At 31.4% G+C, this 72089-nt stretch overlaps 2 protein-coding genes and 4 pseudogenes across 8 annotated transcripts in view; 3 read left to right on the top strand and 3 right to left on the bottom strand.

The window, feature by feature from the left end:
* LOC111280215 (receptor-like protein 7) overlaps window positions 1-2705 on the top strand; it is a 5678-nt pseudogene extending 2973 nt beyond the window's left edge. The window contains exons 1-3 of the transcript XR_002689006.2: window positions 1-835; window positions 1276-1491; window positions 2099-2705. The exon at window positions 1-835 is cut by the window's left edge and continues 2973 nt beyond it. The product of XR_002689006.2 is annotated as a receptor-like protein 7 (transcript). The remainder of the gene's footprint in view (window positions 836-1275; window positions 1492-2098) is intronic.
* Window positions 2706-3446: 741 nt separating this feature from the next.
* LOC111279512 (zinc finger CCCH domain-containing protein 1-like) lies at window positions 3447-6365 on the bottom strand (annotated as a pseudogene). Its single transcript, XR_016334664.1, has 5 exons — window positions 6280-6365; window positions 5509-5581; window positions 4600-5410; window positions 4212-4308; window positions 3447-4133 (listed from the first exon to the last, which is right to left on the bottom strand). The product of XR_016334664.1 is annotated as a zinc finger CCCH domain-containing protein 1-like (transcript).
* A 564-nt stretch (window positions 6366-6929) lies between these two features.
* LOC149511049 (phenylalanine--tRNA ligase, chloroplastic/mitochondrial-like) lies at window positions 6930-26201 on the bottom strand (annotated as a pseudogene).
* An 820-nt stretch (window positions 26202-27021) lies between these two features.
* LOC149511050 (receptor-like protein 7) lies at window positions 27022-30475 on the top strand. The gene is made up of 3 exons (XM_089756380.1): window positions 27022-28121; window positions 28173-28415; window positions 28473-30475. Exons 1-3 carry the CDS (start codon window positions 27146-27148, stop codon window positions 30473-30475), a joined length of 3222 nt encoding a protein of 1073 aa, XP_089612506.1. The 5' UTR covers window positions 27022-27145.
* A 31123-nt stretch (window positions 30476-61598) lies between these two features.
* LOC149511051 (receptor-like protein 7) lies at window positions 61599-68011 on the top strand. 4 transcript variants are annotated; one of them, XM_089756517.1, is made up of 5 exons: window positions 61599-65098; window positions 65568-66231; window positions 66358-66660; window positions 67242-67396; window positions 67593-68011. In XM_089756517.1, the coding sequence occupies exon 1, from the start codon at window positions 61665-61667 to the stop codon at window positions 65064-65066; it is 3402 nt and encodes a 1133-aa protein (XP_089612643.1). In that variant the 5' UTR covers window positions 61599-61664; the 3' UTR covers window positions 65067-65098; window positions 65568-66231; window positions 66358-66660; window positions 67242-67396; window positions 67593-68011. The 4 variants fall into 4 exon arrangements, with proteins under 4 accessions (XP_089612643.1, XP_089612644.1, XP_089612642.1 ...); XM_089756518.1 differs by having other exon boundaries at window positions 65568-66660; window positions 67232-67396; XM_089756516.1 differs by having other exon boundaries at window positions 65568-66660.
* Window positions 68012-68153: 142 nt separating this feature from the next.
* Window positions 68154-69998, bottom strand: LOC149511052 (zinc finger CCCH domain-containing protein 1-like; annotated as a pseudogene). Its single transcript, XR_016334763.1, has 3 exons — window positions 69611-69998; window positions 68696-69525; window positions 68154-68403 (listed from the first exon to the last, which is right to left on the bottom strand). The product of XR_016334763.1 is annotated as a zinc finger CCCH domain-containing protein 1-like (transcript).
* Between the last annotated feature and the right edge of the window lie 2091 nt (window positions 69999-72089).

Below are 72089 nucleotides of genomic sequence, written 5' to 3' on the forward strand. Positions count from 1 at the left end.
ATGGTCCGATTAAAATTTCTGAGGATGAAAATGCTTTCCTAGAGTTACACATACTGGATCTTGCTTCCAATAACTTTTCAGGTGAGTTACCTGTTGGATTTTTTCAATCTTTGAAAGCAATGAAGATTATGATTGATGGCAACAAAGCTAAGCCAGATTATATTGGAGATTATTACTACCAGGACTCTGTGATAATTGTGAATAAAGGGTTTGAACTTTTTTAACAGAAAATTTTAACCATCTTTGCTTGTCTTGACCTTTCCAATAATAGTTTCCATGGGAGAATACCGGAAGAAATACAAAAGCTCAAGTCACTCAAAGTGCTAAACTTGTCCTACAACAGCTTCCTTGGCCCAATTCCTTTAGCACTTGGAAACTTAACTGAGCTTGAGTCGTTGGACCTCTCCCAGAACAAACTCTCCGGAAAGATTCCTCTTCAGCTTACAAGCCTAACTTTTCTTGCAGTATTGAATCTCTCTTACAACCAACTTGAGGGAAGCATACCACAAAGCTACCAATTTGGTACATTTTCAAACGATTCTTACGAAGGGAATCCAAGATTATGTGGGCTGCCTCTGACAAGGAAATGCAATGAAGATGGTCTTGGAATGCCACCCCCTAAGGAAGATGGAGATTCATGGGTAGATGGTTTGTCTGATTGGAAAATTGTGTTGATGGGTTATGGATGTGGATTGGTCATTGGATTATGTATTGGATATACAGTGCTGAATGAGTTGGGGAACAAATGGTTGGATAGGTTTATACAGAGTCGGAATAAAAAATGGAGAAGATCTTCTAGGTGACTCCATCAAAATTCAAGTTTCAATGTCATTTGGTAAGTATTCTAAAATACTTAATAACTCAAAAGTTTTGCTGTTGACTCTGAACTGTAGCTTAAACAAATAAAATTATTTAAATGCTCTCTTATATTGTCTTTTATCTGCACTAAATAATAATTTACTAAAGTGATTGTGTTTAAAATTTAATTCAAGAACGTTTCAACTTTTGATGCCTCTTTCCCTTTTTGAAACTTGGTAATGCTTTTCAAACTAAGAACAAAAATTGCCTGCAAACTAGGATGTCTTTTGAATTTCCTAACCTCATTTTACAAATGAAAATTAGCTTCCAAGTTATTAATTTGTATAAGACTTGTGGGTCACTGGTATTTTGAGTTGGATTGGGCTGTCGGCCATCTTAAGAGCAAAGCAAAGCTCTGGCATCTATTGTAATTAAATTAGATTGGCTTGGGATGCTCATATATATTTTATTTGGCAGGAGCACAATCAAAGGGTTTGGCAGGCCATGCAAAGATATAGAAGCTATTGTTTCAACTATCAGAAGTTCCTTTTAGCTTAGTTCAATAACAAGATTGCAGTCTCGAGTTCCACTCTTCCTCTTCAACAACAGAAATTGTGTCTGAATGTTTTTGGCTTGCTGTTACTGTACTTGTGTATCAGTTCATTCTCTCCTGCTCGCCTAAGATGATTGGCGGTATGTCTGGTTGTATTGTGCTTGTCTTCTGTTCTGTCTATGGGGTGGTGTTTTACTGCTGAGTTATGGGGTTCCCCTGTTGTTCACCCTATTGTGTAACTCTGTTTTTATCAATAATTTCTGGTTTAGCAAAAGAAAAATGTGTCTGAATTGGGGACTGGTTCCTCTATGTTGCTTAGTTTAATTAGTTTACTTTATTAGGTTGCTCTTTGACGTTTGTAAGGTCTTGATAGCCTACTGTTTATTTGTAGCAGGTCTACTGCTTTTTTTGGATTAATAAAAATCATTTATCCAAAAAATTTTCTTAAGGAAAATCTTATTATCTTTTAAGCTCTTCAGTATTATTATATCTAAGTGGTCATGTCAGCAATCACATAATAAGTTTTACACATGAAAGCCCAGTTTGCCACATTATTACCCAAGAGGTATAAAAAGTAAAATCAGACGAGTTAGGTGATTGACTACTCAACCCCTCTTTACTCTCTTTAACTACTTCCTGCTCTTTTACATTTTCTTGCTTCTGGTGTATCTTACTATCTTATCTTGTGCGTCGGAGCATGCCTCAAAATAACATGTTCGGCACCCCTGACTTTCTATTCTGTGACAGGTCACACATACTCTCCTCTCAACCTCCAGTAGGACTTTCCGACTACCAGACCAGGAATTACATTAACAACCAAGAATTACATTAACGAAATCAATGATTCAACTCAACTATTTGCATTGCAGGAATCTGATACAAGCCATGGCATGTACAAAAATGACTATGCCTACTACTTTAACTGCCAAAACTAGAAGTTACATCTGCTAACACAGAAAAATCTTTACAGACCAAGCTCAAGCTAAGATGCTTTATTCCTGTACTAGCTACTACATCACTACAGAGAAAGAAAAAAAAAGAACAAAGCTTCCAGTTCCAGGTATAAAGCTCGACAATTCCAAAGGATACTATTTCATTGCCCCTAATAACTATAGATTTGACTATGGCGAGAGAGATTTAAATATTTCCTTTATTATTTTCTTAACTTTAATCCCGTATCATCCTTTGTTTTTCTGCTTCTGGACTCCCACACAGACAAAAACAAATGGCTTTTTGCAAGCTCTATTGCTATTGCTACTGCTATACGATTGATATCCATATAGAATAGACCTTCACTGAACAAAAACATGTGGGCAACACAAAGAAACTTTTAACAACTTGAAAGTTATGTGAATGCCATTCTTAAATTATTATGTGGACTTGATTAATTGATTTAATTTTATCTTTAGAAAAGGTAGTGGTAAAATCTTTGTTATGAAAAAGAGCATCCAGTAATTTTCTTATGATTTTTTTCCCTTTACTCTCATCACTTATTCCTGGTCAAATTGAGTTTATGCATATAAAAACTTGATTGTTTCTAACAAAATGGAGTAACTTCATCGTTTGAATTGTCAGGCCAATGATTTGAGAAGATACTAGGAAAAGAAAGCATGGGTTGCCAGAATACAGTTCAGAAAAGGATATGACTTCCTGACTAAAAGCTTGTTCTGCTTATCTGTTTCTTACAAAACTGATGTTTCGGCTACATTTTTTGTCCAGTCAGAAGCAAAAATGACAGCTGTGTTTGAAAGTGAAAACCATCCAAGGTGGGACATGGAAAATTTGTATTGGGTAACAGAGGAGATCACTAGTTTGAACAGAAATTTGTATCAGGCACCAAAGCAAGCCTTTCGACCAGCAGATCAGGATAATCAATGACTCAACACAACTATTTGCAGTGCAAGAAGATGATACCAGCCATGGCATGTACAACAATGACTAGGCCTACCACTTTAATTGCCAAAACAAGAAGTTAATTGCATCTACTAACACAGAATAATTGTCGACACAGACCAAGATCAAGCGAAGATGCTACATCACCATAAAAACACTGAAAAGGAATAGAAGAAAGCTTCTGGTTCCAGGTCTCAAGCTCGACAATTCCAAACTAACTTTGATAGTGTTTAATTTTCCCTAACAACTATAGAGGGTAAAAACGGAAACTAAAGGTCATACTAAGAATATGATGAGTATACATCAGCTGTTAAGAGCCAAAGATTACAATTTCTTGAATTTAAATTTAGGTTTGGTAGCTGATTTCATAATTTTTTTGTCTTAAATGCAGGAACTGTTTTTTCAAGGAAGAAAACTGTTCATTAAAGCTTTCTATGCTTTGGACTTGGACAGCACAAAAAATCACAGCTTCTATTAGCTGTCCCTACCCAACTGAAACTATCAGCAATCCTACAGCCTTAAACTCTGTGAAGTAACATCCCTCCTAGATCATGACCCTACCAGAATGTGTCATCTAGACATGGATTTTGATATGATCAAGATGAATTCTCGGCCATTGTGAAGGTTGTGAAGTTGGATGCTGATTCTTGGAAAGTTGATACTGCATTGCACTGCTATCTCGAGGTAGAAATGTTACATCATGGGCAAAAGGCAGCAGTGGCAGCATGACACAGAAACAATACTTACCTAAATACTTGGTAAAAAAACACCATTCCAGCAGCAACAATGATTTTAAAGAGCTCATCACTGCATAATCCAAAATTCCCCCAAGATCTAGCTCGGAAATACATTTTGTTCAATAAGGTATGCAGACAAGTAAATCTTTCCACTACAATGGCAAAACAAAGAAATAAAAATATTAATGGCAGCAGGAGTTGAAAAAAAGCATCAATGGACTTATCGTTACCCTCTTCAGCCATCTTTCTACGTATCTCATGAGCAGTATTGAAAATGCCAAGGGTGGGTTGGTTGCACATAAAGCACTTGTTGTTCTTTGTGTGATGCTGAAAAACCAAAAGATGCAGTTGGTTAGTTTACATTCGAAAGAGAATAAAAATGTAAATTATACTGACATGAGGCACCAAAAGTTGATGATGTAAAGTTAAAATATGTCCTATTTCTATAGCTGAAAAAAGTTGGACCACATAAAATATTCTTTGTATGTAAGTAACCAAAAAAGTTTTGCATCTAAGTGATGCATTAACAACAAACATAACAAAAACTAATAGATGTTAACCTAGCACAAAAAAAGACACTAAAAAAAATTAATCCACGTGAAAAGGCATTGAGGGCACCTTTAAAGCACAATGCTGGCAGAAGTAGTACTTGCACTTCCACAAAAGGTTGCCAGCAACTAAAACATGCAGAGGGCAACGAATCATCATCGTCATCATCACTCTGGTCTACCCCTGCCTCATCATCATCATCATCGCCACCCAAAGCCAGATTTCTCTTCCTTGCTTTCTCTGCTTCTTCCCGGTCCTTCTCTAACTGCCATCCAGACTTGTAATCTCCACGATCATGCATAAACGTACATGAATCTCCGTAACCACAGTAACCAGTTTCTTTGTAGTCTTTACCGATGTCAGGCTGATAATCAAATCTTGCTGAAACCCTGATGTGGGCAAAAGCCCTAAGAGGTCCATGTAAGCCACCTGCTTTCTCACTGGCAACTGTTTGCTCTCTTCGAAACCCAGCCTTATGATCCACATAGCCATGCCTTCCTTCATACAACTTCTCCCCCCCAGAGCTTGTGTTTTTCCCCTTCAAAGCCTCCTCTGTTCGTTTAAAAACTTCCTCGCGTATCGCGCGAGCATCTTTTGTAAACTCAGTCTCAGTTTCTAAGGTTGCCATAGCTCTGCTATCATTTTGAACTTGAATTTCCTTCGAAGACTCAAATTGAAAAATCGGTTTGTCAGATTCTGTATTTGATTCAGTGGGAGTAGCACTCCTGGAGGATCCAGTTGAAAAGACTAACTTATAGTCAGGCTTCAAAGCGTTTTTCTGATTGTGAAACAAAGATGTGCCATTTCTGGAGTCTTCATCTTCATCTTCATATTCATTTATTGTCCTTTTCCTTATGGTTTTTTGCCCTTTGTTGGCTTCCTAAAGAAATTGCAAACGGAAAAGTCAAAGAGTTAGCTATATAAGTAAATATACATATACACCTTTAAAAAGAATTAAAAAAAAGGAACAAATTTTACCTTGCTCAGATTGTTGAGGTTCTGTTTCAGATTGCTGAGGTTCTTTTCCTGGATACTGGGGCTCGCTTGAATCAGTCATCTTAACAGAAACAAGAGAAAAGGTTTATAGATTCCTTGCCTCAAGCAAGATGAACTTCAATTCTCATTCACGACTGTTGCTCCAATCACTTGAAAGAAGGTTTTAAACTAAGTGAGTGAAAATCCTTATTACTATTAATTAAGGTAATGAATCAAACGTGATCAACACACTAACTGGTGTCATAATTAAATTTCCATAGATAAGATCAAGCATTCTCTCATGAAAGGCTAAATGCTCAATTTTTTTACCCAAATCATAAATTTCTATTGATGTAAGAAAAAGAAGGAATTAAATTTTTTATCCAAATAACAAAATATTTACAGTACTCACCTGAACAAGAAGTCTAAAACGCCCAATACATTTAACTTTTACCCACGATTGACTAATCCGAATTGAAATTACCCAACAAGAAGAGATCGTCCTTCATCAATTAATTCCTTTCGATCATCGGATTTGGGATTTTTTGAAATCAGAATTGGAATTGGATAGGAATCGACTGAAGGATTGAAGAATTGGGTATGAATCGACTGAAGGATTAAAGAACGAAGGAGTAAAGGAGGAACCCAAAACGCCAAATTCTTTTATCAGGCTTTCGGATTCTTTTTCGGCCTTCTTACTTGTTTTGAAAATCAGTCAATTTTTTGTCCAAATTGCACACGTAGACAAAGCATGCCACCTCACCTGAAAATTACACGTCCTCTACATAATATTCTGGCTCAGCAATTAAAAGCACGTGTAGTACACGCGAATAATTCCTTCCCATGTTGGCAATGCCCATCGGAATAATCTTTTGCACCAATTGGACTTTTGTGTTGGTTGTCCTTTCAAACTAGCTTTGACCAAAGCGCAAAAAAGTTGCTTCTTCTAAACTGCTAAATTTCTTCAATAAAAGAATTTTCGTTTCTGATGACTTTGTTTTTATTCAAATTCGATGAAAAATCTAATCTTTTTATCTGAATAAGAATAAAAATATGTATTTAAAATTTTAAAATAAAAACGAAAATAATATAATTTTAAATTTTTATCGAACATAATAACAAAATTTTTTTAGTTTTTTAAGTTGTAAAAATGGGCCGTTCAACCCATTAACTCCCCCACAAAAATAAAAATGAATATAAATTTAAAATATATATAATATAGATATAATGTAAAAAATTAAAAATGAGAATAAAAATTGTTGTATCCATCCCATTGACATCCTTTATTTCAGCATTTGGTATAAGCTTCAATTTTCTGCGCTGCAATGTCTTGAAGGGTAAACAAAGATCAAGAAGAGAAAGTTAATCAAATTGACCGGCTTTCAACTCCTTGATGATATTATAATCAATATACTGCTGAAGATACCAGTCAAATCTCTCTTAAACATTCAAATGTGTAATGCAAGCCACGGCGGTCTTTGATCTCTGACCCTCAATTTCCCAAAGTGCACCTCAAGTGAGCGCTCCATGGAGCAATGTGCAATCCAATAACAATGACTTATCATTCCATTCTTGTTGGTAAAGTTATCTATCAAACTCACCTGGTAGCCACAAGACAAATATTTTCTGTCAAACAGACCTATCAACAAAGACCCTCAAATTCTTCATATTATGATTGTTGAAAGATTTAAGATGATAATCCTCGGTTTAATTAAAGCTAAACATGTACAAAACTTCCAAACGTTTACAATATTAACTTGTTGATATGGTTTATAAGATCTTTCTGTGTAGAATTTAAAATATGCTTACTACATCACAAAGACACCTTAAGAAACAAACCAGCCATCCACACCTGCCTTCAATATTTAAGTGAGCTTAAATGGTTACAATTGGTATCACAGATTCAGAGAAAATATTTTTCCAATATCCAAAGGTTAGAGTCCTAGTCATTTTCATTAAATTTTAGGTGATCAAATTCCTTTTAACTGTCTCTTGAGACACAACAATGGCTAGCTGACAATTTCTTTTTATTTTTTTCTATGTAAAAACAGCTCAATCAGCATGCATATCCATTTCCACTGGTTACTCCTAAATTGTTTCATATAGCCCACCTGTGGGGTAAGAACCTCTTATAATTTCACATAAATTGTTCTCAGTAAATGATTCATTGATCCAAAAGCTCATGTCTTTGTAACAGGGAGGATACTGCAAAAACCGTTGAGGAGTCAAGTCACGCTTCTATAATAGGTATTAAATAACAAAAGTAATATACAGTGGAAAGGGTTAAAAGAAACCATTTGCTTAATTTATACCTTCGAAAAGGGTTTAAACTTTACCCCCATTTGGCCTTCGGAAAACAGCATTCAAGTAGCTTAATCAGACTTACGCGGAGATATTAAATTAGGAATCGATGAACTTCAACACTCAAATCATGGAGCTACATTCAGAGGCTACCTGTGAGTTAAATCGCTCATCAGTTCACCAAAAAAGACGAATATCTGGTATGTCAAATAAAACCATTGCTAGCCGCTCCAATCTAAGTCCAAAGGCCCAACCAACGCTGTTTAATCTACCATTACTTTTCAATATTTCTTGCTCCATTACCCTGCAACCCAAAACCTCCATCCATTTCTCCTGACAATTGTGTAGGTCACTGCTAAGTTATACTCGGTGCTAAAGTTATCACATGCAATAACCGTTCATTTAAAAAGATTCATATTGAACAGGAATCAATAAAAATAAAAGTGAGGGCTAACAACACAGAGTACAAACATGTAGGTAAGGTATTATAAACGTCCAAATCTTGATTTATCTTAATAGAATTTATCATTACAATAATAAGCATAGTGTTCACCCCTAAATTTGGCTGTCAAACAATCATAAAAGAATTTTTTGACAAAATGACCATAAGCATTGCAATAAAGCAAGGGAAAAAGGCAAAAAAATGAATCAAGATTCTTCCGACTGAATAACTCGATCTTAAAGAAAATACTAACAATATCCTCTAAAAAGGATAAAGAGAATACCTTGAAATAGATTTCTAGCTTCATAAGGACTGGTAAATGGGAAATAGGCATTGATCCAACGCATCTCCACTGGAATGTTAACAGAGTGAGGCTAATTGGCTTCCACATATAGCAGTCCTTACAAAGTACATTATCAACCCCTGATGCTAACACATCATGATTAACTTTATAAAATTTTGCAAGTGATATGAATTTATAGCAGCTGGTTAGATACTTCTCCCAATAAAAAGTTTTGCGTAAAATACATTTAGATCCTTGAGTTTAAGTATAATTCAACTCAGGTGTGAACATCCTGCTTTTTTATTAATAAGACACTAAGATCTTTCAGTCAGTTAACTCCATTAAAAGATTCATTAAAAGATCATTTTACCTTTAAAAAATCAATATCCTTAAATATTCATATAAAATAATTATTTATAATAATAAATTTTTTTAAAAAATATATAATATATTAATAATATATATATATATATATATAAAGATTTTTAGGTGCAACATATAAAAACAAACTTCACAATTATAATAAGAAAAAATGTTATAATAAGAAACTGTAACATATAATAAGCAAATACTCACATAAAATAATTATTTTTAATAATATTTTTTTTTCTTAAAATATAATAATTTATTAATAATATATAGAAAATAATTTTAGGTGCAATATATAAGAACAAAATTCAAAATTATAGTAAGAAAAAATGTTATAATAAGAACATGTAACATATAATAAAAAAAAATTTTGGTTGAAAAAAATGTTATTTATAATAAGCAAATACTCACATAAAACAATTATTTATAATAATAGTTTTTTCTTAAAATATATAAAATATATTAATAATATATAAAAAATTTTAGGTGCAATATATAAAAATAAAATTCAAAATTATAATAAGAAAAAAATTGTTATAACAAGGACATGTAACATATAATAAGAAAAAATATTTGGTTGAAAAAAATGTTATTTATAATTGTGAATTTTGTTTTCATATATTGCTCCAATAAGAGCATGTAAATATAATAAGTTAATACTCACATAAAATAATTATTTATAATAATAATTTTTCTTAAAATATATAAAATATATTAATAATATATAAAAAGATTTTTACGTGCAATATATAAAAATAAAATTCAAAATTATAATATGAAAAATGTTATATTAAAAACATGTAACATATAATAAGAAAAAATATTTGATTGAAAAAAATGTTATTTATGATTGTGAATTTTGTTTTTATATTTTGCACCTAAAATTTTTTTATGTATCATTAATATATTTTATATATTTTAAGAAAAAAATTTAATATTATAAATAATTATTTTATGTGAGTCTTTTAAGATATTGATTTTTTAAATGTAAAATGATCTTTTAATGAGCCTTTAACTAAGCTAATTAAAAGAAAGATCTTAGTGTATTATTAATTAAAAAGTTTTGGGACAAGAAGTCTTTTTTTCAAATTAATAGATCTAGTTAAATTATACTTAAAACTCAAAAACCTAGATGTATTTTACCAAAAGTTTTACTATTGCACATAGGACTGGATGTCTAGCACATTGGTAAATATATCTCCATGGTATCCCCAAAAAAAATTTGCAAATCTGTAATGATTTCTTGTTACAATAATTGCCACTTCTTGCCAAATCAATTAGTGCATTCAAGATGTAAATCACAAATTGGACCCAATATGATCTCTTAATCCCTATATCTCATTCGGATAGAAATGCATGACCATTTGCAAAATTGTAATCCCTCAACAAAGCTTTGACTCTAAAAATTGCCAAATAGGTGACAAGCCAGGCCCTCTAGACTTTTCTTTAAGTCCTAGGCTGCAAATGATGTGGGATCCAGACCAGATGATGCCTCCCAATTATTTGGAGTAAAAACACGAACCCCTTCCATCTGTATGGTAAAAGGGCGTATGTTTCAGAGGGAAAAAAATAAGGAACCTTAATTTATGAACATGGCCATCTTACAACAAATGTTACATGTCAAATCACTGCTGTTCATCATGTGAACCTACGAAGGAGCCCATTGTAAGGCCCAACATATGGATGGCTGTGCTACGCATGTAGCATGTGATGCAAAATTCACATGTACTTGAAATAATTTCTGAAGCGAAGAAAATTTTTAAAAGCTAGTCAAAATTAAAGAGATTTTCAACAAAATGAAACATGATGAAACACAGGGTAATGAGTAGAATCTATAGAAGATCTACGGTAAACATCGCCAGTTACAAGGAAATGAGTATATCCTCTTCTCAACAGCTCTGCTTGATGAGCAGTATGACACCTCAATATAATTTGAGAGTCAACATAGTATGTATCATTATAGCTCCTGCTTACGTGATCAGCATGCACCAGGACGTCATCAAAATTCTGCAAAAGGAAATAAATATATTCTCAAAATCATTATCCAAGGATCCAAAATAAATAATATGATACAACATATATTGTGTATAAAAGGTTTCTTCATTTTGCAAATTATTTCATCAAACAGGTGACAACAGGTTTCTTCCTTTCAGAGGAGCACAAATTAAAAACGAGGCATAACTTTCTTACTCGTAATCCAATTATGAGCATATAAAATTGGACACAAATGGAGGTCCAGAATCGGTCAATTACAAGTTTGAACAATTCTAATGAGTACATGAGCTTAGAAAGGCATGAAAAAATTTCTTGAAACTGTTAACTTCAATTTTAAGGAAATCAAACTTGAATATAAGTATCCAAATTAATACATCCTTGAAAACTTACGGGCAAAAAAAGACCCTATTGGCTGGTCATACTGCTTGCATAGCTCCAAAAACAGCTTTGTGGAAATATAAAAGCCTTTTTAGATTGGAGAGATGGAATGATATTCAAAATCACATGGTCAAATTAAAAAGCTGACTAGAGACCGTGTATTGTGGAACAACAACATGCCTTAATGGGCCATATGTACGGAGAGAGCAATGACCATAAACTCAATATTTTAGCAAAACTATTGTTTCCCTTGCACTCACTCACGCACACATGGGTTCAAGCCTACATGGTAACATATGTAATCCTAAGTTAAAACACAACCTTTGGGGATCTACAAAAGCCCATACAGATGCAAATTTCAGAGACTTTTTTTTTTTTTATTTTTAAAGATCCTCGACCAATTATTCCAAAACCGAGCATAAGATTGATCGTACAGGAATATTTAAACTCAAATACTATTTTGGAGGATGAAATACAGAGGTGGTGCTGATGTTAATAACGATGGACATTGAAGATTGAACACTGTCAAACAACATAGAGGAGGAAATATAGCGGCTTTTTTTGTTTTTTTTCTTCACAGCCTATTTCAGGTTTCAGGGTTGGTTTTATTTGTTGATTTCATTCTACTTTTTTTTTTCCGAGAGATATATACCAACATCTGATGTAAATATGCAACCTGATGCAGATAATTTGTAATTTTGGGGCAGAGAGAGAAGGAATGAAATTGAGAAGGTAGTGGTTTTTCTTTGAAATTTTACCATGATGTGAAGTTGTTCTTGTCAGATTTTCTTAATGTTATGATGCTTAAGAAATCCAGATACTAGTGATATCTTGCCCCAAAATAGTTCATTCTTCACCTTCATCTATTTCATCTGGTTTGTTTCTGGGAATAAAAGAATGTTCCTTATTGCCTGAAAATTTTCATTCATTTTGTCTTCAAATTTATCAAACAATTAAATTGCTAATTGACTTGATTGGTGTATGTTGAATCATATAGCTTAGAAAATGCACTCGGTTAGTAGAGTTTTTAGATTAAGCGTCAAGAGGGTTGTCACAAACCCTTTTATAAATATACTAAAAAATTATATAAAAAATATTAGGATATGTGTTAATATTCTAATGCCGTTTATAAAATTTCAAAGCTCTATTAATCATATGTGAAAAAATCAAAATATATAAAAATTATCTCGTATACATGAAATTTATGAAATTAGAGGATTGTTTTTTTTTTATTGTACGTGAGATTATCAAGATTTGAACTTTAAATAATAGGAATCGAGAGTTTAGTATTTTATTAATAAATTACGTAGTTGTTGACTGATTGAATTTTAAATGAGAAGATTTCTTTAAAATATATTAACAATAAAAAAATTTAAAAAAAGGCACATACCATGAACACTAGCAGTACATTAGGAATAAAAGAACGAGAAACAAGTTGCTTAATCAACAAATTGACAGAATAAAAATCAACCAATTGAAAATTTGTGCTTTACTATTGTTGTAAATTTGAAGAAAAAAAAAATCTAAAGAACACAAATTTTCCATGTCATCTCAATTGGTTTATAGACCTTGAAAAAAAGTAGAGTCAATTTTCAAATCCTCAAAGTTTTTCTTTCATCTTATTATTTTTAAATAATTGGAAATTTAAGTGTATGGTATATATTAGTTTTATGCGTTAGGCTAAACCTTGATTAATTAATATGATAAGAGAAATCTGGATCAAATAACAAATTATTCATGTAAAAGATAATAATTTATTGTAATTCAAAAATAAAAAATTTAAAGTTATGAATAAAAATAAAATATTATATAAAAATATAGATTTGTGGGGTAATTTACTCAAAATTTAATGAGTTTATCATAGAAATTAAAGGAAAGTTTTAAAAAATAAACAAAAAAAAAAGATAAGTCTTAGTCTTTGCTTTATACTTAGTCTTGACATGAAGCATGCAAATATGTCAAGTCTTTTTGCTCCTTATCTTTACTTCACAAAAATAATAATCTTAGCTGTTGCTTCATTCTAAGCAATTAAAAACACTAAAATATAATAATAATAATAATTAATATACTTAAAAATCCATTCTCAATCTACCAATTTAATTAGAAGATAAAAGATAATTTTCAATGAGTGAATTGTTACATTTTTGTCTTTTTTAAAGGAAAGACTTGACTTAAGCAAATTGTTAAGAAAATTACTTTTCATGTAGTAATAATTAATGGGACAAGAAGACTTAAACATTTGCATGGAAGACTTAAAATATAAAGCAAAGAAAAGACAAAATACTAATAAAAAAAATCTCATACTCTCATTATCCTTGTGAGTTCAAAATTAGAATATTAATTTTTTATAAAATATAATTTTGTGATTCACTTATACCATATAATATTTATATATTGACAATGTATTACATATAATTTATTTTGAAAACAAAATATGTTAGGAGTTTGAAAAATCGTTATATTTTTTTTATATTCATTAATCACTCAATCTCGAGAATATGCATAATATTTTTTTAAAAAATTTATTATATATATTATTTATAATTAATTTTAAAAATTATTTATCATATTTATGATACAATATGATAGGCCTTACATGGGCTGGGTCTATTAAGACTGAAATCGGGTTTCCCTTTGATTTTTTGCACTAAAACACAATTGGGCAATTTTTGGGAATCATAAATTGATTGAAGAAAGACAAAAAGTAATTAACCGAGAAAAGCAAAATTAAAAAAAAAAAAAAAACACGTTGTCAAAAGGGGTTTAAAGTTCCGGGATTTTAATCAAATCCCCCTCCCTTTTTTTCCTTTTTCCAGGTAAAAATTCCCCATGCCCAGTTTTATTTTCAATCTTAAAAAATTCTTTTTTTTACTGTAAAATATGGGTCTTTTTTTAATTGATTTTATCTCCTGTTTTTATAGTGACACTGTAATTAGAGAGCTGGAGCAATTGTAGCTAATTTTGGAAACCCCACATTGGCAAAGCCTGAGAATTTTTTTAATATTTTTTCTATGATCTTTGTTAGACTTTCTCTGTGTAGAAAGATTCTATTTTCAGCTAAGCGTAACTTTTTTTTTTTCAATTATTTGTGTTTTTTTAGGCTTTATCATGTGTTCGGTCATATTTAATTTACTTTTATGATTTGAATTGAACTACTACGTGAAAAGGAATATTGAGTTATGCCAAGTAGTATTTTCTCTGACTATTACTGTACATAATTGTCAATTTGTCATTCAATTGCTAGCTGTTAAACTTGCTGCAAAAGAATGATTATTGCAGTTTGAATCTCTTGTTATTATGGGGAAGAATGGGAGGGTTGAAAAGGGAAAGAAAAATAAAATAAAATGAAATATTTGGGTGGAAAGTGTTACCTTTATGGAGTTCTAGCTTGCACTCATCTTTTGTTTAATTGTACATTTTGCATTTTCCAACAATTGAATGGAGGGAGTTTTTCGGATTTCCATTTCATTGCATTCAAGTATCTTGGTTTAGATAAGTTTCGTCAGTGTTTTTTGTTTTCAAAATGAATTAATATATATGACATAACAGGTTGTTCTTGCAAATTGGGAATTGAATGTTTATGTGAAAAGGTGTTTAAAATCTAATCTTTTCTTTGTGGCATCCATATTCTGCAAAGATTTTTTGCCCTGTCTTTGTTCACCTCCTAGGTCTCAGTATTTTGTCGGTTTGCTTATGGTAGAGTTTGATCTCCTTCTCTCCCATTTTCCCTTTGCCCTCACTATTCCTCTCCTTCCTCTTTAGCTTTTGAAATTGCATTCTAGAGCCTTGGTTGTTATAGTGTATTATAAGCATACTTAACACTATGTTCAAGCTGTTGAATTTTAGGTTCAACTTTCAAGTGTTAAATTTTGATTAAAGTTTTGATTTCTTGTGTAAGCCTTGTTTTACCCCTTTTTTTAGAGGGAGAGGGTCTTTGGGAGAGATAAAAATAGCACTTATATTAGTGTATATGGATGTATATATGTATGTATGTATATTGTATACGTAAACATAGGTTTAAAAAGTATGCTACATATGATGTTTCTATAAAAAAATCGTGTAATTGCAAAATAAAATGTAAATTTCAAGTACGATGCATACATAAATCATTTCTAAACAAATTCTAAAATTTAAATTCAATAAAATTAGAGTATAACTTAATGACCAAAAATAAATAAAACTAAAAAAGGAACTACCGAGAACATAAAATTACTTGTGCAAAATTAATGCATTAGCAAACCATATGAAGTTCATGGTTGTTTAGCCTTATTTAGAGTCTGTTTGATTGGATTTTTGCTATTTTCTTGTTGCTTCGGAAAGTAAAAAAGCAAAATTTACATTTCCATAAGCAATAAAATATTGAAGAGTTATACACAAAATATGTAAATTTTTTATGGTTAAGTACATCATTCTACCTCTATATATACTAATTGTGTTATAATCGATTTTATATTTTAATTTTTTGTGTGTTTTAGATCAGCTATGATATATATATATTTTACCTTTTGCTTGTCCTTTCTAATAAAATATATACGTTTTATCCATGTTCATTGGGAACTTACCAGACTTCTTGACCATGTTCTAGAAATGCCAGTATATAACGAGTTTGCTTTGAATATGGCAGCTAACAACATCAGTGAATCTTAGGTTTGTTGATGCAAATCATGGCTAATAGATTCACTTGAAGCCTACTTATCTAAAGATTTTCGGATTTTTGGAGGATGAAATACAGAGGTGGTGCTGATGTTAATAATATTGGACATTGAACACTGTCAAACAACATAGAGGTGGAAATATACTGACATTTTCAGGTTTCAGGGTTGGTTTTATTTGTTGACTTCATTCTACTACTTATTTTTTTTTGGAAAGATATATGCCAACATCTTATGTAAATATGCAACTTGATGCAGATAATTTGTAATTTTGGGGAAGAGAGAGAAGGAATGAAATTGGGAAGATAGTGGTTTTTCTTTGAAATTTTGCCATGATGTGAAGTTGTTCTAGTCAGATTTTCTTGATGTTATGATGCTTAAGAAATCCAGATATTAGTGATATCTTGCCAAAAAATAGTTCATTCTTCACCTCCATCTATTTCATCTGGTTTGATTCTAGGAATAAAAGCATATTCCTTATTGGTTGCAAAATTTCATTCATTTTACCTTCAAATTTATCAAACAATTAAATTATTAATTGACTTGATTAGTTTTTGTTGAATCATATAACTTAGAAAATGCAATCAGTTAGCGGAATTTTTAGATTATACAAGTTAGAGGGCTATCACAAACCCTTTTACAAATATATTAAAAAATTATATAAAAAAATTAAGATATGTGATAATTTTTTAATAATGTTTATAAAATTTAAATGCTCTATTAAACATATGTGAAGAAATCAAAATATATAAAAATTATTTCATATACATGAAATTTGCAAAAGAAGAAGATTGTCTTTTTTTTTTTTTTTATGTGAGGTTGTTAGGATTTAAACTTAAACTATTGAAACTAAGAGTTTTGCATTCATTCCCACTTCTCAAACTTGTCTATTTTAGAATTGTGATTTTATAATGGTGGAATAAAAATGAAAATGATAGATACTATGGGAATGTATTGGTTTAAGTCTTAGTCTTTGCTTTATACTTAGTTTTGGCATCAAGCATGCAAATGTATTAATCTTTTTGCCCCCATCTTTACTTTACAAAAATAATAATTTTGGCAGTTGCTTTAGTCTAAGTCATTAACAAGACTAAAATATAACACTAATAATTAATATACTTAAAATCCATTCTCTATGTGCCAATTTAATTGGAAGACAAAAGACAACTTTCATTGAGAAAATTGTTACATATATATATTTTTGTCTTTTTTAAAACATAAAGCTGACTTAAGCAAACTGCTAAAAAGATTATTTTTAATAGAGTAATGATATGGTAAGAAAACTTAAACATTTGCATGATTGGAAGACTTAAAAGTATAAAGCAAAGAAAAGACCAAATACCAATAAAAAAATCTCATACTATCATTTTCTTAGTGAGTCCAAAATTAGAATATCAATTTTTTTATAAACTATAATTTTATGATGGGTGATTCAAAATACATCATTATTTTTTTTCTCTGCATCCAATATTTAAAAGTTTTTAAGTGAAATTATTTATTTACCCATCTTATTTTAATTTTAAAACTTCTAAATATGCATTTCTGATAAGTTATATAACATTTTCAAATTTTCATATCTGGTAAGTTAAAAAAGATATATTTAGGTTTGGAAAAAAAATAGTTAAGAGAAAATATCTTATAGAAAGTATGAGATTCTAATACTGTTTAAAAAAATTGAAAACTCTATTAATCATATGTAAAGAAATCAAAATATATAAAAATTATCTCATATATATGAAATTTGTGAAAATAGAAGATTGTCTTCTTCTTTTTTTCTTGTATATGAGGTTATCAAGATTTGACCTTTAAACTATTAAAACTAAGAATTCAATATTTTACTAACAAATTACATGGTTATTAGCTCATTGAATTTTTAAATCAGTGCATCACTTTAAAATATAGCAACAATAAAAAACTAAAAAAAAAATGCACATACTATGAAATCTAATAATACATTAGGAATAAAAGCATAAGAAACAAGTTGCTTAATCAACAAATTGATTGGCCAAAAAAATCAATAAATTAAAAACCTATCTTTTATTTTTACTGAAAAGTTTGAAAAAAAAAATCCAAACAACACATTCATTCCCATTTCTCAAACTTGTCTATTTTGGAAATTATGATTTTATAATGGTGGAATAGGAAAGAAAAAGATAGATCCTATCAGAATGCATGGGTCTAAATCATAGTCCTTGCTTCATACTTAGTCTTGGCATCAAGCAGGCAAATGAGTCAATCTTTTCGCCCCCATTTTTACTTCAAAAAAATAATGATGTTAGCAATTACTTCAGTCTAAGTCATTAAAAATACTAAAATATAATTATATTAATTAATATATTTAAAATTCATTCTCGGTCTACCAATTTAATTGGAAGACAAAAGACAACCACTATTGAGAAAATTGTTATTTTTTTATCTTTTTTAAAAGATAGACTTGACTTAAACAAACTGCTAAAAAGATTATTTTTCATAGAGTAATGATGGGGCAACAAGACTTAGACATTTGCATGATGAGAATATTTAAAAGTATAAAGTAAAGAAAAGACTAAATACCAATAAAAAAATCTCATACTATCATTTTCTTTGGTAGTCCAAAATTAGAATATCAATTTTTTTTGTAAAGTATAATTTTGTGATGGGTATTCTAAGTACACCATCATTTTTTTCTCTACATCCGCCTTGTTTAAAATTTTTTTAAGTGAAATTACTTATTTATTTATCTTGTTTTAATTTTAAAACTTCTAAATATGCATTTCTGATGAGTTATATAACTTATAGAATTTTTATATCTAATAAGTTAGAAAAAGTTACATTTAGGTTTGCAAAAAAATAATTAAGAGAAAATATCTTACAAAAAGTATAAGATTTTAATACTGTTTATAAAATTTAAAAACTTTATTAATCATATGTGAAGAAATTAAAAAATATATATAAATTATCTTGTATACAAGAAATTTTTTCATTTAAATATTGTCTTTTTTTTTAATATGTGAGATTGTTAGGATTTGAATTTTAAATACTGAAACTAAGAGTTTAACATTTTACTAATAGAATATATAATTATTAGCTCATTGAATTTTTAAATTAGAGGATATCTTTAAAATATATTAACAATAAAAAAACTAAAAAAATGCACACACCATGAAATCTAATAGTACATTAGGAACAAAAGCATGAGAAAGAAGTTGCTTAATCAACAAATTGATTGGCAAAAAAAAATCAACAAATTAAAAAATTGTGTTTTATTTTTGCTGAAAGGTTTGAAAAAAAAAATCTATAGAATATATTCATTCTCACTTCTCAAGCTTGTCTATTTTGAAAATTGTGATTTTATAATGGTGGATTAAGAAAGAAAATGATAGATACTATAGGAATGTATTGGTCTAAGTCTTAGTCTTTGCTCTATACTTAATTTTGGCATCAAGCATGCAAATGAGTCGATCCTTTTGCCCCCATCTTTACTTCACAAAAATAATCTTAGCAGTTGCTTCAATCTAAGTCATTAAAAAGACTAAAATATAACAATAATAATTAATATACTTAAAATCCATCCCTTGTGTGCCAATTTAACTAGAAGACAAAAGACAACTTTCATTGAGAGAATTGTTGATTTTTTCTTTTTTTATCTTTTTTAAAAGGCAAACTTGACTTAAGCCAATTGCTAAGAAGATTATTTTCACAGAGTAATGATGGGGCAAGACGACTTAGACATTTGTATGATGGGAAAACTTAAAAGTATAAAACAAAGAAAAGATTAAATACTAATAAAAAGATCTCATACTATCATTTTCTTCTGAGTCCAAAATGAAAATATCAAATTTTTTATAAAGCATAATTTTGTGATGGGTGATTCTAAATATATCATCATTGTTTCTCTATATCATTTTTTTTAATTTTTAAGTGAAATTACTTATTTACCCATCTCATTTTAATTTTAAAGCATCTAGATATAACTTATTGGATTTTCATATTCGGTAAGTTAAAAAAAGTTACATTTAGGTTTGGAAAAAAAATAGTTAAGAGAAAATATCTTGCATAAAGTATGAGATTCTAATACCATTTATAAAATTTAAAATCTCTATTAATCATATATGATGAAATTGAAATATTTATAAATTATCTTGTATACATGAAATTTGTGAAATTAGAAAATTGTCCTTTTTTTGTATGTGAGGTTATTAGGATTTGAACTTTAAACTACTGAAATTAAAAGTTCAACATTTTACTAACAAACTACATGGTTATTTGCTCATTTAATTTTAAATCAAATAATCTCTTTAAAATATATTAACAATCAAAAACTAAAAAATAAAAAAAAATGCATATACCAAGAGATCTAATAGTACATTAGGAACAAAAGCATGAGAAAAAAGTTGCTTAATCAACAAATTGATTAGCAAAAAAAAAATAAAAAAATTAAAAACCTATCTTTTATTTTTGTTGAAAAGTTTGAAAAATAAAATCTAAAGAACACATTCACTCCCATTTCTCAAACTTGTCTATTTTGGAAATTGATATTTTATAATGGTGGAATGAGAAAGAAAAAGATAGATCCTATCGGAAACCATGGGTCTAAATCATAATCTTTGCTTCATACTTAGTCTTGGCATCAAGCATGCAAATGTGTCAATCCTTTCACCCCTATTTTTACCTCAAAAAAATAATAACATTAGCAATTGCTTCAGTCTAAGTCATTGAAAGACTAAAATATAATAATATTAATTAATATGCTTAAAATCCATTCCTAATATGCCAATTTAATTGGAAGACAAAAGACACCCACCAATAAGAAAATTGCTTCTTTTTTTTTTGTCTTTTTTAAAAGATAGACTTGACTTAAGCAAACTGCTATAAAGATTATCTTTCACAGAGTAATGATGGGGTAAGAAGACTTAGACATTTGCATTATGGGAAGACTTAAAAGTATAAAGTAAGGAAAAGAATAAATACTGATAAAAAAAATTCTCATACTATCATTTTCTTTGTTAGTCCAAAATTAGAATATCAATTTCTTTTTTGTAAAGTATAATTTTGTGGTGGGTGATTCTAAATACACCATCATTTTTTCTCTACATCCACCTTTTTTTAAAAAATTTTTAAGTGAAATTACTTATTTATTCTTCCTGTTTTGATTTTAAAATTTTTAAATATGCATTTATGATGAGTTATATAATTTACAAAATTTTCATATCCGATAAGTTATAAAAAGTTACATTTAGGTTTGAAAAAAATAGTTAAGAGAAAATATCTTATAAAAAGTATGAGATTTTAATACTGTTTATAAATTTAAAAACTCAATTAATCATATGTGAAGAAATTAAAATAAATATAAATTATCTTGTATACATGAAATTTTTTCATTTGAAAATTGTCTTTTTTTTTATTTTTTTATAATGAGATTGTCAGGATTTGAATTTTAAACTACTTAAGCTAAGAGTTTAGCATTTTACTAATAGACTATATGGTTATTAGCTTATTGAATTTTTAAATTATAGGATATTTTTAAAATATATTAACAATAAAAAACTAAAAAAATGAACATACCATGAAATCTAATAGTACACTAGGAACAAAAGCATGAGAAAGAAGTTGCTTAATCAACAAAATGATTGGCCAAAAAAAATCAACAAATTAAAAACTTGTGCTTTTATTTTTGCTAAAAGGTTTGAAAAAAAAATCTACAGAATATATTCATTCTCACTTTTCAAACTTGTCTATTTTAAAAATTGTGATTTTATAATGGTGGAATAAGAAAGAAAATGATTGATACTATGGGAATGCATTGGTGCAAAGTGTTAGTCTTTGCTCTATACTTAGTTTTGGCATTAAGCATGCGAATGTGTCAATCTTTTTGCCCCTATATTTACTTCACAAATATAATCTTAGCAGTTGCTTCAGTCTAAGTCATTAAAAAGACTAAAATATAACAATAATAATTAATATACTTAAAATCCATTCCTTGTGTGCAAATTTAACTAGAAGACAAAAGACAACTTTCATTGAGAAAATTGTTTTTTTTTTTTTTTTTGTCTTTTTTAAAAGGCAAACTTGACTTAAGCAAATTGATAAGAAGATTATTTTCACATAGTAATGATGGGGCAAGAAGACTTAGACATTTGCATGATGGGAAGACTTAAGTATAAAACAAAGAAAAGATTAAATACCAATAAAAAAATCTCATACTATCATTTTCTTTGTGAGTCCAAAATTAAAATATCAATTTTTTTATAAAGTATAATTTTGTGATGGGTGATTCTAAATATATTATCATTTTTTTTCTCTACATCAATTTTTTTTATTTTTTAAATGAAATTACTTATTTACCCATCTCATTTCAATTTTAAAGCATTTAGATATAACTCATTGGATTTTCATATCTGGTAAGATAAAACTTATATTTAGGTTTGGAAAAAAAATAGTTAAGAGAAAATATCTTGCATGAATTATGAGATTCCAATACCATTTATAAAATTTAAAATATCTATTAATCATATATGATGAAATCCAAATATATATATATATATATATATATAAATTATCTCGTATACATGAAATTTGTGAAATTAGAAAATTATCTTTTTTTTGTATGTGAGCTTATCGGGATTTGAACTTTAAATTACTGAAATTAAGAGTTCAACATTTTACTAACAAACTACAAGGTTATTTGTTCATTTAATTTTAAATAAGAGAATCTTTTTAAAATATGTTAACAATAAAAAACTAAAAAATAAAAAAATGCACATACCATGAGATCTAATAGTGCATTAGGAACAAAAGCATGAGAAAGATGTTGCTTATTCAACAAATTGATTGGCAAAAAAGAAAAAAATCAACAAATTAAAAACTTGTCTTTTATTTTTGGTGAAAAGTTTGAAAAAAAAAAAAATCTAAAGAACACATTTATTCCCACTTGTCAACTTGTCTATTTTGAAAATTGTGATTTTATAATGGTGGAATAAGAAAGAAAATGATAGATACCATGAGAATGCATTGGTCAAATCATAGTCTTTGCTTTATACTTAGTCTTGGCATTAAACATGCAAATGTGTTAGTCTTTTTGCCCTTATATTTACTTCACAAAAATAATAATTTTAGCAATTGCTTCAATCTAAATCATTAAAAAGACTAAAATATAACAATAATAATTAATATATTTAAAATCCTTTCCTAGCCTGCTAATTTAATTAAAAAACAAAAGACAACCACCATTGAAAAAATTGTTATATATATATATATATATTTTATCTTTTCTAAGAGACAGACTTGACTTAAGTAAATTGCTAAGAAAATTATTTTTCAAAGAGTAATGATGGGGCATGAAGACTTAGACATTTGCATGATGGGAAAGCTTAAAAGTATAAAGTAAAGAAAAGACTAAATACCAATAAAAAAAATCTCAAACTATCATTTTTTGTAAGTCCAAAATTAGAATATCAATTTTTTTATAAAGTATAATTTTGTGATGGATGATTCTAAATACACCATCAAAATTTTCTGACATCCACTCTTTTTTTTTTTAATTTTTAAGTGAAATTACTTATCTACTCATCTCATTTTAATTTTAAAACTTCTAGATAGGCATTTCTTAAGTTATATAACTTATTGGATTTTCATATCCGATAAATTGAAAAAAGGTTACATTTACGTTTGAAAAAAAATAGTTAAAAGTACATATCTTATAGAAAGTACATGGTTATTGGATCATTGAAATTTTAAATTAAAGGATCTTTTTAAAATATATTAATCATAAAAAATTGAAGAAATAAAAAATGCACATACCATGAAATCTAACAGTACATTGGAACAAAATCATGAGCAAAAATTATTTAATCAACAAATTGATTGGCCAAAAAGAATCAACAATTTAAAAATCTATGTTTTATTTTTTTCTAAAAAATTTGAAAAAAAAAATCTAAAGAACGCATTCTTTCTCTTACTTCTTAAACTTGTTTATTTTGGAAATTGTGATTTTATAATGGTAGAATAAGAAAGAAAATGATAGATACTATGGTAATGTATTGGTTGAGGTCTTAATCTTTGCTTAATACTTAGTCTTGGCATCAAGCATGCAAATGTGTTAAGTCTTTTTGCCTCATCTTTACTTCATAAAAATAATAATATTAGCAATTGCTTTAGTCTAAGTTATTAAAAAGACCAAAATATAAAAATAATAATTAATATACTTAAAATCTAGTCTCAATCTGTCAATTTAACTAAAAGACAAAAGACAATTTCAATTGAGAAAGTTGTTGTTTGTTTTGTCTTTTTTAAATGACAGACTTGATTTAAACAAATTGCTAAGAAGATTATTTTTCATAGAGTAATGTTGGGGTAAAAAGACTTAGACATTTGCATGATGAAAAGACTTAAAACTATAAAGCAAATAGAAGACTAAAAAGCAATAAAAAATTCTCATACTATCATTTTCTTATTCTCATATCTTTGGCTTTGCTTTTGAAATTAACTGAGATAAATCTCAAATTCAAAAAATTATTTTATTGTTAATATTCTTTTGTGTAAATGTATTTTATTTATTTATTTTGTTACGACTTTAGACAAAGCAAAGCAAGAAAAATGTGTACGAGGCAAGAACAAGAAAAACCCATACTGATGAATTGAAGACTCATTAATTAATAGAAAATCCCATTAATTTTTCTTCTATGGAAAAACAATCATTTTCGCCCTTTCATATTTGTAATGTTCACATTTGTAGTTTTCACTTATTCATTAATATTAAGGTTCATTACCATTAAAAATAATATTAGTTAATATTTTTATTTCTAGTATTGTAAAATATAAAATATGAATCTACATATTCTAAGTTCTTACTATTCAAATCAATATTCTTTAACAATATTAAAAACAAAAATAATAAAAAAGGCCCATATATATGATAAATTCAATAATAAATTATTAATATGTTGTTTTGAATTCTCAATGATTAATAAAATGATTTTGCAAACAATAATCTAAAAGCACATTTCAAGATGATTACTTAAAGTAATATCTGTATTCAATACATTAATGTCATGTTTGATTCTTAAGAATATTGATAGAATATGATAATAATTATTTTATATAATGTTTGATTTGTATTTAAAGAGAGGGATATAGATTATAAAAAAAATTAATATCTTCTTGACATAGGATTATTCAATTTTCCTCAAGTAGAAAGGATTATTTTTAATTCATGGGATTAAACTTATATATCTAATTATACTCTTAAAAATTATATCAATAATATAAATTGTATAAATTTTGAAAAAGATAAGACAAATAAATAAATTATCCTATCTTAATCCTTGCATCTATCAAACACAAAATAAGATAATATTATTTAATCAATCATATTCATAATATCATCATATCTCATCTTATCATAATCTTACAAACCAAATATGATTTAAAAATAATAGATATAAAATTATTAATCATATATCAACTATTACATTTAATATAAAATTATTATGATAAATAGTATATTAACTAATTTTAGGGAGTGGAGAATTCTTTAGTAATTATTTTTAATGTATGAGTAAGAATCAAAGTAGGAATGGTGATGGAATAGAATCGGCTATTTTTGAAGCATTTATATATGAATTTATTTTCTTTTCATTATATTTGAATTCATTTAATTTATTTAAATATTTGATTAAATTTAGTTTTGATATCCAATCCTAAATCCATTTAAATAAGTATTATCAACTAAATATTTGAATTGTTAAAATATTCTATTATTTAAGTTTTTTTGTTAAAATATAAAATAATTAAAATTAAATTTAAAATTCAAGTTGAATTTTAATAAATAACAAATAAAAGTTGCTTGTTAAGGTTTAAAACCTTCTACAACTATAAAATTTTATATAATTTGCATATATAAATGGATAATGAATTAAGGCTTTTAATACTATTCATTAAAATTTAAACAGATTCAATTATTTGATATTCAAGAAATATTATTCGAATTTGTCGCAGATATTAAACTTACTACAAAAAATCATAATTATCCACTTATAAATTTTTTATCTGACATAAACAAACTAGATAATACCAAATATATGACTATTTAGTATATATTGTCATCTCTAAATGAAGTCCAAAAGAGAAGCAATCAATTAAATCTAATGAAATGGATGGAAAGGTGAAGCACGGTCTAAAGCCAAGCTCCTGTCTACCATTATTTCCTCTTGACTTGACATCAACATACAAGCGAAATCTGAATGCCTGGAAACTCAGTTGCAGCACTTTTACTTTGTTGGCTGGATGTTTCTGGCATGCTTTCATCTTTTGCCCTCGTTTCATTTAATTCATATATTTGCTTCGGATTTTCAGGTTAGGTGGGAAATATTTTTACAACATGTGATGCCATATTACAATAGGTTTTGCAACAAAAAATGCACCAAACGGTATCCATTTGACTAAACAATATTCCTTTTTCTTAGTTATTAATCTAATGGTGTCAGGATGACTAAACTTTATTAGAGACCAACAATAACCCATACTATTATAAAGAAAGAATTGTTACAGTAATTATTCTTTTCTCTGAATGCTTATTTAGAAAGAAAATAATTCATATGAGGAAATTGATCGAGGGAACAAAAGGAGATTCATTGAAGAAGAAGAATAAGAAGAAGAAACAAACTTATTAATTAGAATTTTCAAAAAAAAAAAATATTCTATCTAATTCCATCATAACAGAGTTGAGTTGACTGATAAATCTCTGTAAGTTTTACTTTCCTTCATACGTCAAGCTTAGTAAAAATTATAATTGTTTTTTAGTAATGGAGAAATTCCTTCCAACCGATATACATGTAAGACTATTACCTAACTTTAAGATAATTAATTTTTTTTGTACGAATACATAATATGAAATAAAAAATGGGAATAAAATAAAGAATATAGTAATAAAGATTAATTTACAAAAGCAAAACTATTAGCCTTATCATCATTGAAACCCATTATTCATTCTTTAAAATTCAAAATAGACAAGCATTAACCATATCTGCCTTCCATCTATTTTGATTCAACTTTTACAGAAAAAGTTCAAACTCGTACAAACATGTGGTTGGAAAAACACATTTGAGCTTATATCTTGAGATCAAGGGAAAAATATATCTACAATAACAGTACGTAATATGCAGTACTTGTCTATAAATACCTGTATTTAAATCTCAAACTGCACAATCTTCCCTTCATTTTTTCTATAGAGAGCAACAAAACATGAAGAATCTCCATATCCTAATATCACTCATTTTTCCTACCTTATTTCTCTTCTCATGCTCTGTATCTCTTGCGCTATCTTTTTCCCCTCCTTATGCTGATCTCCAAAACCAGTGCCTTGATGACCAAAAATCTGCTTTACTGCAACTGCACCACGATCTTTACTATGCCCCAAATTTTACTTTCTCTTCCAAAATTGAGCTTTGGAATCCCAACACTGATTGTTGCTCTTGGAAAGGAATTACATGTGATGCTTTGGGTCATGTGATTGGACTTGATCTTAGCTACAAAAACCTTTCAGGCAGCTTTCACTCTATTTTCAATCTCCATTATCTTCAACGCCTTAATCTTGCTGGAAACAAGTTTAATACCACTCTGTTTCAATATGAGTTTGACAGACTCCTAAATTTAACTCATCTCAACCTTTCAAACTCATGTTTCCTTGGCCAAATTCCAGCGGGGATTTCATACTTAACAAGGTTAGTCTCTCTTGATCTATCTAATCAAGATTCTTGCTATCAACACCAAATTCTCCATCCATACGAAGAATTCCTCAACTACTATCCACTGCCTTTTGACCTTCAACAACCTCTTAAACTAGAAAACCCAAACTTTAAGACATTGATCCAAAATTTAAGACCTCTTACGGAGCTCTACTTGGATAGTGTGAACATTTCAACTCAAAGTACTAGATGGTGTGAAGCCATATCCATAGTACTTCCTAACCTGCATGTGTTAAGTCTTTCGAATTGTGGTTTGACAGGTCCATTTTGTTCTTCACTCTTAAGACTACCTTTTCTTTCCAAACTTTTCCTTGGTGGGAATTCAATCTGTGGGGATTTTCCAACAGAAGTTTTCTTATTGCCAAAAATACAAAGCATTGACATTTCAGAAAATGGCAATCTTGAAGGTCAGTTGCCAGAATTTCCATTAAACAATACTTTACAGATCTTAAAGATTTTTTCTACAAATTTCAGTGGAAAACTACCAGAAACAATTGGTAATCTCAAGTTCTTGACAACTTTAGATCTCCTTTATTGCAATTTCTTTGGAGAAATTCCATTATCAATTGCCAATCTTACCAACCTTGTGGAGCTGAAATTAGGATATAATAATTTCAGTGGTTTAATCCCTCCATTTCATAGATTAGGAGTTCCAAATCTTTCATACCTTGATTTGATACAGAACCACCACTCTGGCTCAATTCCTTCTTCTTTATTTACTCTCCCATCATTGCATACCCTGTTGCTTGGGGAAAATCAATTGATTGGTGAAATTGGTGAGTTCCCTAACGCATCTTCTTCATTGATTAAAGTATTGTATTTAGGCTACAACAGCTTTAGCTCCGTGAAGCTTGACATGTTCTCCCAACTCAAGAACTTAAGGTGTCTTGACCTTTCCAATACGAGCTTGTCAATTGAAAGCAACATCACAAGCCTTGCTTTTCCCCAATTAGAGGAGCTATACCTAAATTCATGTAACCTTACTGAATTTCCAGAATTCATCAAAACTCAAGACAAGTTGGCTTTTCTAGATCTTTCTAACAACCAAATCCATGGTTTTGTGCCTAATTGGTTATGGAAGACCACTCTTTTATGGTTAGACCTTTCTTTCAATGCGATTGATTTTTCAAAAGAGTTTCCTTTTGGTGATGCAAACTCCTCTTTTCCAATGTTGATTTTTTTGACTTTGCGATTCTGTAACCTAAGTATGTTTCCAGAGTTTTTAAAGAGTCAAACTAGTTTAGAATATCTTGTCCTTTCAAATAATAAAATAAGTGGTGCAGTACCAAATTGGGTGTGGAAGAAAAGTTTGAGGTTTCTGGATCTTTCTAACAATTCTCTCTCGTTTTTGGACCAATTTTCACTAAACCAATCTCTAACTTCTTCACAAGGCTCTTTATCAAGACCTATTTGCAATTTGAGTCAACTTGGGACCTTTAATGCATCCTTTAACAAATTAAGCGGGCCAATCCCTAGTTGCTTGGGCAATATCAGTTCTCTCCGCACTTTGGATCTACAAAAAAATAATTTCAATGGCAGCATACCAGATTTTGCAAAAGCGACCCAATTATATTGGCTTCAACTCAATGATAATAAATTGGAAGGGAAGTTGCCAAGGTCATTAGCCAATTGCACAATGCTCCAAGTTTTAAACCTTGGAAACAATACTCTGCATGACACATTCCCTTTGTGGTTGGGAAAATTGCCCGCGTTGATGGTCCTTGTATTGCGAGCAAATAGGCTTTATGGTCCAATTAAACATGTGAAAAATTGTTTTCAAGACTTAGATGTACTAGATATTGCTTTCAATAATTTTTCTGGTCAATTACCAATTGAATTCTTTCAAGCTCCTCAACTAAGGTCACTCAAAATTGGTGGGAATAAACTGGAAGGAAAGTTGCCAAGGTCATTAGCCTATTGCAAAAAGCTTGAAGTTTTGGACGTTGGAAAAAATATGATACAAGACACATTTCCTTTTTGGTTGGAGAAATTGCCTTCTTTAAAGGTTCTTGTATTAAGAGCAAATAAATTCTATGGTCCAGCTAAAACTTCTGAGGATGAAAATGCTTTTCCAGAGTTACACATATTGGACCTTGCTTCCAATAACTTTTCAGGTGAGTTCTCTATTGGATTTTTTCGATCTTTGAAGGCAATGAAGACAATGACTGATGGCAAGAAAGCTAAGCCAGATTACATTGGAGACAAGCACTACCAGGACTCCCTGACAATTGTGAATAAAGGGTGTGAAATTTTTTACAAGAAAATCTTAACCATCTTTGTTTGTCTTGACCTTTCCAATAATAGTTTCCATGGGAGAATACCGGAGGAAATACAAAACCTCAAGTCACTCAAAGCGCTAAACTTCTCCTACAACAGCTTCCTTGGCCCAATCCCTTCAGCACTTGGAAACTTAACTGAGCTTGAGTCGTTGGACCTCTCCCAGAACAACCTCTCAGGAAAGATTCCTCCACAGCTTGCAAGCCTAACTTTTCTTGAAGTATTGAATCTCTCTTACAACCAACTTGAGGGAAGCATACCACAAAGCTACCAATTTGGTACATTTCCAAACGATTCTTACAAAGGGAACCCAAGATTGTGTGGGCCGCCTTTGCCAAAGAAATGCAATGAAGTTGGTCTTGGAATGCAACCCCCTGAAGATTCATTGGTAGGTGGTATATCTATTTGGAAAATCGTATTGATTGGGTATGGATGTGGTTTGGTGATTGGGTTATCTATTGGATATACAGTGTTGAATGAGATGGGAAACAAATGGATGGATAGGTTTACATGGAATCGGAATAAAAAATGGAGAAGATCTTCTAGGTGATTCCATCAAAACTCAAGTTTCAAATTCATTTGATAAGCATTCTAGAATACTTAATCACTTAAAAGTTTTTTTATTGGTTCTTTCAACTGTAGTTAATTGCCTAAACAAATAAAATTATTTAAATACTCTCGTGCATTATAAGTGTGATATATATAGATATAATTGCATTAATTAATATTTGATTAAAGTGATTACTTTTGAAATTTAATTAAAGAAGATTTTAACTTTGTACGACTCATTTCCTTTTTAAACTTGGCATTGCTTTTAAAACTGAAAACAAAAATTGCCTGCAACCTAGTATATGTCCTTTGAATTCCTAACCTCATTTTATAAATGACAATCATGAGTTTCCTAGTTACTAATTTGTAAAAGACGTGGGTGACTGGCATTTTGAGTTAGATTGGGCTGTCAACCATCTTAACAGCAAAGAAGCTTCCGCATTTATTGTCCTTAATTAGATTGGCTTGGGATGCTCATGTATATTTTATTTGGCAGGAGCACAATCAAACGAAGTTTGGCAGGCCATCTAAAGATATAGAAGCTATTGTTTCAACTATCAGAAGTTACTTTTCGCTTAGTTCGATAACAAGATTGCAGTCTTCAGTTGCACTCTTCCTTTCAACAACAGAAATTATGTCTGAATGTTTTTGGCTTGGTGTTACGGTGCTTGTGTCTCAGTTCTTTCTCTTCTGCTCACCTAAGATGAGTGGCAGCATGTGTGGTTGTATTGTGCTTGTCTTCTGTTCTGTCTATAAGGTGGTGTTTTACTGCAGAGTTATGGGGTTCCCCTGTTGTTCACCCCATTGTGTAACTCTGTTTTTATTAATAATTTCTGGCTTAGCAAAAGAAAAATGTGTCTGAATTGGGGACTGGTTCCTTAATGTTGCTTAGTTTGATTAGGTTGCAAAAGTTAGATTGTTCGTGGACATTTGTAACGTTTTGATAGCTTACTGTTTACTTGTAGCAAGTCTAATGCTTTCTTTGGGTTAATAAAAATCATTCACCCAAAGAAATTCTTAACGAAAATCTTATTATCTTCTAAGCTCTTCATTATTGTTATACCTAAGAGATCATATTAGCAGCCACATAGTAGGTCTTACACATGAAAACCAAGTTTGCGACGTCATCATCTAAAAGGTATAAAAAGTAGAACCAGACCAGACAGATGATTCACTACTGAACTCTCTCTACTCCCTTTAACTGCTTCTTACTCTCTCTCATTTACTTGCTTGTGGTATACCTTACTAACTTGAGCGTTGGGGAATGCCTCAAAATAACATTTTTGGCACACTGACTTTCTACCATGTGATAGGTCACACAAACTCTCCTTCTGAGCTTCCAGTAAAACTTTCGACTATCAGACCAGGAATTACATCAACAATATCAATTATTCAACTCAACTATTTGCAGTGCAGGTATTTGATATAAGCCATGGCATGTACAACAATGACTACGCCTACCACTTTAGCTGCCAAAACTAGAAGTTACATCTCCTAACACAGAAAAATCTTCACAGACCAAGCTCAAGCTAAGATGCTTTATTCCTTTATTAACTGCTACATCACTACAGAGAAAAAAACAACGAAAAGAAAATAACAAAGCTTCCAGTTCCAGGTATCAAGCTCGACAATTCCAAACTAAATTCGATAGTATTTTATTGTCCCTAACAACTATAGATTTGACCATGGCGAGAAAGATTGAAATATTTCCTTTATTATTTTATTCAACTTTAATCCCACATCGTCCTTTGTTTCTTTGCTTCAGCACTCCCACAGACAAAAACAAATGGTTTGTTGTAAGCTTATTGCTATATGATTGATTTGCATGTAGAATAGACCTTGACTAAACAAAAACATGAGGGCAATACATTCAGTAACTTATATATACTCACTTCTCTAGAATTCCAATGAATCCTTTCAGTAACTTATTCTCTATCTAATAGAAATAAAGCGTCATAACTAAATAGCCAATATTCACATTGATGTCCTAAGTGTTCTGATATAGCCACTAATCCATAATTAAAAGATGAAGTAATAGACGACATGCTATCTTTCAATCACTGGTCATTTTATGGGTAGTATTTTCTCTAGTAGCCACCTTGATGCTGTAAACCAGGAAGGTTGTCAAGCCTTCTGACATTTAGCCTATTTTGAGTTTAGCTCAGAATTTATGTTTAGAAGATTGGTGCAGGTAAAAAGATATCTGATGACTTTGGGGTTAACAAAAGCCACATTGGACAGAGTGATCATGCATATACGAAGACTTTGCCGCTAGAGGCTTTCTCCTACAAGTGTCCTCGTGCAGCCCTGAGTTCTTGCTCATTTGAATCCTTCTCTAACTAGAAATGTAAGTATCAACTAGAAAAATAGTTTATTCTTATGAATTCAGTCATTTGAAAATTTTACGGGGAAACAAGAAAACAAAAACTCATGCTAAAAAAGAAAATTTTAGAGGGAAAAAAGGAAACAAAAAAGATTACTATTTCTTGAGTTTAAGTTTAGGTTTGCTAGCTAATTTCACTTTTTTTTTTTTTTTAATGCAGGACCCGTATTTTTCCAGGAAGAAAACCAATCATTAATGTTTTCTATGCTTTGGAATTGGATACCACAAAAAATCACAGCTTCCCCTAGCCATCCCTACCCAATTGAAACTACCTGCAATCCAACATTCTTAAACTCTTTGAAGTAACATCCTAGATCCTACCAGCATGTGTCATCGAGACCTGGATTCTGATCTGATCAGGCTGAATTCAAGGCCATTACGAAGGTTGTGAAGTTGGATGCTGATTCTTGGAAAGTTAATACTGGATTGCACTGCTCTCTCTAGGTAGAAGAAATGCTACTTCATGGGTTAAATTAGATTTAGGAAAAATTAGATAAAGAAAATTTATAAATGATGAAAATTAAATCTTATCTTACGAGAATTCACTTTTTAAGGGAGGTGAATAACTTATTTGAAATAAACTCTATGTTTTTATTCATGGAATATATATTTCATTGTGCAGGTAATTATAATTCATCATCATCAATAAAATGGTAACAAGAGAGCTAATTAATAATAATTATGATTCACATTTATATTATACTAACATATTATGAGTTTGCTTTTGTCTCCTCAATTATTTGAAGAAGTCAAGTCTTCCCTGAGACTTGAGTGGTTTCATGAATCATAAGACACATAAAGCAAAGCAAGAAACACATGTGTACGACACAAAGACAAGAAAAGCATGCATGAATAATGAATTCAAGAAAAAGATCCCATTAATTGTCGTACTATGCAAAAAACAATTATTTTCTCCCTTTCACACACACACACACACACACACACACACACACACACACACACATATATATATATATATATATATATATATATATATATATATAAACACACACACACACACGAGTGATTTCATATCTTTAAGATATTATTAATATTAAGGTTCATTACAATTGCGGGAATTATTCAAATTATATATACATATCATTTTCTTTTTTTTTTTATTTTTCACATTAAAATTTTATTTATATCTCCTCCATCAAATTTTCATTTTCTCTATTTGATTTTTATGATATTTAAGAAAATTAATTATTAGACTTTGGTGTATTTTACATTAAAAACTTAAATTTATTATATAAAACTTATATTTTGAGGTTTTAAATATAAAAATGTATTAAAAAAATCAAAATGATTTTGGAATATACTCGTACATAAAAGTAAAAGCATTTCGTGTTGCAAAATGCAAAGATAATAATTTTAAAATATCCAAATAGGAAATGATAGATAAAGAAAATGAGATAATAAAAGTATAATTAATTACTAATTAGAAAATGAATTGAAAATAAGAAATAAATAACAAAAAATAAAAACTTAGAACTGATGATTGAAGACATATGAAAAGATAAGTATAATCTTGTAAAGATAATAATATGTAGTCTAATTAAACATCGAAGTTGAATACTTATTATTTAATTTTGAACAATTTAAATTAAATTCCCTTTTGAACGATTTTCAAAAAAAAAGAAAAGAGAAAAGTTCCTATTAATTTATTGTGCAGCGTGACAATGGGATTGAAACAAAAAATGCACCAATGATGCCCTTTTTCGTACTCCACTATTAGTGCTTGGTATGCCAATATTCATTCTCCATTTTTGTCTTCTGAATGACTTTGCTTGTAAACAATTACAAAGGCTATAAACTTTAATTAGCATAAAACAACACCAATGCTAAGATAACATATAATATTGTATAGAAAAAATTATCAGAATTTAAAAAAGAAAAATTTTGTGGTCTATGGGAAGAGAAGGTGTTATAGACATGAGAAATTGAACTTTAAATATGTTAGATACTAGTTTCAACAGTAACTATATAAATCAATTGAGATAAATCTCAAATTAAAAAATTATTTTATTATTAATATTTTTTTTATAAGTACTTATTTTTTTTATTTGTTTTGTTATGAGGTAGTTGATGGAAGGAAGAGAGAAATTTCTGACCTTAGACAAAGCAACTTTAGACCAACAACATTAGACAAAGTAAAGCAAGAAACATATGTGTACGAGGCAAGAACAAGAAAAACTCATGCATGATGAATTGAAGACTTATTCATTAATAGAAAATCCCATTAATTTTTGTTCTATGAAAAAACAATCATTTTGTCCCTTTCATATTTCTAATGTTCACATTTGTGACTTTCACTTATTCATTAATATTAAGGTTCATTACCATTAAAAATGATGCTGGTTAATATTTTTATTTGAAGTATTTTAAAATATAAAATATGAATCTATATATTCTAAGTTCATACTATCCAAACCAATATTCATTAACAATATTAAAAACAAAAATAATAAAAAGTACTATACTTATGATAAATTCAATATTATATTATTAATATGTTGTTTTAAAATTTCAATATTAATAAAAAGATTTTGCTATTTTTGAGGTATTTGTATATGAATTTATTTAATTTTCATTATATTAGAATCCATTATTTAATTAAATTTAGTTTTGATTTCCGAATCTAAATCTATTTAAATAAGCATTATCTGCTAAATATCGAAATCATTAAAATATTTGATTATTTAAATTTTTTTGTAAAAATATAAAATAAATTAAATTAAATTTAAAATTCAAGTTCAATTTTAATAAATAACAAATAAATGTTGTTTGTTAAGATTTAAAAATTTTATATATGTAAACGGATAATGGATTCCGATGTTCGATAATATTTATTAAAATTTAAATGGATAAGATATTTGATATTTAAAGAATAATATCAGAATCCTATCCAAATCCATTACAGATATTAAACTTACTATCCAAAATCATAATTATCAATTTATAAATTTTTATCAGAATATAAACAAATTAGATAATACCAAACATATGATTATTTAGTATATATTGTCATCAGTAAATGAAGTCCAAGAGAGAAGCAATTAATCAAATCTAATGAAATGGAAGGGAAGGTGAAGCACGGTCTAAAGCTAAGCTCCTGTCTCCAATTATTTCCTCTGACTTTGACATCAATATACAAGCGAAATCTGAATGCGTGGAAACTCAGTTGCAGCACTTTCACTTTGTTGGCTGAATGTTTCCGGCATGCTTTCACATTTTGCCCTCGTTTCATTTCATTCATACTTTTGCTTTAGAATTTCAGTTAATGTGGGCAATATTTTTACAACATGTGATGCCCTATTACAGCAGGTTTTGCAACAAAAAAAATGCACCAAACGATATCCATAAGACTAAACTTTATCCCTTTTTCTTAATAATTAATCTAATGGTACGGTGCCAGGATGACTAAACTTTATTACAGATCAAAGAATAACGCATACTACTATAAAGACAGAATTGTTACGGTATTATTCTTTTCTCTGAATGCTTATTTAGAAAAAAATAAATGGTAAATATGAGGAAGTTGATGGAGGGAACAAATGGAGATTCAAACTTTGAATTGAAGAAGAAGAATAAACAAAATTATTAATTAGAATTTTCAAAAGAGAAGTGTTTCAGTTAATAACATAATAACAGAGTTGACTTGACCGATAAATCTTTGCAAGTTTTACTTCCCTTCAGACGTCAAGCTTAGTGACAATTTTCATTATTTTTTAGTAGTGGAGAGATTCTTTCCTACAGATATATAAGGAATGATAAGTCTTACTCTTTGCTTTATACTTTGTCTTGGTATGAAGCACGCAAGCGTATTGGTCTTTTTGCTCCCATCTATACTTTTCAAAAATAATAATATTAGCGTTTGCTTTGGTCTAAGTCATTGAAAAGATTAAAATATAGTACTAATAATTACTAAACTTAAAACCCATTCCCAGTTAGTTGGAAGATAAATGACAGCCTTCATTGAGTAAATTACTATTTTTTTTCGTCTTTTTTAAAAGACAAATTTGACTTAAGTAAACTACAAGAAAGATTATTATTCATAGAGTAATGATGGGGCAGGAAAGCTTAGCATTTTTATGATGGGAAGACTTAAAAGTATAAAGCAAAGAAAACACTAAATACCAATAGAAAAGATCTCACACTATAATTATCTTTATGAGTCTAAAATTAAAATATCAATTTTTTATAAAATATATTTTCATGATTTACTTATTATATATAATATTTTTATATTAACAATGTATCAAATATAAATATTTTTTTGAAACAAAATATGTCAGGAGTTTGAAAAATAATTATATCTTTTTGTTTATATCCATTAATCACTCAATCTCATTAAATATGTATAATATTTTTTAAAAAAATTATTGTATATTTATATATTATTTATAATTAATTTTAAAAATTATTTAATATATTTAGGATACAATATGATATGCAATATTACATTCTCAAATTATAATACCTATTTCAATGTAACAATCATGTTGATTTTTTAAAAAACTTTTACTTTGTGGCTTATAATTATCCAAAGTTTGACATATATATATATAACTTTTTTTAAAGTTTATCCTTTTATTTATAGTTAAATTTATAATAAACTTTTATCATCTTTTACAGTAGACAACTTATTAATCATTCTAATGATAACATCTAAATGTAGCATTTCTCCCGTTTCATTTCTTTGTTCATCTTTAACGAAAATGTTATTATCTTTTAAGCTCTTCATTAGTGTTACACTTAAGTGGTCATTTCAATAGCTACATAGTAGGTCTTAGCGACGTTGCCACCCACAAGGTAGAAAAGGTAGAATATTTCCAGACATGTGATTCACTACTCAACTCTCTTTACTTTTTTTAACTGCTTTTTGCTCTCTCTTATTTACTTACTTCTGATATACCTTACTAATTTGAGCATTGGAGCATATACCCGAAAATAACATTTTAATCATCAGATAGAATACATTAATTTATAGTTAGAGAGAGGGATAATTTTTGTTTCTTTAATTAATAATTTTTATTCATACACTCTATTAATGTATGAGTTATTAACAAAATAACTCTCTTTTTAGTTTTTATTTGATCAATAGGAGTTTTAACAAGCAATAAATATTAAATCATAATTATCTTTTAAATTAATCAAAAGAGATCTACTTAAGTTAGATAATGACACGTTGACCCATAATTTCTAATACCTTACATATATGTACTTGTGTGCGTAAAAAATCTACTTACACTAGTATAATTTTTATACATTTTTTTTATACTTGGATCAAAATTTAAAAATATTATTGTAGACACCCAATTGGGTCCAGGCTCAGATCAATTGGGCCTGGCCCAAATGGGTAAGGCCCAATTCAATTTTATCTTGTATTATTATTATTATTATTATTATTTTGTAATATATTTTTGGGTTTATCTTATTTTATTTGTTATTATTATTTTTTTTAAATTATCTGTCAATTTTATCTGATTTTTTCTCGATTATCAGATATTATTTTCTTATTTTTTTTATACTATAATATCTTTTGATTTATCTTTTCTAATTATCTAGTATTTTTTTATTTATTTTGATTTTTATTTTGGAGGGCTAAGATTAAAAGTTGAAGAATCTCACTGTGGAGGGGAATTCAATCAGAAGAGTCCAATTGGATTCAAAGATTGAATCCCCGTCCAAGGAGGAATTGGGATTGATCAGGAACTCTTGATCAACCCCTATAAAAGGCACCTCCTGGAACAGATGAAGAATACACAAGAAAACAGTGAGCAAAGCTACTGAATTTGAGAGAAAAGAGGTGTATAGAAGAGTTTTCGAAGGCTAAAGAAGGTTGAGAAGAGTTAGGATAGTTGTAGGGATCAGAAATAATTTTTTTAGAAATTTTTGACGAAAAATTTTTCTAGAAATTTCTGGGAAATTTCCAAATTCCGGCGAAGTTTGAATTTTCTGGGGAAAATTTCGGCCAACCTTGAAGTTTCTAGCGACCAACCCAGTTTCCGAAGAAGAATCCCAAAAACCGGTAATCTTCCGGCCAACTTCCGGTAAAATTTTCAGATTCCGATGACTTTTTCCAGAATCCGACGAAAATTCCACCGGTGTTCTTCAATTTTTAGAGAGAAGGGAGAGGAAAAAGGAAGAAGAGAGAGAGAGAGGAGAAGGGTTCTGCTGAAAAACAGATGGAAGTGCCTTTTATACCCGCTCAAAACGACGTCGTTTTGGCCTTAAGTAACCCAAAGGATCAGCGCGTTTTGCCGAGATCCGACCCGACCTGAGCGTCGACCCACTTCCTGACCCGCGCGTGCCTGCCCCCTTCCGAGCCGAGCCGAGCTTCCAAGCCCCCCTCGAGCCGTTTCTCTTCCTTGAGTCGAGCCGAGCCGATAGCCGAGTCGCTCCAGGTTTTTTTTTTGAATTTTTTTTTGAATTTTTTTTAAAAATTTTTTTTTTATTAGATTAGATTTATTTAATATTTTTTATCTTTATCTTATTTTTATTTTTGTTTTACTTTTCTTTACTTTTTTTTATTTTTTTTATTATTCTATTTTTTTTTCTAAATAAAAATAAATTTCAAAAAAAGGATTTTTGAGGAAAAGTTGAAAGTATCAATTTTCCTTGAAAATCAAGGTTCCAAAAAATATTTTTGGGGAAAAGTTGAAAGTATCAATTTTCCTTAGAAATAAATTTTCAAAAAAAAAAAAGATTTTTGAGGAAAAGATGAAAGTATCAATTTTCCTTGGAAATCAAAGTTTCAAAGAAAAACTATTTTTGAGGAAAAGTTGAAAGTATCAATTTTCCTTAAAAAATAAATTTTCAAAAAAAAATATTTTTGGGGAAAAGTCGAAAGTATCAATTTTCCTTGAAGATGAAAATTTTTGAAAAATATTTTTAGGAAAAAGTTGAAAGTATCAATTTTCCTTAGAAATAAATTTTCAAAAAAAAAAAAGATTTGTGAGGAAAAGTTGAAAGTATCAATTTTCCTTGAAAATCAAAATTTTCAAAAAAAATATTTTTGGGGAAAAGTTGAAAGTATCAATTTTCTTTAAAAATAAATTTCCAAAAAAATATTTTTGGGGAAAAGTTGACAGTATCAATTTTTCCTGCACAAGAACAATCATTCTTCCCTTCCTTTCAATCTTAATTTTGTTTTTTTTCTTTAAATAATCCGACGACGGAGCCGCTACAAGTGAAACAGTAGTTTTCTTGCATACTCCTGAGGTGAGGGAATTCTCTCAATTTTTTGCTAAAAGTATTAGAGTCAATTGAGAATAATTTCTAATAATTAATTACTTGGTAAAATTTTAAGGCTTTTGGATAACACAAATTTAAGCTGGTACTATCTTTTGATGGGCGTTGTGAGGGTGCTATAACCTTTCTCACACGTAACCGAACTTTCGAACCCTATTCTGGTTTGTAGACCTGAACCTATTCTTTTAGGGACCCTCAAACTTAGGTGTTCTCTAAAAGGACAGATTCTTTAGGTGGCCAATCGCACCTAGATAAAAAAGATTGGTGGCGACTCCCTTAAGTCAATGTCTAACGATAGATCCCCGGATCTAGACGTTATGACAGCTTGGCGACTCCACTGGGGACTTTGAGAGTCAGGCCAGCAAATAATTTGTGTTATCCAAAAGCCTAATAAAATTAAACCCTTTTGTATATATGTATTATTATTCATTCATGTTTATTTACTTTATTGATTATGTCATTCATGTGCATGTGCATAACATGAGCTCTACACCCAAGCTCCGCCCCTCTAGGAGGGAGTAAAGTACCTATTGCTTTCGTGAGGTCTAATGCCTCCGCAGTGGCTAGCGAAATACTCCCACTCAAATTGAACCTTTTTCGCTTGTAGCCTGTAATGGGTGAGGATTAGGGTGCCTTACTAGTCTGTGATGGATAAGGATGTAAGGAACAATTTGAGAACCTTTAGACTTTGACCTTAAAACCGCATATAGTGAACCTTAAGAGTGCCTAACCTATAGATAGAGCCATCACTCTTCCCTTTTAGAATTGACCAAAAGCATAGGATTCATCCCTTTTACTTTGTGTGATGTTTAAAATTACTTAGTTATTTGTTTTTTTTCTGGGTATACTAACCTTTTTCTTATTTCTTTTACATTGGTTCATACGCATATCATAAAGTTGCATAAAGAACATTTGCTTGAAAAACGGTCTTCAACAAATTTTTTTCATAGACACCAATGAACACTTAGTCTGTTCTTCATCAGTATTAGCACCTTGTGGGACACCCAACGAAGTAAGGGCCCAGTCAGAAAAGACTCAAATAAAGATGGGAGATTGCTTGCCAATTGGGTATGATTCTACTCTGTCTCAAGAAACATCTATCCTCCTCAAACAGAACAATTTAGAAGATTTGGTTGGCATCTGGAAAAAGATGAGCCCGTCAAGACATGAGCAATTTTGTCAGAAACATGGGCATATAGCACACCTTTTAGTAGTGGTTGTTGATGATCAGCTAATCAGAGCTGCAACATAATTCTGAGATCCTGCATACAGGTGTTTCATCTTTAATGAAGCTGATATGACTCATACTATAGAAGAATATTCAATCTTATTGGGTTTGCATCTCAAGACTCCTGACAAGATATATGTCAAAAAGCATAAGTCAGGATTTTGTAAAAGTTTGGCTCAACTCATGGGAATAGACAAGGAAGTTGTGGATTCTCATACAAAGAAGAAACAGGAACAGGTTTGCCTACTTTAGAAGTTCTTTCATGAGTTTCTGATGCAACATGCCAATAAAGAACGGGGGTTAGACATATTTGCCTTGGCTATATATGGACTGGTGATCTTCCCAAAGGTTTTGGGACATATTGAGATAGCGGTAGTTGATTTCTTCGAGAGTGTGATCAATGGCTGTAATCTTTCAACGGTAATATTAGCAGAGACTATCAGATCTTTGAGTTATTGTCATCGAAATGGAAGGCGCTTCATAGGATGCATACAGTTATTGTACGTGTGGATGAAAAGCCATTTTGAACAAGAAAATGGTGCTTTCTCGAATATTTACGTCCGTAATCGTTTTCCAATCAAAGAATTCTGCGAAAGTGGGTGGTCAAAGTGGAAATCCAAACAAGAATGGATAACTTTCTTACAAAAGCTGAAAGGCGCCAGGGTGAGATGGTTAGCCCCATGGATGAATCGTGAGCCTATGTTATACTAATGTGGGGATAGTACAGTGGTTTCGCTTCTGGGTTTATGGGGAGTGACGAATTATGCACCACTCCTAGTGATAAGGTAATTGGGGGGAGAACAGTTCATTCCTATGACTTATGGGCTTCATCAGTTAGATTTCTCTTACAGCGAGCCTAAAGCATTTCAGAGGATGAATGAAATGATCAAAGCATGGAAAAATCTCCAAAGAGTGAGTCCTGGACCATTCACTAAAAAAGTCACCCCAGGTTACTTGGTTTGGAGAACAAAGAGAAGATAAGAAATGGTATTCACTTATGAAATCTCTCAACCACCAACAAAAGAAAAACTTGAAGAGACACCATCAGAGTTAGAGCTGGCAACAAAAGAATTTGAATTTGAAAAGATCAAGTTAAAGAAAGAGATTCAAAAACTTTAAAAAGAAAAAGCCTAGTGGAAAGGTAGAGCTGAAAATTATGAAGTTAAAGTTCATAAGATTACTAGAGAACGAGATACAGCTATTGAAGATCTAGCAAGGTTACACCAGGAGCATAAGAGGCTATGTGTGAGAGAAAGGGCCAAAGAGATAACCATTGTCAAGCTGACTGAGGAAAATACAAGACTGAAGCAAGAGTATGCCGAATTGGAAGAAGAAAGTACCGAAGCACAGGCAGAAATTAACATGCTAAATAGTTATTTGAGCGGGCTAAGTCAAAGGTTGGATGAACAAGGAGACCACATTGCTGCATTGGTTAGAGAACATAGAGAATTATCATACCAAGTCTGGTGTGGTAAAAGAGAGAACCTAGGGAGGTAAAAATACATTGAGCACTTAACGACCCAAATTCATAAAGGGGTGCGTAAGGCAAGAGAGATGGTGAAAGAGGCAGAGGTATTAAGACAAGTGGTGGCCCCAGTAGGAGAACATGGACAGCGTCTCTTGAACTTCATAGAAAAAGCCAAGGCCCAGTATGAACAGATCAAACAATTTTATGGTTATAATACTAAGATGATAAACCCAATGTAGATCAAAGTTTTTTAGAATAAATGGAAATTTTTTAGTTGAATACTGTTTTAAGGCAAATGTTCTCTGCATACATGCATTTTTCATTCATTGCATTCTCATTCATTGCACTTAATAAAGTAACCATTTGATAATCATGCAAATTTACTAATTTTGAGGTATGGTACTCAAGGTTCCAAGGATAGCTCCATCTAGCGAGAACCCTACTCATCCATACAATACAAGATCCAGAGCAAGACAAATGGAGGAAAAAAGTTCCCATAGATTTGAAAAGCTAGAAAAAGCACAAGAGAAGATTGAAAGTGAGCTAAGCAAGATTCTGGAGGCTCTTAATAACATGAATAAGGGAAAAAAAGTTGAAGGAAATACAAGCCAACAAGTTCCCTTATTACAAGAAGTGGCTGACCCTTTGTACCCTTCAAGTTTTAGCCCACCTCAAGTTCAGTCTGCCCAAGAAGTCCCGCCACAACACTTTACATATCCAACATATCCTGGAATGCCATCAACTTTCAACCCAGGGCAGTATAATAGCTATATAAATCCTGTCTTCACTGAAAAAGTAGCAGAATCGATTCTTGATTTAGATGATTTAAAAGAAAAGGAGAAGGAAAAGATGAGAGTGGAAGCTGAGGAAAGTTCCAAGATTAGCATGCTAGAGCAAAGGCTAAGGGCTGTGGAAAGATTTAGCTTTTATGGGTCAGTTGATGCTGTTGGGCTCTGCCTAGTTCCTAATGTGGTTATCCCCCATAAGTTCAAAGTACTGAAATTTGAAAAATATGATGGTACAAAATGCCCCAAAACCCACATCACCATGTATTGCAGGAAGATGGCAGCTCATGCACTTGATGAAAAACTTTTGATGCATGTTTTCTAGGACAGTCTTACTGGCTCTGCGGCCAGATGATATGTTCAGCTAGACAGGACTCGCATTCGCTCTTGGAGCGACATGGCACATGATTTTATCAGTCAATATCGACATATCATCGATTTGGCCCTTGATCATTTGTCTTTACAGAATCTAGAGAAAAAGTCAAACGAATCTTTTAAAAAGTATGCCCAGAGGTGGAGGGATGTTGCTTCTCAGGTACAACCTCCTCTGACCGAGAAAGAAACTACAGTGCTATTTGTTAGTACTTTAAAACCTCTCTATTATGAAAAGATGATAAGGAATGCAACAAAGAATTTTGTCGATATAGTAATCTCGGGAGAAATCATTAAAAGTGCCATCAAGAATGGCAAGCTAGAAGGAAATGAAGCATCTAGCAAAAGAGTCCCGAAAGAAGAAAAAAACTGAAGCTCAGGCTGTGAGCTTTGATAGATAACAGTTTAGAGGTTATTCACCCTACCCCTCACCAGAATATCAGCCATATCACCCTATTGTAAATAACACTTCCTTTCACCCATACCAACCATTTACACAACCACCATACCCCCAAACCTATCAAACCTCTAATAGACCCCAAAATACCATGTACAGTCCTAACATTCAACCTACCTCAAGACCACAAAATCGCCCAACTAACCCTACTGGTGGCTCGCGAGAGCAACGAACCACTCATGAGAAACCTGTTTTTGACCCTATTCCCATGACCTATACGAAATTATACAAGGAGCTCTACAACAATCACTTGATTGCTCCAAGTAAATTGGAACCCCTCAAGCCACCCTACCCTAAGTGGTATGATCCCACCACCCACTGTGATTACCATTATGGCATTGCTGGTCACTCTACCGAAAATTACATTACCCTAAAATATAAAGTGCAACGTTTGATTAAGGATGGGATTATTTGTTTTGATACTGGAGGGATGATTACGCTAAATGTTAGTGGCAATCCTTTGCCAACTCATAACGTGAATGCTATAAGTGAAGAACATGAGCGCCATATAAAGAAGGAAGTGGTAGATATTAAGACACCCTTGGGCCAATTATTTGATGTTTTACAAAAAGTAGACATGATACAACTGGTAAGCTCACACAACTATCATGGAGCATATATAGCTGGTACCAGTTGTAAGTATCATAGTGGGGCAATGGGCCATTCCCTTGAAACCTGTGAGCAGTTACACCAGGAGGTGCAAAGACTCTTGGATTCATACCAAATGGAGGTCTATGAAGAAAAAAAAGACCTGAAGAATGCTGAAGTGTACATGACTGATAGGCCTGAAAAGCTGTTTCCCAAACCAGTGACAATTCAGTGTGGGAACAAACCAAAGTCAGTCATAGACAAACTCCTCCCCAAGCCAGTAACTTTTAAAGTCCCAACTCTTTTCCCATATAAAGATGATAAAGCTGTACCCTGGAGATATGGCTGTGACACTGTAGTTCAGGGATAAAAAAAAGAGGTCTTCAAGGTCGATGCTTTCAATATTACTGGTGTAGGAGGCATTACTCGAAGTGGGAGATGTTACACCCCAAAAATACTAGAAAAGGCTAGAAGGAAGAAGGCTAAAGAAAGAGAAAGATGAAATAATCCGAAGATAGAGCCTGAAGAAGATCAGCCAAAGCCAGTATTAGAAAGGGAGGTTTGTGAATTCCTGAAGCTGGTAAAACATAGTGAGTATTCAGTTGTGGAACAGTTGAATAAAATGCCAGCTCGAATCTCATTATTATCACTGTTGCTGAACTCAAAGCCACACCGAAATGCCTTGTTAAAAGTGTTGAATCAGGCATACGTGGCACATAACGTGTCTGTCGAATATGTGAACCATTTGGCTAGAAATCTAGTTATGCCAAATCACATTTCATTCAGTGATGATGAGATTTCTTTGGAGGGAAAAAGAAATGCCAAGGCTCTGCATATCATAGTCAAGTGCAAGAACCATATCATAGCCAAAGTCCTTATCGATAATGGTTCTGCCATCAATGTCATGCCTATGTCAACTTTGGCAAGGTTACCCATTGATTACTCTCATATAAAGGATAGTCAGATGATTGTGAGAGCCTTTGATGGAACCAGAAAAGAAGTCTTGGGGGATATTAAAATGCCTTTACAAATTGGGCCATGCACCTTCAATATAAAATTCCAAGTGATGGATATCTCTCCATCCTACAACTGTCTGTTGGGAAAGCCATGGATTCATATGGCAGGAGCTGTGCCCTCTACTTTACATCAAAAGATCAAGTTCAATGTAGAAGGTCAATTGGTAGTGGTAGTTGGGGAAGAAGACATGCTGGTGACCCAATCATCGAACACTCCATACGTAGAGGCTGTCGAAGAAGCATTGGAATGCTTCTATCGATCTTTTGAATTGGTCAATTTTATAGGAGAAGGATCTCAAAGTCAGCCTTTTTCAAAGATAGTGGTGAGCCAAGTCATCAACAAAGGTTGGTGTCCAGGACTTGGGCTAGGTAAAAATTTACAGGGAATTAAAGAACCTCCAACAATAATAGACAATAGTGACAGGGTGGGCCTAGGCTATGAAATGGCAGAGTGGAAAGTCAAAAGAAGGCCATCAAGAAAGACAGCCAAACTGATGTTTATCCCACACTTGTATGAAACCTTCAGACCTGGAAGATTCATGTACCCAAATGCAAGAAAAAGTATGGAAGACGATTTTGCCCAGTTAACCATTAATGCTATTGAAGATGAAGTGGGGGTTAATCAAGAAGAGTGGGTTCGCCTTTGTCCACCAGATTATGAGCTGAACAATTGGAGTGCCATCGAAATGCCTCTGACCTTTGATGTTGATAAAATGTAATTGTAACATCTCAATAGCTTTTGCCCAAGGCTATGGGGTGATCTTTTTTTGTTTGGGCTATTCATCATTTATTATTTTTAATAAAAAATAGAAAGGATGCATTTTCATTCATTTCTTCTTGTGTCTTCATTATTTCCATCTCTCTAAGCACATCTTGCCAACATATCCCATTTCATTCAATTTCAGGTCTTTAAATGAACATGGAGATAATCATGATAACAATCAAGAGGTTAGCTTTAAAAATTTGATTAATACTGATGAACTTGACAATAAAGAGAATTCTGAAGAATATGTTATGCCTTCGGATCTAATGAGGATGATTGAGCAAGAAAATAGGCCAATTGAGCCTCATCAAGAGGTAGTGGATTTAGTGAATTTGGGAAATGAAGAAATTAAGAAAGAGGTCAGAATGGGCACTTCACTTTCATCTGAAGATAGGCAACGATTGGCAGACCTACTTCGTGAATTTGTAGATATATTCGCTTGGTCTTATCAGGATATGCCAGGGTTGAGCACAGAGATAGTGGAGCACAGATTGCCCCTAAACCCAGAATGTAAGCTAGTTCAACAGAAACTAAGATGGATGAAGCCCGAAATGTTACTAAAGATTAAGGAGGAGATGAAGAAACAATTTGATGCAGGTTTCTTACAAGTGGTTAAGTATCCAGAATGGGTAGTCAATATAGTCCCAGTTCCTAAGAAAGATGGAAAAGTACGAATGTATGTGGACTATCGGGACTTGAATAAGGCTAGCCCAAAGGATAACTTTCCTTTGCCTCATATTGACACACTAGTAGATAACACGGCTAAGCATTCGATTTTTTCCTTTTATGGATGGTTTCTCGGGGTATAATCAGATAAAAATGGCTGCAGATGATATGGAGAAGACTACTTTTGTGACCATGTGGGGAACCTTCTGCTACAAAGTCATGCCTTTCGGGTTAAAGAATGCTGGGGCAACATATCAAAGGGCCATGGTAACACTTTTCCATGATATGATGCACAAAGAGATTAAAGTGTATGTAGATGATATGATTGCAAAGTCTTGTGGGGATGAAGATCATGTCACCAGCCTCAGGAAATTATTTGAGAGGTTGAGAAAATTTCAGCTAAAATTAAACCCAGCCAAGTGCACCTTTGGGGTAAAGTCAGAAAAGTTGCTAGGCTTCATAGTCAGTGAAAGAGAAATTGAAATCGATCCCGATAAGATATGGGCCATTCAAAATTTGTCACCTCCTAGCACACCAAAAGAAGTTTGAGGTTTTCTAGGGAGATTGAACTATATTTCTCGATTCATCTCTCAGCTTACTTACAAATGTGATCCCATCTTTAAGCTTCTCCGTAAGAGTAATCCTGGGAAATGGAATGAAGAATGTCAAGAGGCGTTTGATAAAATTAAGCAATATTTATCGAACCCTCCAGTATTGGTGCCACCTGTTTCAGGAAAATCTTTAATCTTATACTTAACTGTATGTGAAAGTTCAATAGGATGTGTGCTGGGGCAGCAAGATGAGGCTAGCCGAAAGGAGAGAGCTATTTACTATCTGAGTAAAAAGTTCACGAAATATGAATCCAAGTATTCTTCACTGGAGAAAATGTGTTGTACATTAGCGTGGACTGCCAAAAGACTCAGACAGTATATGCTTTATCACACTACATGGCTCATAGGGAAACTGGATCCCATTAAGTATATCTTCGAGAAGCCTTCTTTGTCAGAAAGAATCGCCAGATGGTAAGTAATGCTCTCGAAATACGATATTATATACGTGAGCCAAAAAGTAATAAAAGGAGGCGCTATAGCAGAATTTCTTGCAGATCGTGCTACTGAAGAGTATGAGTCGATGAAGCTAGAATTCCCTGACGAAGACTTAATGACTATTTCCCAGCTGAAGGAAGGGGAGCATGTAGAAAAATGTTAGAGAATGTACTTTGATGGAGCTGTTAATGCCTTGGGGCATGGAATTGAGGCAATTCTGATTTCTCCAGAAGAACGATACTATCCTGTAACAGCGAGGTTAAATTTTAATTGCATAAATAACATCACTGAGTATGAGGCATGTGTCATGGGCCTGCAAGCTGCTATAGATAGAAGAGTGAAAGTACTGAAAGTGTTTAGAGACTCAACTCTAGTCGTATATCAGTTGAAAGGAGAATGGAAGACGAGAGACTCAAAACTCGTTTCATATCATAAGTATATTCTAGAGCTGACGAAACAATTTGAAGATGTCCAGTTTGATCACTTACCCCAGAAAGAGAATGTGATTGCTGATGCATTGGCTACTCTGGCTGTAATGATTCGAATTAATGATAATACCTATATTCAGCCCATCAAGTTAGATGTTAAGGATATACCGACATATTATTCTAAAGTAGAAGGGGAAGAAGATGGAAAACCCTGGTATTATGACATCTTACAGTATGTCAAGGATCAACAGTATCCAGTTTAAGCAACAGAAAATGATAAAAGGGTCATCCGAAGATTGGCAATGAGCTTTTTCCTGGATGGGGATGTCCTGTACAAAAGAAGCAGGGATCAAGTATTATTGAGGTGTGTAGATGAGACTGAAGCGAAGAAAATCATTAAAGAGGTGCACGATAGAATATGTGAGGCACATACTAGTGGACATATGATGGCAAGACAGATCATGGGAGTGAGATATTACTGGTTGACTATGGAGAATGATTGTATTGATTATGCCCGTAAATGTCATAAATGCCAGATATATGCTGATAAGATTCGTGCTCTACCATCTGCTTTACATGTTATGGCACCACCATGGCCATTTTCAATGTGGGGCATGGATGTCATTAGTCCAATCAGCCCAAAGGCTTCTAACAGGCACAGATTCATTTTTGTGATGATAGATTACTTCATAAAATGGGTAGAGGCAGCATCGTATGCAAATGTGACACGCTCCGTGGTTTGCAAGTTCATAAAAAAGGAGATCATCTGTAGATATAGACTTTCGAAGAGAATTATTTCAGATAATGCCAAGAATCTAAATAGTAAGATGATGCAAGAAATATGTGCTCAATACAAGATCAAGCATCATAACTCGGTACCATACCGTCCGAAAATGAATAGGGAAGTTGAGGCAGCCAATAAGAACATAAAGAGGATTCTGGAGAAAATGACTGAGACTTACAAAGATTGGCATGAGAAGTTGCCATTTGCATTGTATGCATATCGAATGTCAGTTCGCACCTCTACCGGGGCAACCCCATTTTCTTTGGTTTATGGGATGGAAGCTGTACTACCAGTAGAAGTAGAGATCCCCTCTTTGAAAGTATTAAAGGAAGTCGAATTGGAAGAAGCTGAATGGATTCGAGAACGTTATGAGCAATTAAATTTCATAGAGGAGAAGAGATTGATTGCACTGTGCCATGGTAAGCTATATCAAAGAAGAATGATGAGAGCTCATGATAAGAAGATTCGACCATGTTGTTTTCGGGAAGGAGAGTTGGTCTTGAAAAGAATTCTCCCAATCCAACACGATAATAGAGGAAAATGGACTCCGAATTGGGAAGGGCCGTATGTGGTGAAACAGGCTTTTTCGGGAGGAGCGTTGATACTGACTGAGATGGATGGAAATGATCTACCCCATCCTGTAAATTCTGATGCTGTGAAGAAATACTATGCTTGAAAAAAAGGGAAATGAAAAGATAAAAAAAATGAAAAATGAAAAAGAAAAAAATAGAAAAAATGAAAAAAGAGGACTCAAGGCGAAAACCCAAAAAGGACGTTTTGAGTCATAGGGGGTTTGTCTAAGTTGAAAACCTGAAAAGGTGGCTTAGATAAAGAGAATACAGCATCAAATTTAAAAGTCCGCTGATATGGAGACTAGCAAATTCGGAAGAGTTCCAAGTTGTTAAATACATCAGAGGGTTGAGTTTTCAGAAAAACTTTGAGATGTGTTATCATGATTATCTAATTGATCATTTTGGGCTTTGTCCCCATACATATCCTTGTAATTTTCTCTTGGCCAAAGTTTGCCAACATTTTGCTAATAAAAAATATTTCATCTCATTCTTTGTGCCTTTTTCTGATAACTGTTTCCCAACCATTCATATTCTTTTCTTCTCAATACCCCACCATGGAAGAAATGTGCAAATGCATTCTCACTTTTTGAGTTTGAAATAATGATTGATGAATAGATAACAACATAAAAAGATCTTTACATTACATTGAATAAGTTAAAAATGAAAAAGGCAGAATCGAGATGTTCAGCTCCTGATTAGGACATTGAATCTGGGAAGAGATTTTTTGTTATAGGAAGAATATGAGTAGAAGAGACAATTAAGAGCTACACTGGTTCGATCTTAGAAGAGCAGTGTGATTGGATCTCTGAAGAATCAAAAGGCTCGATACCCAAGAAAAGCTTGAGAAACTTGAGTACCATACATTGAACAGGAATTAATTGACCAACATTTGCTTAGCATGCATTGAAATTCATATGCATTTGCATAGCATACACTACTTTCAAGAAAGTATAGTGTACAAATTCAGGAAGCAAGGGTGTTCCAACATCCCACATGGAGAAGACAGATGTGAAGATATTTTGCAAAATTGAAAAAGAGAAACCTCGTCAAGTAAGTCCCTAATCCTTGAAATAGGACGTCTTTTGGTATCAGGGTTGATTTATAAGACCTTTGGGCATAATCTCCTGAAATCCCTTCAAACACAACTTTCAACTCCTTTGGACATGATTGTCAAGGAGCAATTTATTTTCCAAAGTCGTGGTGCCTCTGTTTAGAGGAGCGGAGCAATTTACTTTTCCAAAGTCGTGGTACCTCTGTTTAGAGGAGCAATTTACTTTTCAAAGTCGTGGTGCCTCTGTTTAGAGGAGCAATTTACTTTTTCAAAAGTCGTGGTGCCTCTAAAGCAATTTATTTTTCAAAGTCGTGGTGCCCCTGTTTAGAGGAGCAATTTATTTTTCAAAGTCGTGGTGCCTCTGTTTAGAGGAGCAATTTATTTTCAAAAGTCGTGGTGCCTCTGTTTAGAGGGGTAATTTACTTTCCAAAGTTGTTGAGCCTCTGTTTAGAGGAGCTTTGGTCAAAAACAAAAAAAACAAAAAAATAAAAAAAACAAAACAAAAACACAAAAAAAATAAAAAAACATAAAAAAATAAAAAAATGACAATGTTGAGTTGAGTCTTGATTGGGTGTCTATGTCTTTGCGCAATTTCTGTTTCACAGAAAATGTGCAAAGAGGGGCAACTGTAGACACCCAATTGGATCTAGGCCAGATCAATTGGGCTTGGCCCAAATGGGTAAGGCCCAATTCAATTTTATCCTGTATTATTATTATTATTATTATTATTATTATTATTATTATTATTATTTTGTAATATATTTTTGGGTTTATCTTATTTTATTTGTTATTATTATTTTTTTAAATTATCTGTCAATTTTATCTGATTTTTTCCTGATTATCAGATATTATTTTCTTATTTTTTTATACTATAATATCTTTTGATTTATCTTTTCTAATTATCTAGTATTTTTTTTATTTTGATTTTTATTTTGGAGGGCTAAGATTAAAAGTTGAAGAATCCCATTGTGGAGGGGAATTCAATCAGAAGAGTCTAATTGGATTCAAAGATTGAATCCCCGTCCAAAGGAGGAATTGGGATTGATCAGGAACTCCTGATCAACCCCTATAAAAGGCACATCCTGGAACAGATGAAGAATACATAAGAAAACAGTGAGAAAAGCTACTGAATTGGAGAGAAAAGAGGTGTATAAGAAGGTTGAGAAGAGTTAGGATAGCTGTAGGGATCGAAAATAATTATTTTTCCAGATTCCGACGAAAATTCCTGCGAAGTTTGAATTTTCTGGCGAAAATTCTGACCAACCTTGAAGTTTCCCGCGACCAACCCAGTTTTCGGTTAAGAATCCCAAAAACCGATAATCTTCCGGCCAACTTCCGACGAAATTTCTAGATTTCGATGACTTTTTCCAGAATCCGACGAAAATTCCACCGGTGTTCTTCAGTTTTTAGAGAGAAGAGAGAGGAAAAAGGAAGAAGAGAGAGAGATGAGAAGGGTTCTACCGAAAAACAGAGGGAAGTGCCTTTTATACCCGCTCAAAACGACGTCGTTTTGGCCTTAAGTAACCCAAAAGATCCGCGCGTTTTGCCGAGATCCGATCGACCCGAGCGTCGACCCGCTTCCTGACCAGCGCGTGCCTACCCCCCTCCGAGCCGAGCCGAGCCGCTCCAGATTTTTTTTTTGAATTTTTATTTATTTATTTATTTATTTTTTATTAGATTAGATTTATTTAATATTTTTTATCTTTATCTTATTTTTATTTTTGTTTTACTTTTTTTACTTTTTATTTTTTTTTTATTTTTTTTTCTAAATAAAAATAAATTTCAAAAAAAGGATTTTTGAGGAAAAGTTGAAAGTATCAATTTTCCTTGAAAATCAAGGTTCCAAAAAATATTTTTGGGAAAAAATTGAAAGTATCAATTTTCCTTAGAAATAAATTTTCAAAAAAAAAAAAGATTTTTGAGGAAAAGATGAAAGTATCAATTTTCTTTAGAAATCAAAGTTTCAAAGAAAAAATATTTTTGAGGAAATGTTGAAAGTATCAATTTTCCTTAAAAAATAAATTTTCAAAAAAAAATATTTTTGGGGAAAAGTCGAAAGTATCAATTTTCCTTGAAGATCAAAATTTCTGAAAAATATTTTTAGGGAAAAGTTGAAAGTATCAATTTTCCTTAAAAATAAATTTCCAAAAAAATATTTTTGGGGAAAAGTTGACAGTATCAATTTTTCTTGCACAAGAACAATCATTCTTCCCTTCCTTTCCATCTTAATTTTGATTTTGTTTTTTTTCTTTAAATAATCCGACGACGGAGCCGCTGCAAGTGAAACAGTAGTTTTCTTGCATACTCCTGAGGTGAGGGAATTCTCTCAATTTTTTGCTAAAAGTATTAGAGTCAATTGAGAATAATTTTCAATAATTAATTACTTGGTAAAATTTTAAGGCTTTTGGATAACACAAATTTAAGCTGGTACCATCTTTTGATGGGCGTTGTGAGGGTGCTATAACCTTCCTCACACGTAACCGAACTCCCGAACCCTGTTCTGATTTGTAGACCTGAACCTATTCTTTTAAGGACCCTCAAACTTAGGTGTTTCCTAAAAGGACAGATTCTTTAGGTGACCAATCGCACCTAGATAAAAAAGATTGGTGGCGACTCCCTTAAGTCAATGTCTAGCGATAGATCCCCTGATCTAGACGTTATGACAATTATTACTATTCAAATGAGTCATAAATTTAATTCTGATCTAAGAATCTAAAAAGTGTAAAGTTATATTAGTGTAAGTGGATTCCTATTATATATATATTTTCTTTTTTATAGAATTGATATATATAAATGTGTGTTTATATATATTTATATATTATAAGTATATATTTATATTATAAAATTTTACGATTAATGATAGAAATATCACTTTTAAGTTGTATAATACAATAATAAAATAAGTTTACTAAAGATGATTTTGGGTTAAATTGGATTTTACCTAATTGAAAAATTATCAATTTGCCATTCGCATAAGTTTATAAGTTCTGAAAATTAAACCTTAGTTTATAAGTATTCACTTTTTAAGAGAAGTAAATAAACCATTTGAGTAAAGTTCTATTTTTGTATTCAAATAATATATATTTATATATATATATATTTCATTGTGCATGTAATATAATTCATCATCATCAATGAAAATGGTAATAAGAGAGCTAATTAATAATAATTATGATTCACATTTATATTATACTAATATTATGAGTTTGCTTTTGTCTCCTCACTTCTTTGATGAAGTCAAGTCTTCTATGAGACTTGAGTGGCTTCAAGAATCATGAAACACATGAAGTAAAGCAAGAAACATATTGAAGAGTCAAGTCTTCGTTGAGACTTGAGTGGTTTCATGAATCATGAGACACATAAAGCAAAGCAAGACACATATGTGTACGACGCAGAGACAAGAAAAGCATGTATGAATAATGAATTGAAGACTAATTCATTAGCACAATATCCCGTTAATTGTTGTACTATGCAAAAACAATCATTTTCTCCCTTTTATATATATATATATATATATATGAATGATTTCACATTTTTAATTTTTAGATATTGTTAATATTAAGGTTCATTACAATTACAGAAATTATTCAAATTATATAATCATATTATATTCTTTTATTTTAATTTTTCACATTAAAATTTTATTTATATTCCCTCCTTCAAATTTTCATTTTCTCCATCCGATTTTCATGGTATTTAAGAAAATTACTCATTAGATTTTGGTGTATTTTATATTAAAAACTTGAATTTATTATATAAAATTTATATTTTGAGGCTTTAAAAATAAAAATGTAATTAAAAAATCAAAATGATTTTGGAATATACTCCTATAAAAAAGTAATAGCATTTTGTGTTGGAAAAACAAAGATGATAATTTTGAAATATCCAAATAGGGAATGATAGATAAAGAAAATGAGATTGTTAGAGTATAACTAATTACTAATTAGAAAATGAATTGAAAATAAGAAACAAATAGCAGAAAATAAAAAACTTGGAAGTGATGATTGAAGATAGTTAAAAGGATAAGTATAATTATGTAAAGATGGTAATGTAAGTCTAATTAGACATTGAAGTTGAACGCCTGTTATTTAATTATGAACAATTTAAATTAAATTCCCTTTTGAACAATTTAGAAAAAAAAAAAAGTTACTATTAATTGCTTGTGTAGCGTGACAATGGGTTGAAGCAAAAATGCACCAAATGATCGATGTCCTTTTTCTGACTCCACTAGTGTCTTCTGAATGACTTAGCTGGTAAGCAATTCCAAAGGCTATGAAGTTTAATTAGCATAAAACAACAGTACAACACCCATGCTAAGATAACATATAATATTGTATAAAAAATTTTATTATAATTTTTTAAAAAAAGAGACTTTGATCTAAGAAAAGTGAAGCGTGAGAATTTGAACCCTAATTTTTTTTTAAGCCAAACATTAGTTTGGAGTTAGATTAATTTAAATTTATTAGATGTTATTTTTAAGGATAATTGTATAAATTAACTGATATAAATTTTGAATTCAAAAAATTATTGTATTGTTGATAATTTTTTTTATAAATGTTTATTTTATTTATTCTTTTTTATGAGGTAATTGATGGAAGGAAGAGAGAAATTTCTGACCTTAAACAGAGCAACTTTAGACTAATTCTAAAGTTCTTTTAAAGAAAAGGAAACAACTTTAGACCAACAACATTAGACAAAGCAAAGCAAGAAACATGTATGTACGAGGCAAGAAGAAAAACCGATGCATGATGAATTGAAGCTAATTCATTAATAGAAAATCTCATTAATTTTTGTTCTATGGAAAAACAATCATGCTTTCCCTTTCATATTTGTAATTTCCACATACGTAACTTTCACTTATTCATTAATATTAAGGTTCATTACCATTAAATATAATATTGGTTAATATTTTTATTTGAAATATTGCAAATATGAATCTTTATAGTCTAATTTCTTACGATTCAAACCAATATTCATTAACAATATTAAAAACAAAAATAATAAAAAGTACTATACATATGATAAATTCAGTAATAAGTTATTAATATGTTGTTTTGAATTCTCAATGATTAATAAAAAGATTTTGCAAAAAAAATCTAAAAACACATTTCAAGATGATTACATAAAGTAATATCTTCATGTAATACATTAAAAATAATAGATATAAAATTATTAACTATATCAACCATTACATTTAATATAAAATTATTATGATAAATATTATATTAACTAATTTAAGAGAGTGGAGAATTCTTTAGTAATTATTTTTATTGTATGTGTAAGAATAGAACTAGGAATGGCGACGGAGTATATATTTATTTTTGAAGTATTTGTATCTAAATTTATTTATTTCTCATAATATTTGAATCCATTAAATATTTGATTAACTTTAGTTTCAATAATCAATTTAAATAAATATTATCCGTTAAATATTTGAATTGTTAAAATAGTCTATTATTTAAGTTTTTTTGTTAAATATAATGTCATAACGGTTTTGTATCCGTCCGACGAATTTGGAAACAAAATAAAAAATAACAGAGTCGCCACCAATCTTTTTTGGCTAGGTGCGATTGGTCACCTATTAAAACATATCCTTTTAATGAAATCTTAAAATTAATTAAAATTTATTAAAAAGATAATTTTATGGTCTGTGAAACAGTCTGGGTTCGGGAGTCGGTTACGCGTGGGGAAGGATTAGCACCCCAACAACGCCCGTTAAAAACGGTACCAATTAACAACGTGTTATCCTTTGATTTTGATACAAACAGTCTTATTTTCAGTATTCTAAAAATAATTTCTTTGATTTTTATTTATTAAAAAAAATTATTCTCGAGAAAAATAAATCAAAACCTTTTTATTGAAATAATTCTTAACATGTTTCAGTACGTTGGTAACATTAAAAGAACTCTTCCTCACCTAGAGATTTCTTAAAGCATCTCTACTCGGAATACTTTTAGAATCTTATATTTAGATGCTCGAATTTATTTTTCGTAAGAAAATGTCATGTTAAGAAAAATTTATTCTTGAGAAAAATAAATTAAAACCTTTTTATTGAAATAATTCTTAAAACGTTCCAGTACGTTGGTAACATTAAAAGAACTTTTTCTCACCTAAAGATTTCTTAGGCATCGCTTCTCGGAATACCTTAGAATCTCATCCTCGGAGGCTCGAATTTATTTTTCGTAAGAAAATATCATGCATGCAATGCAAAATGTTACCATGTTCATGCACACATTTTATTCTCCTTTGTTAGAAATTTTATTAATTATTTTGTTAATTTTTTTAATTTTAATTAAAATTTTGAAGAAAAAGGAATTTAATTATATTGGAGATTTTCTATAAATATTTCAATACACTGGTAATATTTTATAAAAAATCTTCTCACCGAGAAATTTCTTAAAGCATCTCTACTCGGAATACTTTTAGAATCCCATCATTGGATTAAATTTCTTTTCTTCCTATTTTTATTACTTATATTTTTAATTTATTAATCAATTTTTATTTATTATTTAAAAAAAATCATTACTGTATTGAAATTTTTTTATAAATACTCCAATATGCTGGTAGTATTTTAAAAAAAATCTTCTCATCTAGAGATTTTGTAGGCATCACTACTCGGAATACCTTTGAATCTCATCATCGGATAAAAATTTTCTTTTCTTTCATTTTTTATTACTTTAGTATTATTATTAAACTTATCTTTATATTATTTGTTTTAAAGTTTATTAACATAATTACATAAAAAAAAATTTAATCACAATTTCATCATTTAATCTAACAAATATAAATATTTTAACATACATAAATATTAATAAAATAATATATAAAAAATAAGAAAAAAACTTTTTTTTACCTGAACCGGACCGATCAACTGTCCCGTCAACTCTCGGTTCGGTTCGACGGTTCGGTCTGGCGGTTCGCTTCGGTCTGGTTGGTTCGACAGTTCACTACCGGCTCGGTTCGGTCTGGGCGGTTCGATCCGATCCAGTCAAACCGGTCAGAGTTGATGAAGGAAGCAGGTCAACGGGTCGGGTTGCGCGAATCCCGGGTCAGATCCTGGTTAATGCGCGGATCCTCTTTAGCTGAAACGGCGTCGTTTTGGGTCTTTCCCTAAACGACGTCGTTTTGAGTTTTTGCCTTGCTATATATAGCTAAAGATTTTTTTTTTTAGTTCATTTGGCTTTCTGTTTCAGAAAAAAAAAAAGGGAGAGAGGGAGAGAAAGAGCTGGGGGAGAGGTCCACCGGCCGGTTGCCGTCCGGTCGTCGGAGCACCGCGTCAGCCGTCGTTGGCATCGGTCGTCGGTGATCGAAAAATTACCAAAATTCTTCTGGTGGTTCTCTTCGACGTGATATTCCCGGATCCGGTCTCCATTTCACCAAAAATAGCCCCAATCGACGTAGATCGGGGCTTAAAGTTTCGGTATCCTTTCTCTCTCTCTTTTTTTTTTTGGGTAGACAGAAGTGACTGATCTCTTTTTTTTTTTAGGTGGCTTTCTGGCGCTGGGATCCCTGTTCCAGGGGACTGTTGTTTTTTTTTTTGTGTTTCTGCAGAAATTTTTTTTTTTACAGAAACTCTCTCTTTTTTTTTGTCGTTCTTTTTTGGTTTCTTTCTCTTCTCTCTTTTTTTTTTTTGATTCCCCCTCTTGAATTTGCAAATAAGAAGCTCTATTATAGAGCTTGTTGAGATTCAAATCCCAGATCTTCTGGGATTTGAATCCCATTTTTTAACAAAAAAATCGCACCTACCGTCCGTGATTGGCGGTCGGTCGGCCATTGGCAACTAGTGGTGGTGGGGGCAGGCGACAACGGCGTTGTTCCAACTTTTTGACTTCTGTCTTATTTTGTTTTTTTTGTTTGTTTACTTTTTTTTTGTTTACTTTATTAATATTTTTTTTATTAAACATATTATTATTAAAATTAAAATGGTAGACCCGGACAAAATCAATGTCTACATATAAAATAAAAAATTAAATTAAAAATTCAAGTTCAATTTTAATAAATAACAAGTAAAGATTGTTTGTTAAGGTTTAAAAGCTTTCACAACTATAAAATTTTACTTATTTTGCTTATGAAAACGGATAATGAATTTGGATATTCAATATTATCTGTTAAAATTTAAATAACTTCAAGTATTGATATTTAAACAGTACTATCTAAATCTTATCTAAATTCATCATAGATGTTAAACTTACTATCAAAAATTATAATTATCCATTTATAATTTTTTTTATCAGAACATAAAGAAATTAGTTAATACCAAATATATGATTATATAATATATATTGCCATCTCTAAATGAAGTCTAAGAGAGAAGCAATTAATCAAATCTAAAGGTGAAGGACGGTAAAGCTGAGCTCCTGTCTCCCATTATTTTCTCTGATTTGACATCAATAGACCAGGGAACTGAATGCATGAAAACTCAGTTTCAGCACTTGCACTTTGTTGGCTGGATGTTTCCTGCTTGCTTTCATCTTTTGCCCTTGTTTCATTTCATTCATATATACTTTTGCTTTAGATTTTCAAGTTAGGTGGGCAATGTTCTTAATTACAACATATGTGCTGCCATGTTACAAGATGTTAGGTGGGATTGCAACAAATTAAAAATGCACCAAACGATCATATCCCTTTTTCTTTTAATGCTTATTTGAAAATAAAAATTGATATATATGAAGAAGTTGATCGAGGATACCAAATGGAGGTTCAAACTTTGAATCGAATCCATTAAAAAGAAGAAACAACTTAGAATTTTCAAAAAAATAATTTCGTATAAATTCATAATCGGTGGTGAAATCAATTTTTTTTTCAAAAATATTCATTTAAAATATATAAAAAATTATATATAAAAACTAAAATAATATATTATTCATATTACACGATTTTATTCAATTGAAAATTGTCTACTCATAAAAAAAAAAAAAAAGCAGTTAGCAGTTTTTAAAACTTTGATTTTTTTTCTTGCAAATCTGTCGTTGTGTTGCCTAAAACATCGGAAGTTCTATCGTTTTTGAGTTTACGGTGTTTATTATATGATTGTATTTATTAATTTCATGGATAAAAAAAATTAAAAAATTAGAGATGTTGAAAAATTCTCTATCGAAATTTCTTCTCCTTCCATGTTTGGAGGGGTTCATGAACAACTCACCCATAGCCTTGCATCTTCCTTTGTCCTTAATAATAGAAATGATTTGATTGATAAATCTTTGTAAGATTACTCTTTCAGACAAGTTGATAGATGAGCAAAGCTTAGTGAAAATTTTCATTCTTTTGAGAAAATTAATTTTTTATTTAATTGTTATTTGTACGAATGCATAATATGAAATAAAAAGTGGAAGAAAAGAAAAGACAGTGATAAAGATTAATTTACAAAAGCAAAACTATAAGCCTTATCACCATTGACCCATTATTCATTCCTTAAAATTCAAAATGGACAAGCAATAGATATGTCTGTCTTCCACCTATTTTGATTTAACTCTTATAAAAATAGCTCAAACTCGTGATTTGTATAAATGTCACGGGTCGAGACTTAAACTCCGAATCCGCGTGGTTCCAGGACCCGGGTATTCACCCTTCCGGCATCCCAGATCAACCTTTTCGTCACGGTTCACACCTTTGTGAGGTATTGTCCGCTCTGGACCCCTTGGCCTCACGGTTTTGTCCTACAAAAGGCGCCTCACAAGGCGGAGATTGTGTGAACCCTTTTATACCCCAGTGACCCCTTTTATACCCCAGTGACCCTCCTATTATGTTCGATGTGGGATTCAGGACTCCCCCTTAGATTCGTGATATTCTCTCGCACCCAACCTCGTGACGCCCTCGTCACGGAGGCTGGCCACCCTGCTTACCTCCCTCGAGGTGCTTGGCGTGGATCGAACAGTTTAGGGCTGGCTCTGATACCACTTGTCACGGGTCGAGACTTAAGCTCCGAACCCGCGCGGCTCCGGGACCCGAGCATTCACCCTTCCGGCATCCCAGATCAGCCTTTTCGTCACGGTTCACACCCTTGTGAGGTATTGTCCGCTTTGGCCCCCTTGGCCTCATGATTTTATCCTACAAAAGGCGCCTCACAAGGTGGAGATTTTGTGAATCCTTTTATATCCCAGTGACCCTCCTATTATGTTCGATGTGAAATTTATGACTCTCCCTTAGGTCCGTGACATAAACACGTGGTTGGAAAAACGCATTTGAACTTATCTCTTGAGATCAAGGGAGATATGTAGCTACAATAACAGTACCTAATATGAAGTACTTGTCTATAAATAACGTGTAAGCAAATCTCAAACTCCATAGTTTTCCCTTCATTTTTACTTTATAGAGAGCCAACAAAAAATGAAGAATCTTCATATCCTAATTTCACTCATTTTTCCTACCTTGTTTCTCTTCTCATGCTCTATATCTCTTGTGTTATCTTTTTCCCCTCCTGATCTCCAAAACCAATGCCTTCATCACCAGAAATCTGCTCTGCTACAATTGCACCATGATCTTTACTATGCCCCAAATTTTACTTTCTCTTCCAAAGTTGAGCTTTGGGATCCCAACACTGACTGTTGCTCTTGGAAAGGAATTACATGTGATGCTTTGGGTCATGTGATTGAACTTGATCTCAGTTACAAAAACCTTTCAGGCAGCTTTCACTCCATTTTCAATCTCCATCATCTTCAACGCCTTAATCTTGCTGGAAACAATTTTAATACTACTCTGTTTCAATATGAGTTTGATAGATTCCCAAATTTAACTCATCTCGACCTTTCAAACTCATGTTTCCATGGCCAAATTCCAGTGGAGATTTCATACTTAATAAGGTTAGTTTCTCTTGATCTATCTAATCAAGATTCTTGCTATCTACGGTATAATCAAATTCTTGATCCAAATTTCTGGTACGATGATCTTCCTGACAACCTTCAACAACCTCTGAAACTAGAAAACCCAAACTTCAAGTCATTAATCCAAAATTTGAGACCTCTTACAGACCTCTATTTGGATAGTGTGAACATTTCAACTCAAAGTAGTGAATGCTGTGAGACCACATCCATAATACTTCCTAACTTGCATGTGTTAAGTCTGTCGAATTGTGGGTTGACAGGTCCATTTTGTTCGTCACTCTTAAGACTTCCTTTTCTTTCCAAACTTGTCCTTGATAGGAACCCGATCTCTTATTTGCCTCCCAATTTGTTGGAAATTTCCTCTCGTTTGGTTTCTCTCAGTTTAATGAATTGCGATTTGAGTGGGCATTTTCCAACAGAAATTTTTCTGTTGCCAAAAATAGAAAGCATTGACATTTCAAAGAATTACGCTCTTGGAGGTCAGTTGCCAGAATTTCCATCAAACAATGCTTTACGGATCTTAACGATTTCTCGTACAAATTTCAGTGGAAAACTACCAGAATCAATTGGTAATCTCAAGTTCTTGACAAATTTAAATCTTTTTCATAGCAATTTCTTTGGACAAATTCCATCATCAATTGCAAATCTCACAAACCTTGTGGAACTGAATTTAGGACATAATAATTTCAGTGGTTTAATCCCTCCATTTCATAGATCTGGAGTTCCAAATCTTGGATGTCTTCATTTGTTGGGGAACCACCTTTCTGGATCAATACATTCTTCGTTATTTACTCTCCCATCATTGCATACATTGAGTCTTGAAGTAAATCAATTGGTTGGTGAAATTCGTGAGATCCCCAATGCATCTTCTTCATTGATTGAAGCATTGGGTTTACGCTTCAATAGCTTTAGTTCCCTGAAGCTTGACGTGTTCTTCCAACTCAAGAACTTAAGGCTTCTTGACCTTTCCAATATAAATTTATCAATTGAAGGCAACATCACAAGCCTTGCTTTTCCCCAATTAGAGATGCTAAAACTACAATCGTGCAACCTTACTGAATTTCCAGAATTCATCAAAACACAAGACAAGTTGGCTTTTCTATATCTTCCTGACAACCAAATCCATGGTTTTGTCCCTAATTGGTTGTGGAAGACCACTCTTTTGGAGTTAGACCTTTCTTTCAATGCGATTGATTTTCCAACAGAGGTTCCTTTTGGTGATGCAAACTCCTCTTTTCCAATGTTGAGTTACTTGGGTTTACGATTCTGTAACCTAAGTATGTTTCCAGAGTTTTTAAAGAGTCCAACTAGTTTAGAAGATCTTGACCTTTCAAATAACAAAATAAGTGGTGCAGTACCAAACTGGGTGTGGAAGAAAAGTTTGCGGTATCTGGATCTTTTTAACAATTCTCTCTCTTCTTTGGACCAATTTTCACTAAACCAATCTCTAACTTCTTCACAAGGCTCTTTATCAAGACCTATTTGCAATTTGAGTCAACTTGTGACCTTTAATGCATCTTTTAACAAATTAAGCGGGCCAATCCCAAGTTGCTTGGGCAATATCAGTTCTCTCAGGTTTTTGGATCTACAAAAAAATAATTTCAGCGGTAGCATACCAGATTTTGCAAAAGCAAACCAATTATGTTGGCTACAACTCAATGACAATAAATTGGAAAGGAAGTTGCCAAGGTCATTAGCCAATTGCACAATCCTTCGAGTTTTAAACCTTGGGAACAATGCTCTGTATGACACATTCCCTTTGTGGTTGGGAAAATTGCCCGAGTTGATGGTCCTTGTATTGCGAGCAAATGGGTTTTATGGTCCAATTAAACATGTGAAAAATTATTTTCAAGACTTGGATGTACTAGACATTGCTTTCAATAATTTTTCTGGTCATTTACCAATTGAATTCTTTCAAGCCCCTCAACTAAGGTCACTCAAACTCGGTGGGAATAAACTGGAAGGGAAGTTGCCGAGGTCATTAGCCCATTGCAGAAAGCTTGAAGTTTTGGACGTTGGAAAAAATATGATACAAGACACATTTCCTTTTTGGTTGGTGAAATTGCCTTCTTTAAAGGTTCTTGTACTAAGAGCAAATAGATTTTATGGTCCGATTAAAATTTCTGAGGATGAAAATGTTTTTCCAAAGTTACACATACTGGACCTTGCTTCCAATAACTTTTCAGGTGAGTTATCTGTTGGATTTTTTCAATCTTTGAAGGCAATGAGGACGATGATTGTTGGCAACCAAGCTAAGCCAGATTATATTGGAGATAATTACTACCAGGACTCTGTGACAATTGTGAATAAAGGGTTTGAACTTTTTTACGAGAAAATCTTAACCATCTTTGCTTGTCTTGACCTTTCCAATAATATTTTCCATGGGAGAATACCGGAAGAAATACAAAAGCTCAAGTCACTCAAAGTGCTAAACTTGTCCTACAACAGCTTCCTTGGCCCAATTCCTTTAGAACTTGGAAACTTAACTGAGCTTGAGTCGTTGGACCTCTCCCAGAACAAACTCTCTGGAAAGATTCCTCCACAGCTTACAAGCCTAACTTTTCTTGAAGCATTGAATCTCTCTTACAACCAACTTGAGGGAAGCATACCACAAACCTACCAATTTGGTACATTTCCAAACGATTCTTACAAAGGGAACCCAAGATTGTGTGGGCCGCCTTTGACAAAGAAATGCAATGAAGTAGGTCTTGGAATGCCACCCCATAAGGAAGACGAAGATTCATGGGTAGATGGTATATCTGTTTGGAAAATCTTATTGATTGGGTATGGATGTGGTTTGGTGATTGGGTTATCTATTGGATATACAGTGCTGAATGAGATGGGAAACAAATGGATGGATAGATTTACATGGAATCGAAATAAAAAATGGAAAAGATCTTCTAGGTGACTCCATCAAAATTCAAGTTTCAAATTCATTTGGTAAGCATTCTAGAATACTTAATAACTCAAAAGTTTTCTTGTTGATTCTTTGAGCTGTAGTTAATTGCCTAAACAAATAGAATTATTTAAATACTTTCTTGCATTATAAGTGTGATATATACATATATATATATATGCACTAACTGATATTTGATTAAAGTGATTACATTTGAAATTTAATTAAAAAAGGTTTCAACTTTAGATGTTTCATTTCCTTTTTAAACTTGGCATTGCTTTTAAAACTAGAAACAAAAATTGCATGCAAACTAGTATATGTCCTTTGAATTCCTAGCCTCATTTTATAAATGACAATCATGAGTTTCCAAGTCAGTAATTTGTGAAAGACTTGGGTGACTGGCATTTTGAGTTAGATTGGGCCGTCGGCCATCCAAAGAGCAAAGCAAAGCTTTGGCATCTATTGCCCTTAATTAGATTGGCTTGGGATGCTCATATATATTTTATTTGGCAGGAGAACAATCTAAGTTTGTCTGGCCATCTAAAGATATAGAAGCTATTGTTTCAACCATCGTAAGTTCCTCTTGGCTTAGTTCAATAACAAGATTGAAGTCTCCAGTTGCACTCTGTCTTCAACAACAGAAATTGTCTGAATGTTTGTGGCTTGGTGTTACGGTACTGGTGTCTCAGTTCTTTCTCTTCTGCTCACCTAAGATGATTGGCAGTATGTCTGATTGTATTGTACTTGTCTTCTGTTCTGTCTATGGGGTGGTGTTTTACTGCTGAGTTATGGGGTTACCGTGTCGTTGACCCTATTGTATAACTCTGTTTTTATCAATAATTTCTGGCTTAGCAAAAGAAAAATGTGTCTGAATTGGGGACCGGTTCCTTAATGTTGCTTAGTTTCATTACTTTGCAAAAGTAAGATTGTTCTTGGACATTTGTAACATTTTGATAGCTTACTGTTTACTTGCAGCAAGTCTACTGCTTTCTTTGGGTCAATAAAAATAATTTATCCAAAGAAATTCTTAAAGAAAATCTTATAATCTTTTAAGTTCTTCACTATTGTTATACGTAAGTGATTATGTCAGCAGCCACATAGTAGGTCTTACACATGAAAGCCCAGTTTGCCACGCCTTCATCTAAGAGCTATAAAAAAGTAGAACCAGACCAGACAGGTGATTCACCACTGAATTCTCTTTTCTCTCCCTTTACTTGCTTCTGGTATACCTTACTAACTTAACTTGAGCGGGGAATACCTCAAAATAACATTTTTGGCACACTGACTTTCTACTCTGTGACAGGTCACACAAACTCTCCTTCTCAACCTTCAGTTAAACTTTCGACTATCAGACCAGGAATTACATCAACAATTATCAATTATTCAACTCAACTATTTGCAGTGCAGGAATTTGATATAAGCCATGGCATGTACAACAATGACTATGCCTACCACTTTAACTGCCAAAACTAGAAGTTACATCTCCGAACACAGAAAAATCTTCACGGACCAAGCTCAAGCTAAGATGCTTTATTCCTGTATTACCTGCTACATCACTACAGATAGAAAAACAACGAAAAGAAAAGAGCAAAGCTTCCAGTTCCAGGTATCAAGCTCAACAATTCCAAACTAACTTCGATAGTATTTTATTGTCCCTAACAACTATAGATTTGACTATGGCGAGAAAGATTGAATATTTGCTTTATTATTTTCTTCAACTTTAATCCCGTATCATCCTTTGTTTCTTTGCTTCAGCACTCCCACAGACAAAAAAAAAATGGTTTGTTGTCAGCTCTATTGCTATATGATTGATTTGCATGTAGAATAGACCTTGACTAAACAAAAACATGAGGACAATACATTCAGTAACTTATATATATACTCACTTCTCTAGAATTCCAGTGAATCCTTTCCATAACTTATTCTCTATCTAATAGAAATAAAGCGTCATAACTAAATAGCCAGTATTCACATTGATGTGCTAAGTGTTCTGATATAGCCACTAATCCATAATTAAAAGATGAAGTTATAGAAGACATGCTATGTTTCAATCACTGGTCATTTTATAGGTAGTTTTTTTCTCTAGTAGTCAGCTTGATGCTGTAAACCAGGAAGGTTGTCAAGCCTTCTGATATTTAGCCTATTTTGAGTATTACCTCAGAATTTATGTTTTGAAGATTGGTGCAGGTAAAAAGATATTTGATGACTTTGGGATTGACAAAAGCCACATTGGACAGAGTGATTATGCATCTATGAAGACTTTGCCGCTAGAGGTTTTCTTCTACAACTGTCCTCATGCAGCCCTAGGTTCTTGCTCTTTGAATCCTTCTCTAACAAGAAATGTAGGTATCAACAAGAAAAATATTTTATTCTTATGAATTTGGTCATTTGAAAATTTTACAGGGATAAATGAAAACAAAAACTCATGCTGAAAAGGAAAATTTTAGAGGGAAAAAAGGAAACAAAAAAGATTACTATTTCTTGAGTTTAACTTTAGGTTTGCCAGCTAATTTCACTTTTTTTTTTTTTTGAATGCAGGAACCATATTTTTCCAGGAAGAAAACTGATCATTAATGTTTTCTATGCGTTGGACTTGGGCAACACCAAAAATCACAGCTCCTGTTAGTCGTCCCTACCCAATTGAAACTACCAGCAATCTAACATTCTTAAACTCTTTGAAGTAACATCCTAGATCCTACCAGTATGTGTCATTGAGACCTGGATTCTGATCTGATCAAGCTGAATTCTTGGCCATTATGAAGGTTGTGAAGTTGGATGCTGATTCGTGGAAAATTAATACTGCATTGCACTGCTATCTCTAGGTAGAAGAAATGCTACTTCATGGGTAAAAGGCAGCAATAGGGTTTGTTGGCATCTCAGGAACGCCAATTTTGTATATACATTACAAGTTTACAATTGTCTACTCATTCAGTTGATTTCGACAACTCTGGGAACTTCATGTAAAAACCTAAGTCTTACTCTGCTAAATCCTTTCACTCAACTCATAAGTCAGTTGTGGAATGACGCAGAAAGAATGCTTACCTAAATGGTAATGCACATGCCTGCAACAACAATGATTTTAAAGAGCTCAGCACTGCATAATCCAAAATTCCCCCAAGCTCAAGCAGGGAAATGATTTCATTTAATAAGGTATTCAGACAAGTGAATCTTCCACTACAACACTAAACAAAGAAATAAAAGTGTTCAAGGCTGCAGGAGTTGTAACAAAGCATCAATGGACTTATTGTTTACACTGTTCAGCCATCTTTCTACGTATCTCATGAGCAGTATTGAAAATGCCAAGGGTGGGTTACTTGCATACAAAGCATTTCTTATTCTTTGTGTGATGCTGAAAAACCAAAAGATGCAGTTGGTTATTTTACATTGGAACGAGAATAAAAATGTAAACTATACTGACATGAGGCACCAAAAGTTTACAATGTAAAGTTAAAATATGTCCTATTTCTATAGCTGAAAAACAGTTGGTCCGCATAAAATATTCTTTGTATGTAAGTAACCAAAAAATGTTTTGCACCTAAGTAATGCATTAACAACAAATGTAACAAAAACTAATAGATATTAACCTAGAACAAAAAAGACACTAAAAAAATCAATCTACATGAAAAGGCATATGTGGGTACCTTTAAAGCACAATGCTCGTAGAAGTAGTGCTTGCACTTAGTCACAACAGGATCCACAAAAGGCTGCAGGCAAATAAAACATGCAAAGCGCAACGAATCATCATCGTCATCATCACTCTGGTCTACCCCTGCCTCATCATCATCATCGCCACCCAAAGCCAGATTTCTCTTCCTTGATTTCTCTGCTTCTTCCCAGTCCTTCTCTAACTGCCATCAGGACTTGTAATCTCCACAATCATGCATAAACTTACATGAATCTCTGTAACCACAGCAATTAGTTTCTTTGCAGCCTTTACAGATGTCAGGCTGATAATCAAATCTTGTGGAAACCCTGATGCGGGCAGAAGCCCTAAGAGGTCCATGTGAGCCACCTGCTTTCTCACTGGAAACTGTTTGCTCTCTTCGAAACCCAGCCTTATGATTCACATAGCCATGCATTCCTTTATACAACTTCTCTTCCCCAGAGCTTATCTTTTTCCCCTTCAAAGACTCCTCTGCTCGTTTAAGAACTTGTTCACGTATAGTGCAAGAATCTTTTGTAAACTCAGTCTCAGTTTCTAAGGCTTCTGTAGCTCTGCTATCATTTTGAATTTGAATTTCCTTCGAAGACTCAAACTGAAAAATCGGTTTGTCAGATTCTGTATTTGATTCAGTGGGAGCGGCACTACTGGAGGATCCACTTGAAAATTATAACATATTGTCAAAGCCTTTTTCTGATTGTGCAACAGAGATATGCCATTTCTGCAGTCTTCATCTTCAACTTCATCTTCATTTATTGTCCTTTTCCTTATGTTTTTGCCCTTTGTTGGCTTCCTAAAGAAATTGCAGACAGAAAAATCACAGAGTTAGCTATACAAGTAAATATACATATACACCTTTAAAAAGAATGAAACAAAAAAAGGAACAAATTTTACCTTGTTCAGATTGTTGAGGTTCTGTTTCAGATTGCTGAGGTTCTATTCCTGGATACTGGGGCTCACTTGAATCTGTCATCTTAGCAGAAACAAGAGCAAAGGTTTTATAGGTTCCTTGCCTTAAACAAGATGAACTTCAAATCGTTTACGACTGTTGCTTCAATCACTTGAAAGAAGGCTTTAAACTAAGTGAGTGAAAATCCTTATTACTATTAATTAAGGTAATGAATGAAACATGATCAACACACTAACTGGTGTCATAACTAAATTTCCATAGATAAGATCAAGCAGTCTCTCATGAAAAGCCTAAATGCACAATTTTTTACCCAAATCATAAATTTCTATTCATGCAAGAAAGTGAAGGAATTAAATTTTTTATCCAAAGAACAAAATATCCAAAGAACAAAAAAAAGGAATATTTAGAAAAATAAAAAAAATACTGCCCTTTTAAGGCTCTGTCTCTAATATTTTCATCAACGTAAAATTAATCTTTCGCTAAAAAACGTTTAGTTCACACTCAACTTTTTTTTTAAGTAACTTTTTAACGGCAGAAAAAGATCCCTCTATAATAAGTTGTAGCATAGCAGAGCATACCCATAAAAATATTACAAAAATTAATATTATGAATAATTTTAAATTATAATAAAATATTTAATATTATATTTAAATTTTAAAATTTTTTAATTTGATATTTAAATTATGCATTTATTAATTAATTTGATTCTTATTTTTAATATGATTAATTTAAATATCGCATTAAAATTTTTTAAAATTTAAATATCATATTAAACATTTTATTATAATCTGTGCAAGCTAAACAAAATAAGAAATGGGATAAATAAAAATTATTAATTTTATTTGTTATTTTATGTGATTTAATAACTTAGTTTTATTCATATTGTAATTTAAGATGTATTAAAATCATATTATTAAAAAGGAATTGTAAATGGTTCAAAACAAAAACATGAGTACATCACTGCTTTTGATCTAACAAAGGCAGAATTCTTGGATATCCCTACGGTGATAGCTGATCATCATCCTATACATGGGTATCGATTTTTTTTGTATACAGTGTCGGATGCAAAGGTTGGAGTACAATGTTCATAGACACTTCAAATATTAAAAAATAAAAAATAAAATTTAAAAGAAACTTTTTCTATAGACATCTTTAAAATTTTTCTCCAAACATCATTTCTACCGACAAAATTAGTAAATTCATCGAAATAAATTTAATAGTATTAACAATTTTCTGATTGATTATTTAATTATTACATAATTTATGTTTGATAATATTAACAATAATGTAATTATAATTTTTTTTCAAAATATAAGAACTTTGAATAATTATAATAATATAATAATATATTATTTCAAAATTATATTTATAATTTTTTATATATATTATAAGTAAACACTTAAAAAAAACCTATTACGGTATTGAGAGAGAAAAGGATATCTTTGCATGGTGCATATTGCACCAACATACGAAGTTTGGGTAATAGAAATATATGGCTAAAAATACTCTTGAAAACAAATCACTTTTAATCTTCAATTATGATTGTAAGTTGAAACCACTGAATTTTCCAAAGAGTGAAGAAGCCTTTTTTTTTCTATAATTGTTACTTTCATTAAAATTAGATCCACGCTTTGTCACGATATTATTTTTTATTTTTTAAATTATATCTTAAATGTCAGCAAAGTAAAATTTTTATATCAAATTTTAATAGATGATAACAAATAGACAAATGTAATTGTATTTATTTTTCAATATAAATTACAACTCAATTATATAAATATAGTTTTTTATTAAATTATGATATTAAATAATATTTTTATTAATATAATAAATTTAAATTTAAATTTAATAAATAATAAAATATATTCTTTTATATATCTAAAGGAGGTTCAAGATAGAATATATCAAAATTGATTTCAACTTGATCTAAATTGTATAAAGAAATAAAACTTATTTCAATTTTTATTTTAAAAAAAATCATATCAATTGGATTGTAATAAACCGAAACCTGTTAGATATAAGTTGTTTTGTCATTTTTACTTTTATTGACTCTTTTCTTTATAAATTTATCTCATAAAAAATTTTAAAAAATGAAAATGACTAAAAAAACCAAATGGGGTGACAAATAAATTTATTAAATTAAAATATTTAATAATATGTTTTTAATAAAAATATATATAAATATAGATTGAATAAATAATAAAAAATATATTTTTTATACACATTCAAACTGAAATGTAATATTAAAAATTTTATTTTTTCTGGAGCTTGATTTAAAAAAGAGCTCAATCCAATTATCTCAAATTAAAAGAATATGCACCAATTGAATTGGAACCAATTGAAACTCATCATATACAGGTTATTTTGTCACCTCTATTTTAATTAACTTTTTTATTATAAAATTTATCTGATAAAAAACTAAAAGTAAAAAATTTAAAAAAAAGGAAATCCCAAAAATTGGAAG

The sequence above is a fragment of the Durio zibethinus genome, chromosome 27 (genome assembly GCF_047325235.1).
Source record: "Durio zibethinus cultivar Kanyao isolate XHJ-2024 chromosome 27, ASM4732523v1, whole genome shotgun sequence".
NCBI classification, from domain to species: Eukaryota; Viridiplantae; Streptophyta; class Magnoliopsida; order Malvales; family Malvaceae; genus Durio; species Durio zibethinus.

Excerpts from the sequence above, each read along its gene's own strand:
- LOC149511050 (XM_089756380.1), top strand. The coding sequence starts at position 27,146 with ATGAAGAATCTCCATATCCTAATATCACTCATTTTTCCTACCTTATTT. Across the intron at positions 28,122-28,172 it reads GATTTTTTCTACAAATTTCA|ATCTCCTTTATTGCAATTTC; the intron begins GTGGAAAACTAC and ends TGACAACTTTAG. Across the intron at positions 28,416-28,472 it reads TGGGGAAAATCAATTGATTG|GCTACAACAGCTTTAGCTCC; the intron begins GTGAAATTGGTG and ends TATTGTATTTAG.
- LOC149511051 (XM_089756518.1), top strand. The coding sequence starts at position 61,665 with ATGAAGAATCTTCATATCCTAATTTCACTCATTTTTCCTACCTTGTTT.